The 57,569-nt window shown below is 39.0% G+C and overlaps 1 protein-coding gene across 1 annotated transcript; it reads left to right on the forward strand.

Annotated features, from left to right (window-relative positions):
• The first annotated feature begins 4,960 nt into the window (after positions 1-4,960).
• On the forward strand, positions 4,961-35,446 carry slc7a5 (solute carrier family 7 member 5). Its single transcript, XM_061969895.2, has 10 exons — positions 4,961-5,696; positions 10,178-10,303; positions 21,018-21,123; positions 21,298-21,342; positions 21,446-21,569; positions 24,991-25,094; positions 25,203-25,299; positions 27,740-27,889; positions 31,911-32,088; positions 34,608-35,446. The coding sequence occupies exons 1-10, from the start codon at positions 5,141-5,143 to the stop codon at positions 34,652-34,654; spliced, it is 1,533 nt and encodes a 510-aa protein (XP_061825879.1). The 5' UTR covers positions 4,961-5,140; the 3' UTR covers positions 34,655-35,446.
• Positions 35,447-57,569: the final 22,123 nt, after the last annotated feature.

Here is a 57,569-nt window from a genome sequence, read left to right on the forward strand (position 1 = left end):
ATACTCACAAGAAACCGAATAGCTTTGTCTTTGACCTTTTTTTTTTTTTTACTTACAACTATACCTAATATATAAAGGGGTGGACAAGTGACTATTACCTGCAGGGCAAACATTAGCTAACCAGAAGGCAATAACAATGTAAACAAAAAACACCTGCTTAAAAGATCTAATACAAATGTCCCTGAGGAATGTAAGGTGAGTACTGTAATTACCTAACGTTACATTATTATTTTCCATAACAATTTAGCCCCCTCCACAATATTAACCCGACGTTAAAACAGAACTAGCTATTTATTGATTAGCAATTGCCGAATCATGTAACATTAGCTTAATGCTAAAAAGCCAGGTTACTATCACATTCTGTAACAGACAAATCATTTCATGTAGGCTAACGTTACCTACCTGCTAACTCTGTCTTTTCTCGTTTCTACTCCTCTTCTTTTCTCTTTTTTCTTCCCTGGGCACCTGACAGTTTTGACCGTTTTGACATCTTGTGTTGATTTTTTGATGTGGTGACGTCCAAAAAGAGTCATGATACGGGAAGGGAGGGGGCGCACCGTGCGCGGGGGAGGGGGGGGGGGGGGGGGGCGTAATGTTGTAACAAATAATATTTCTATTAAATAGGCTTTACTTTGCATTTTAATTAACGTGGGATTATTTTTTGTATTTAGAAATAATAATACCAACTTTTTTTTTTCTTTTCTTTTTTTCTCCAACATTTGTGGCACTGGCGTGGCGCCCCCTGATGGACGGCGCCCTTAGCATTTGCCTATACGGCCTATGCCACGGGCCGGCCCTGCCGCATTGTATGCATTTATTTGTACCCAGCGCCACAGGCGTGTAGTACAAACATACTTTTGACCGTTTTGCTGCCGGCATCTCGGAATGATGACCAGCCAATTATGCACTGCTTCAACCCGCTTTACCACCATACAAACTATTGTTGTTGCTGTGGTGGACCAATCACATGGCGCATAAGGCTGGGCGATATGGCCTTTTATAAATATCTCGATATTTTTACGCCGTGACACGATACACGATATATATCGCGATATTTTGCTTTAGTCTTGAATGAACACTTGGCGCATATAATCACAGCAGTATGATGATTCTATGTGTCTACATTAAAACATTCTTGTTCATACTGCATTAATATATGTTCATTTTAAACTTACATGCAGAGAGGGAAATCACAACTAAGTCAATTTAGCAAAACTGTATTTATTAAACAGTTATTAAGCAGTGGCACAAACATTCATGTAAATTCCAAAACAGAAAGTGCAAGATTGTCAGAGACATTTTAAAACAAGCTATTAGTGCACTTTTGTGCATGATGTCATTAAGATGACATATCAAAACATCACTAAATTAAAGTGCACTTTTTGTACAGAACGCCACTACAATAGTTTAAAACAAATAAAGTGCACTTTTGTGCATGATGTCACATAAGATATTTCAATAACTGTCAAATAAAAATGAGCTGCATGACAGGAAATCAAATAGTGTATGTCCTTCGCTATGTGGTAGGTTATTGCGGACGTTATCTCCTTCTGTTGTTGATTTTTTTTTTCATACGGTGTTGATCTGGAAATTGTTGCTTCGGCATTTTGTTGGTGTGGCACCGAACGGAGATGTTGACATGCGTAGTTTCAAGCACTCTTCATTCTCTAGCGGGTGACTTTTCAAATGATGCTACAAATTAGCAGTGCTGCTACTTTTTGTAGCAACGCTTTTTCCGCATAATTGTTCAACATATTCCCGCTTGAAGCCAAATCACCGCCAGACGATGGACCCCGTGCTGTTTTTCTTGGGAATTAATTATTCCTTCATTTGTTACCAGATTTGCACCTTCTTTCTCTCGTATTACCACTCGCAATGCACCGTTAGCATCACAGCTAATGTTACCCATGCCGCTACCTTTCTGCTCGGGGAGGGCGTGTGACGTTGCACGTGTGACGTATGTAAGAAGGTGCACTTGTTTATGTCTCTGTGAGAAGCGGAGACAAGAAAGAGTGGGAAACGCATGCAGTGTAATGCCCGCAGCTAAAAGCAACTGTGTGAGAACATATACTTGAATATCATGATATAGTCATTTTCTGTATCGCACAGAGACAAACCCGCGATATATCGAGTATTTCGATATATCGCCCAGCCCTAATAGCGCATTGAATCAAAGAACGCTTGCAGTGATTGGCTGCGAGCAAAACCATAGAAACAGCAATTTTTTCTTGATCTGGGAACAAAAAGAACCGATTGCAGGTATCGTTTGACAGACGCAGTTTTGATACTACTTGGTATTGGGTTGTTTCGGTCGATACCTGAAAGGTATCGAGTACCGATACCCAGCCCTAGTGTATATGCACATTCAATGATACTGCGATAATAATGATAAACTGTGATAATTGTGGTCACATTAACCCTGATATGAAATTTTCATATTGTTACATCCCTTGTATGTATTAACAATAGCAAATTATGGCATTTTATTGGTTATACTGGTGTCGGTGCACTACAAAAGGGAAATTAGCGCATGGGTGCTGATCCCGTGGGTTCGTCGGGGCCCGAGCACCCACGGACAATGCCGAGCACCCACTTGGTATTGGGTTGTTTCGGTCGATACCTGAAAGGTATCGAGTACCGATACCCAGCCCTAGTGTATATGCACATTCAATGATACTGCGATAATAATGATAAACTGTGATAATTGTGGTCACATTAACCCTGATATGAAATTGTCATATTGTTACATCCCTTGTATGTATTAACAATAGCAAATGATGGCATTTTATTGGTTATACTGGTGTCGGTGCACTACAAAAGGGAAATTAGCGCATGGGTGCTGATCCCGTGGGTTCGTCGGGGCCCGAGCACCCACGGACAATGCCGAGCACCCACGTGGGATTGATGGCAAATTCTTTCTCACCACCAAGCATCCAATGGCAGAAATGTAGATTGGCGCCTATGAATTAGCGGGTGCAATATGATCAATCAATCAATCAATGTTTACTTATATAGCCCTAAATCACGAGTGTCTCAAAGCTGCACAAGCCACAACAACATCCTCGGCTCAGATCCACATCAGGGCAAGAAAAAACTCAACCCAATGGATACAATGGGAAACCTTGGAGGGGACCGCAGATGTGGGAGACCGGTGCAATGGACGTCGAGTGGATCTAGATCAGTGGTTCTTAACCTGGGTCCGATCGAAACCTAGGGGTTCGGTGAGTTGGCCTCAGGGGTTCGGCGGAGCCTCCGCCACGGAGGTAAAGACACATTCGACTTATCGTGTAAATAAAAACTTCTCCCTATCAGCGTATTATGGATACCCCCAAACAATGTTCCCTCTAATTTTCCATTTGATTTGCAGGGTGTTTGATTGATTGACTGAAACTTTTACTAGCAGATTGCAAAGGAAGAGAATACCCAGTACAGTTTACACAGTACAGTACATATTCCATACAATTGACCACTAAATGGGAACACACGAATACGTTTTTCAACTTGTTTAAGTCGGGGTCCAAGTTAATCAATTAATGGTAATGTGTGTAAGGTGTGTAATTTGTTTTAAGTCCGTGTTGGTTTTGTTCTTTGAACAAGGCGATGTTCATGCACGGTTCATTTTGTGCACCAGTAAAAAAACATATGACTTATTCTTGAATTTGAAAAAAAAAAATAACATTTTATTTTTCACTAAAGAAGGGTTCGGTGAATGCGCATATGAAACTGGTGGGGTTCGGTACCTCCAACAAGGTTAAGAACCACTGATCTAGATCATAGTGTGAGAGTCCAGTCCACAGTGCGGCCAGCAGGAGATGATTGTGTCTCATAATTAATTGATTAACGTGGACCCCGACTTAAACAAGTTGAAGAACGTATTCGGGTGTTACCATTTAGTGGTCAATTGTACGGAATATGTGCTGTACTGTGCAATCTATTAATAAAAGTTTCAATCAATCAATCAATCAATAAGCAGCTTCTCTTCCATTTATGCACATTTTCCTTAGTGTAAAACCGATCCTAGTAGAGGCTTTGATTGATTGATTGAAACTTTTATTAGTAGATTACACAGTTCAGTACATATTCCGTACAATTTAAAGTTAATGTACCAATGATTGTCACACACACACTAGGTGTGGTGAAATTTGTCCTCTGCATTTGACCCATCCCCTTGTTCACCCCCTGGGAGGTGAGGGGAGCAGTGGGCAGCAGTGGTGCCGCGCCCGGGAATAATTTCTGGTGATTTAACCCCCAATTACAACCCTTGATGCTGAGTGCCAAGCAGGAAGGTAATGGGTCCCATTTTTATAGTCTTTGGTATGACTCAGCCGGGGTTTGAACTCACAACCTACCGATCTCAGGGCGGACACTCTAACCACTAGGCCACTGAGAATGGTAACACCCGAATACGTTTTTCAACTTGTTTAAGTCAGGGTTCCACGTAATCAATTCATGGTAAAAGAGGGGACGGCGTGGCGAAGTTGGGAGAGTGGCCGTGCCAGCAATCTGAGGGTTACTGGTTTAATCCCCACCTTCTACCATCCTAGTCACGTCCGTTGTGTCCTTGGGCAAGACACTTCACCCCATGCTCCTGATGGCTGCTGGTTAGCGCCTTGCATGGCAGCTCCCGCCATCAGTGTGTGAATGGGTGAATGTGGAAAATAGTGTCAAAGCGCTTTGAGTTCCTTAAAAAGGTAGAAAAACGCTATACATGACCAATTTACCATTTAAAAGGTATACATCTTTGGTGGAGTTTTGACATCATTTGACACCAACTTGTTCCAGATTTTCGACAAAATTCCCTTTTTAAATCTAAGTTTACAAGTGTTGTCCTGCAAAATGGCGCTACATCCGGGTCCTGGTCCGAGTTGTGACGTCAGTGGAAACACCCTAATCGGATTTACTATGGAGTAGAGTGTGGGCATGTCTCGGAGGGGGCGGAGCTACTTGGCACGTCGCACGGCCACTGACGAAGTAGGGACTAGGGATAGTTGAAAGCACACTGCTCGCAGTCACACTTAACTGGAAAGCCACGTTGAGCCTGGCCGGCATCAGGCAGCGCACCGGCCCACGACACAGTAGCCGGCGAGAAGAGGAAGAGAGTCGGTGAAAGGTGTTAGCGAGGCAGTGAAGCTCAGCAACAATGTCCGGGGTAAAAAACAGACATTCAAACTCCTCGTTAAGCAAGGAGGAGGACCAGCAAATGACGGAGAGGATGCTGGGCAGCGGTACGGAGAAGGGGGACGCCACAGCCGGCAGCCTCGCCAAAGAGGCGGCGGGCGAGGAAACAGTCGTGTTAAAGAGAACCATCACCCTGATGAACGGCGTGGCCATCATCGTGGGCACCATCATCGGCTCCGGCATCTTCGTCACGCCATCCGGCGTGGTGAAAGAGTGCGGCTCCGTGGGTCTGTCCCTGGTGGTGTGGGCGGTGTGCGGGGTCTTCTCCACGGTGGGAGCGCTATGTTACGCGGAGCTGGGGACCACCATCAGCAAGTCAGGGGGGGACTATGCCTACATCTTGGAGGTGTACGGCTCCCTGCCGGCGTTCCTGAAACTCTGGATTGAGCTGCTCATTATCCGCCCGTCCTCCCAGTACATAGTCGCTTACGTTTTCGCCACCTACCTCATCAAGCCGCTGTTCCCCGTGTGCCCGGTACCGGAGACCCCGGCTAAGCTCGTGGCCTGCCTTTGCATCCGTGAGTATCCGCGTCGTTTATTGCCTGGATGATGCAACCTCATGCGCGCCTCTTCGTGTGAAGTGTATTAAGTTCACGTTTCTTCCTCCTATGATAATTGTGTTATAGAGTCGTCAAACTGAAGACTTTTTCACCGAACATTGTGCAACTTTATATCTTCACACTTAAAGACACACACACGTGCGTGCATAATTAACCTTACTGTACTCACGCGCCCCATAGGGAAAACAGCCTCCTATTACGTAATTTTACCAAACGTTTCATCATTACATGTATATTAATTTGTATGATTGATAGTCCCCATCATTCTAATAATTCACATAAGAGCCTGTTTAATCGTTGAAAACTGCGATCACACACACACACACACACACACATACACACACACACACACACATATATATATATATATATATATATATATATATATATATATATATATATATATATATATATATATATATATATATATACTTTATGTCAGGAAAAAACACAGAGGCTATATCATCCCATCATCCCTACAAGCCTGTTTCACAGGTTTCCCTGCTTGTCAGGGGATTTTATAAAATTATTATATTTTATTTTATATTTTATAAAATTATTATATTTCAGGGAAACCTGCAAAACAGGCTAAGAGGGATGATATAGCCTCTGTGTTTTTTCCTCTCTATTATTATTATTATTATTATTATTATTCCGCTCTACCCCGGTTTTGAGCACTGTATAACGGATAAACCACAGAAACCTCGACTATATATGTATATATGTGTGTGTGTGTGTATGTATATATATATATATATATATATATATATATATATACATATATATATATATACACATCCATTTTCTACCGCTTGTATCTTTCGGGGTCGCGGGGGGTGCTGGAGCCTATCTCAGCTGCATTCGGGCGTAAGGCGGGATACATCCTGGACAAGTCGCCACCTCATCGCAGGGCCAACACAGATAGACAGACAACATTCACACTCACATTTGCACACTAGGGCCAATTTAGTGTTGCCAATCAACCTATCCCCAGGTGCATGTCTTTGGAGGTGGGAGGAAGCCGGATATATATGTATGTATGTATATATATATATATATATATATATATATATATATATATATATATATATATATATATATATATAAAATGTGTGTATATGTGTGAATATATATAATATAAGTGTAAATTAGTTTGTTCCCGTATTATGAAATTTGATTTCACTTTCACATGTTATTACAAATGTAATATTTTTTCTAGACCAGAGGTGTCAAACTCATTTTAGGCACGGCACGATAACTTAAAAATCAAGACAACTTCAGATTGTTTTCTTTGTTTAAAAATAGAACAAGCACATTCTAAAAATGTACAAATCATGTTTTTTGTTTTTTTTTACACTCACATGTTGCGGTTAATAGTATTGTATCTTTATTTGTCGTGATTTGTACTTTCTGAATAAATTATATGATAATGTTCATCAGTCATCTCATTGGTGTTAATTTTCAATCTATCAAGGTAAAAAAATATCAAAATGAAATTACAGGATGTTACTTATGTAATTTGCTCATTTTCCTTGACTGGTGCACTAACATGTGGTTTATTTTTTTAACATATGAGGCATTATCTACAAAGATACAAATAATTGCTATTGCGACATCTAGTGGACACATTTAGAACAGCGGTTTCTTTCATTAAAAAATTTCGCAACCTCACCCCGCGGGCCGGCTAAAACCTGTTCGCGAACCTGATCCGGCCCACGGGTCGTACGTTTGACACCCCTGCTCTAGTCAGATGACACTTTTGAATGTTGACTCGGCATTACAACTGATGTGTTGGTATGTGTGTTGTGTCAGCCAGTAAGTAGTACCATAACCTAATCTTCATGTGGGCTGACGGTTAAATCCGCCCTGAAAATGCATGCCAAGTAAAAAACAAACAGTCTTTAAGTTGTTTCACGTCATTGTGTGTATTTTCAAGCATGTATATGTGTACAAGAAGCTATGTCATGGGTGTCCAAAGTGTGGCCCCAGGGGTAATTTAAAAAATTAAAATCATTAATTATTAATATAATATATTATTAGATATTACACCAGATTACTTTGCCACTCATATAACACTAAGCTAAGATTTGCGGCTACTATCTATACATGTCGCGTCCTTAATATACAAAATGTGGTCCCCATTTCCTTTCCTTTTTTGTATGACGCCTTGGTGGAAAAAGTTTGGACAACCCTGATTTATGTACATGTACAAGCATGTATGTGTGAGTGCATGCCTGTGAAAGAGAATTCAGGTCACATTCCGGCTATAGAGAGATCGACAATTGCAAGCCAAAGTCCAATCGTGACACTGTGTTAAGTTTGTGTCGATATGTTGCGTGACAATCTCCCATTATAGCGAAATCACATAAACAGAATCAATCAATCAACCAATCAATCAAAATGTATTTATATAGCCCTATATCACAAGTGTCTCAAAGGGCTGCACAAGCCACAATGACATCCTCTGCTCAGATCCCCCTTCAGGGCAAGAAAAAACTTAACCCAATGGGATACAATGAAACACCTTGGAGGGGACCGCAGATGTGGGCGACCAAATCGCATGTGGAAGTTAGTTTAATATTAACCTGCTTGGACAGTTTTAAGTGACGAACCGTATTTTAGCGTCCACCGTTAAGGATGTTGAGAAGGTGGTCAATCAACAATCGCTTTTTTGTGAAACCAACGACTGTCGGCTGTAACCACAATTAATGCCATCTCATGTGTTTAGTGAGATGGTATGATAATAAAGTTCCTTGAATCCTTAAATTACAAATTACAGTAGTAATCCTATAGCACTCCCAATACTTTTAGATTAAATATGTTAAATAAGTTATAATTTAAGGATTTTGTTTGTGCATCTTGAATGAGGTATTTGTTTTGTTTTCAACTTGCTAATACCAATACCTGTGAAAAGAGCAGAGCACTTTATTTAAAATGAGTCTTATTTCAAAGGGCACTGCATGTATTACTCTTTATATAAGAAGAGCAACTTTTTGTTGTAAGAAAAGAGTTGGATCCTTCTTGCTAATGCTCACGACCACCTTGTTCAAAATAAATCTTTGATGCATCGACAATATTAATCGATTAATAATCTAAATTGTAGCTCCCTAAATTGTAATCAGACCAAATCCTGAGGTGCCTATGATAGCAGGCCCTTAATGCTCACACCCCATGTGCACATCATTCACTCGTGCCAGTTTTTGTCATATGTAAGTATGTATCCTCAGGTGAGTCTGCTTCTCTTTATGCGTGTGTGTTGGTGTGTGTGCAAGTCTGGAACTCACTGTACTGTAGAGACTCCCCTTCGTCCCCCCTTTCAAAACAGACCATCATTGTGCTCTGTCTCATTTTTCTGTTGTGGCTCTGACCTGATTTAAGAATTTAGAAGGGACCTGCTGTGTTGGATAATCACTTTTAATTGTGTCCAGTGTCAGGGGGCTTCACTACTTCCCTGGTGATTGAAGAAGGGTCACAGCAATGTCTATGTTTTGGTTGGATATTCTTTTCCCTGACAGTTGATATTGATATATTGATATGTCCCACAATATAAAGGTAATCACTATTTTTGTCATGCTTAAATGTTACATTGCTCAAGGGTTATATCAGAATCAGAATGTTAATTTTGATTTAAATATCTATTTTCTGTCAGGGATTGAATATGACAGATGTACTGAAGAACATGATATAACATCCATCCATCCATCCATTTTCTACCGCTTATTCCCTTTTGGGGTCGCGGGGGGCGCTGGAGCCTATCTCAGCTACAACCGGGCGGAAGGCGGGGTACACAACATGTTTAAGATAAATAAAGTGGGTGCATAATTTAAGGCTGGACAATTAATTAGATTTTGATTTTGGATTTTCACAATCTTAAAATATTATAATTGAGAAAAAAAAAAGATTTATGGGCCGTGCAACGTGCATGCAAATTCTTGAGCTTTTAACGGTGAAATGAATAAGGACCTTCTGAGTGAAAAAAGACAATTTCTACAATAACTTTTGGGATCTCACCATGGTGGCTACTTTTTATTTGACACAGCGATGGTATGCCCAATCAATAACTAATGACTAAACTCAACAAAAAAGTAACGTTATATGATTCCCGCGTCAACGTAACCGCAAATGGAATCACAGTATTGGCTAATAAAATGGAATTTGCTGATAAACGCAGAATATTACGGAAATTAACATAAATGTGAGTGAAATGCTGTTATTGTGAGGAAAAGGAACATTTGTTGGGGAATATGTGTCCGGGACCGCTCATAATTCATCAAGTTTTCAAAGAGAACACAAACAGGAACGAGGTTATGTTCTGTTATGGTAGGATGGGAGATTACACTATAATACATTGCAGCCCTTTGAGGCATTTGTGATTAAGGGCTATATAAATAAACTTTGATTGATTTTTTTCTCCTTACTACTCTTTTGTTTCTTTGCAGTGTTGTTGACATTTGTGAACTGCTACAGCGTGAAGGCAGCCACCAGAGTCCAAGACTTCTTTGCTGTGGCCAAGCTGCTGGCTCTCGGCCTTATTATCATCATTGGCTTCGTCAAGATTGGCCAAGGTACCCTGCGACACATCAACACGCTTCCATTTTTTGATATTCATCAAACCACCTTCCTCACAACTTAAAATTCCTTTTTTTTTTCAGATTAAAATTTAGATTCAGATTGGTTTTATTTGAACATATATTTTCAAAATGATGTCTCACATTTTTACATTTTCTTTACATGTCCAAAAAGGATTAGGAAGAAGCAGTGCTTATTTAATCATAACCCTTTTCCACTTCATATCAATTAATTACACTCCTTGTACTCATACACATGTCAAACATTTTACACATTACAATCGATGTAGTGTTCAGACAACAGTTTTCTCCATAACAATGTAAGTAATTTTTAATGAGATAAATATCTTTTTTTTTATTTCAAGTTCAAAACATTTGCCACTATTATACTTTGTGAACACTTGTAGTTTGAACAGTTTCTTAAAGTGGATCATGTGGATACATTGTTTCACTTCTTTACCTTCCACATACTGATATGCTAAAAATCGTTACTGTTGTGCATGCATACAAAAGTTTTAGGTTACTTTTTTCTCTAAGGTTGTGTTTCTCTTCTTTCGTGGGGAGGAATTTTTTTACATTCTTCGGTAGCAGGTTATATTTTGCTTTGTGCATGATTTTAGCTCTTTGCAAATGCACCAAATCATTGAATTTCAATACTCTTGATTCAATAAATAAAGGCTTTGTTGTTTTCTATATCTAGCATTATGTATTATCCAAATTGACCTTTTTTGTAACACAATTATTGTATGTAATTTACTTTTGTAATTATTTCCCCATATTTCTGCACAATAACTCAGATATGGTAATACTAGCGAGCAGTAGAGCATATGAAGTGTTTTTTGGTCCAGAACATATTTTGCTTTATTCTTTGTATCAATATTTATTGCTACTTTATGTTGTATATTTTTACATGAGATTTCCAGTTTATTTGATCATATATTATTACACCCAACAATGTGTTTTCCTTTACTCCAGGGGTGTCAAACTCAAATACAGAGTGGGCCAAAATTTAAAGCTGAACAAAGCCGCGGGCCAAGTTTGAACAAATTAACCTTTTTGATAGGGACCCAAACAAGTTTTGCATTAAACATTGAACAAGCAAGGCTTATATAACTTTATAGTGACATGCAAAATCGAGTTTCTAATAATCCATCCATTCATCCATTTTTTACCGCTTATTCCCTTCGGGGTCGCGGGGGGGGCTGGAGCCCATCTCAGCTACAATCGGGCGGAAGGCGCGGTACACCCTGGACAAGTCGCCACCTCATCACAGGGCCAACACAGATAGACAGACAGCATTCACACTCACATTCACACACTAGGGCAAATTTAGTGTTGCCAATCAACCTATCCCCAGGTGCATGTCTTTGGAGGTGGGAGGAAGCCGGAGTACCCGGAGGGAACCCACGCAGTCACGGGGAGAACATTCAAACTCCACACAGAAAGATCCCAAGCCCAGGATTGAACCCAGGAATACCCCCGACCTTCGTATTGTGAGGCAGACGCACTAACCCCTCTTCCACCGTGCTGCCCATATCAAATACAATTTAAATAAAAATTTAATGCCTCTTTTCTATTTGCAGCCTTCTGAGGTAAATATCAACATAACTTTTTCCACAGGCTAATAAATTTGAAAATAAAATAATGAATAAAACAACCATTCTGGACTTTAAACTGCTCAGTTTGCAACACACTGATCTAATCTGATGTGCCCAAGCCAGATACCTGGCATCTTTTCTTGGTTGCTAGTTCATTAATGTCGGGGCTCAGGCTTTGAGCTGAGGCAAACGTCATTATCGAACGAAGGTGTTCATCAGTCATTATATCTCGTAGTCCACCCGGACCACAGTCTTGGGGGCGTGCCTTACAGGCACTGCTTTTAACGTCCTCTACGAGCTGTCGTCACGTCCGCTTTTCATCCATTCTAACAACGTGCCGGCCCAGTCACAAGATACGAACGGCTTCTGTACGAACACATACGTGAATGCAACGCATACTTGATCAACAGCGATACAGTTTACACTGAGGGTGGCCGTATAAGCAACTTCAACATTGTTAGAAATATACGCCACACGGTCAATCCACACCAAACAAGAATGACAAACACATTTTGGGAGAACATCCGCACCGTAACACAACATAAACACAACAGAACAAATACCCAGAACCCTTTGCAGCACTAACTCTTCCGGGACGCTACAAAATACACCCCCGCTACCACCAAGACACCTGTTGTGTCGTCTGCGAATAATACTACTGTTGGCCTAGAGTTGATTTAAGTTGTACATTAATTTATTATACTAAAATTTTTCATCAAAGAAAATTAAACTCAAATAATGCAACATCCATCCATCCATCCATTTTCTACCGCTTATTCCCTTTGGGATCGCGGTGGGCGCTGGAGCCTATCTCAGCTACAATCGGGCGGAAGGCGGTGTACACTCTGGACAAGTCGCCATCTCATCGCAGGGCCAACACAGATAGACAGACAACATTCACACTCACATTCACACACTAGGGTAAATTTAGTGTTGCTAATCAACCTATACCCAGGTGCATGTCTTCGGAAGTGGGAGGAAGCCGGAGTACCCGGAGGGAACCCACGCAGTCACGGGGAGAACATGCAAACTCCACACAGAAAGATCCCGAGCCCGGGATTGAACTCAGGACTACTCAGGACCTTCGTATTGTGAAGCAGACGCACTAACCCCTCTTCCACCGTGCTGCTCAATAATGCAACAATATAAGTAATTTACAGTTTTCATTTGCAGAGTAAATCTGTACAGCACATAAGAGAATATAAATCAACAATATTATTTGCCACATTGGCTGGGCAGGACAGGAAGAAAAAATAGAATATAATGTAATTATTTAAAGTCAAAGGTCAAATACTATGTCACTGCCATCTAACAAACACACGTGTGTATTTATGTGTATTTAATGTGTATGTATGTATGTATGTATGTATATATATATATATATATATATACAAACCCCGTTTCCATATGAGTTGGGAAATTGTGTTAGATGCAAATATAAACAGAATACAGTGATTTGCAAATAATTTTCAACCCATATTCAGTTGAATATGCTACAAAGACAACATATTTGATGTTCAAACTGACAAACGTTTTTTTTTGCAAATAATCATTAACTTTAGAATTTGATGCCAGCAACACGTGACAAAGAAGTTGGGAAAGGTGGCAAACACTTATTTGGAACATCCCACAGGTGAACAGGCAAATTGGGAACAGGTGGGTGCCATGATTGGGTATAAAAGTAGATTCCATGAAATGCTCAGTCATTCACAAACAAGGATGAGGCGAGGGTCACCACTTTGTCAACAAATGTGTCTCCTCAGTTCCCAAACGTTTACTGAGTGTTGTTAAAAGGAAAGGCCATGTAACACAGAGGTGATCATGCCTTTTCCCAACTACTTTGGCACGTGTTGCAGCCATGAAATTCTAAGTTAATTATTATTTGCAAAAAAAAATAAAAAATTATGAGTTTGAACATCAAATGTCTTGTCTTTGTAGTTCATTCAATTGAATATGGGTTGAAAAGGATTTGCGTATTCCGTTTATATTTACATCTAACACAATTTCCCAACTCATATGAAAATGGGGTTTGTATATGTATATATATATATATATATATATATATATATATATATATATATATATATATACACATATAATGGTTGGCGCTTATTTTTTGTATTGCAATTGTCCGTCTGTGCTGCTGCTAATTTAACTGCAGCAAGGCTGCTACTTTGTGGGACCATTTTTACCTCACTACAAACTTTTACGGGGAGAGTTGCCGGGAGCATGGATGTCAACAGCATTGTACTGTCTCCGTTATTATGCATCCATGGTCAATTATACATCATGAGGTGGTGCAAGTTGACTACCAGAACCTGTTCAAATATGAAACACTTTTTTTCAAGAAAGAAACTCGAACAGAAACACTGCTGTTTAATCATTGAAGAAATGCATTCTTATCATCTTTGAAGGAAGATCAAAGATATACCGGTAGCCATGCACAACATAAATGCAACAAATGTCTTGGTGATAACATAGGCTGTTTCCACAAGAAACAAAACTGTTTGTTTTGAAAACAACACACTCAAGGTTGGAGTTTTTTAATACAGCAGACGTGGTGTAAGTAGTTTATTATTGTACGAGGAGTATTAAAAATGGAGTACAACAAGCAATTGGTTCTTGTGTGTGTTGCACTGTCACATTATGCAAATTACAGTATCAACTGCCAATTTTGCAGCTCTCTGTGAATGTGGATTATTTCAAAAATATTGTGGTGTAATTTTGTAAATATGCAACAAATCTTTAGCCATGAACTACAGTAAAGATACAAAGTAGAATGTTGGCTCAACTTCCTTCTTAAAACTTTGACTATGAGGTCAATCCAGCGCATTTCAAAGAAAAGTTGATCATAGCGGAATGACTGACAGTTCCCCGAGGCAGTTGCACATACAGTAGACATTCCCAGCTGGGTTTAGTTGACATTCCCAGCTGGGTTGCCCCTAAGACATGCTGGTATTTACAACCACCACCAAGGCCAACAGTAGTTTTATTACCGTAGCAGAAGTTCAGTGTGAATCTGTACAAAGATTATAGCTATCTTACTCAATGCGAAACATTGTATTAATAGAAGACTGTATTTTTAGCTGACTATGAATGTTTGCAGTGAAACAAATATAACTAGTATGCGTACTATAGAGAGAAACTGTGAGTACCAGTACCACTTACCTGTCTGTTTGCTTCACATGCATATCATAAACTGACCTCATCGAGGACCTCTCACCGTTTGACTTATCACCTAACATTGACTGCTGTTTCAAACGCCTCTTGATATTCTCAGTTGGCCTCGAATTACAACACTTATCCTACATTTTTTGTACTGCAAAACACTACAGCAGTGTCATGGTTCTGAAAAGGAATAGCTTCCTACATTTTTAACCCTTTACAACTAGTACATCATTTTTATAGGTTCACTGATCCTGTTTTCCGAAGTCTATCACCAGGCCTACAATCTGCACTGCTGTGTTGAACGGGTACATCTGGAATTTTCTCAGTATTGCGGCGTAAAAATTCAAAAGTCCTTCCAAATGCGTGGCTGACATTGATGACGCATCAGACTAATAATCATACATAGCATCCTGAAAATATTCACAGCACTTCACTTTTCCACATGTTGTTATGTTACAGTCTTATTCCAAAATGGAATACATTATTTTTCCCCCCACAAATTTCTACAGACAATATAGCCCATAAAGACAATGTGAAAAGTTTTTTTTTTTTTTTTTTCAAATTTCCTAAAAATACAAATAAAAAAACATCACATCAATACTTTGTTGATGCACCTTTGGCAGCAATTACAGCCTCATGTCTTGAATACGATGCCACAAGATTGCCACACATATCTTTAGGCAGTTTTGCCCATTCTTCTTTGCAGGACCTCTAAAGCTCCATCAGGTTGGATGAGAAGCATTGGTTTTCATCCAGGATGTCTCTGTACATTGCTGCATTCAACTTTCCCTCGATCATGTTAAGTCTCTCAGTTCCTGCTGCTGAAAAACATCCCCACAGCATGATGCTGCCACCACCATGCTTCACTGGAGGGATGGTATTGGCTTGGTGATGATGAGCGATACATGGTTTTCTCCAATTGTAATGCCTGGCATTCACGTCAAAGACTTCAATCTTTGTTTTTGTTTTTTTTTTACAAAGAAATGTCTTCGGTCTGGCCACTCTTACCATACAGGCCTGATTGTGGTCCTTTTGAAAGATTCTCCTCTTCACAGAGGAATGCTGTAGATCTGACAGAGTGACCATTGGCTTCTAGGTCACCTACCAGACAAGACTAAGATGAATGCAGCAAATTTACGTCGACATCTCTTGAAAACCAATGCTTCCCATCCAACTTGATGGAACTTGAGAGTTGTTGCAAAGAGGAATGGGCTAAACTACCCAAAGATAAGCGTACCAAGCTTGTGGCATCATATTCATAAAGACTTGAGGCTGTAATTGCTTCCAAAGGTGCATCAACAAAGTACTGAGCAGTGTCTGTGAATACCTATGTACATGTGATTTTTTTTCGTTTTGAAAAAAGAAAAAGAAAAAAAAAAAGAGTAATATACACTTCACGGGATGATACAAAACAAATACAAAACCAGGCACAAAATATTTATTATTTTACTTATTTTTTGCCTGGTTTTGTATTTGTTTTGTATCATCCCGTGAGGTGTATATTACTCTTTTTTTTTTTTGTTCGGTTTGTACTTCATGAAGTTTTGCACTTGTTGTGTTTTTTTGTATGTTTTTTTGTTTGTTTTCGTTATATTTGGATGTAATTGTTGGTTTATATGATATTAAGTAAGACTACGTATTATGTTGAAGGGGGCAGGAAAATATAAGATTTTTCTTCATCCTGCTCCTTCTCAGGCATTGGTGTGTAAATGTATAATTTAATAATTGTGGTATAATTGTCTATCGATCAAAGATGCACATCAATGAAGGAGATAAATAAAAATGAATGAATGAATTTGCAAAAAAAAAAAAAACAACAACACCTTTTTCACATTGTCATTATGGGTATTTTCTGAAGAATTATGAGGACAGAATTGAATTTATTCCATTTTGGAATAAGACAGTAACATAACAAAATGTGGAAAAAGTGAAGCGCTGTGAATACTTTCCGGATGCGCTGTATGCCCTGGTGATCTGTTTATTGCTCCATATGCGATAGTAAACAGACACTTACTTTGTATGATGATAATGATGAAGATGACCGAATCAACCAAAATACCAAAATGATTGAAAAGATTGTAATCAACATATATGGCATAGAGCTGTGGTTCTCAAAGTTTTTTCACCAAGTACCAACTTCAATAAACACTTGGCTCTCCAAGTACCACCATATTGACCAACATTAAAATGTATTAGCATAGTTGACCTAGTTACTCATCAAAAACAAGTATATTTAATAATTTTGGACACTACAATTACACACAGTTTGAACAGTAACACTCTGTTCGAGTATAGGAAAATAAAACACTGTATTTTAATCAAGCGATTGTTTGGCGTACCACTAGTGGTACACGTACCACAGTTGTAGAATAACTGACATAGAGGATGTAAAAGACGGTAAAAGTTGTAGAAGACGGTCAACAAAAAGTTTCTCTACCAAGCTCACCCTACCACCATTATCCATTTCACCGCGCTGCAGGTGTATGCACTTACTGTAATGAAGTGCAGAATTGTAATCTGGTATGCATGTCCGAAATAAAATGAACTGAACTGAAAAACACCACGCCCACAGTGCAACCCACAACCAACCAGTGTAGTACTCAGGTGGCCAACCACATACATGCACAATTTAGGGGATAGTAAATGTGGCTTTTACTCTAAGCATATTGCTCTTGCTCCACGCCTACCTACCACATTCTTAAAAATGTGTTTGATACGTGTTTGACGAGTAATACATGTTTTTCAGTTGTTAAAACAAAATTGGGGTCAAACTCTGTAATACAATACAAATCCTTTTTAGTGGCACAGGTCCTCATGCAAAAACGCTGACATAGTAATTTGTCTAGGAGCTGGACATAGTAGAATATATGGAGCAAGCAGCATTTTAAAATATTGTATGTAAATCAGTGTTCTGTCAATAACTACACATGACAGCTAAAATTGGTAAAGCCAATGGTCAACAAAATGTTCTAAATATAGTTCTGACCATGCAATCCCTGCAAAGTCACCATGTTGATGGGGTGTCGGTAGATGTATTTTTATCACGCTACAACACTTCAGGCACATGGCATTGGGTCAGGCATGATAAAATATCAATCTTGTCATGTCTTGTCCATTCAAAAAATGCTATGCCGCTCTATTTCAAGGGAGTAGTTATGAAAGATAATGACCCTTGGGCAATCTGTAAGCTTTTAACATCCAGAACAAAGATTTACAAAAATGACATTTCCTCGACAGGCCTGTTTTCCCCCAGACCAAGACTTTCACAATGTTGATTTGGCCTTGAAGAGCCTCAAATGTTACAATCAAATCATTCTAGTATTTATGTGGAAAAAGTTAACATTTGTTGTGGTTGAGTACAAATAAGAATGTTTTATTGATACAGTAGTTAAACATTTTGAACAGTTACAACTTTTGATAATTACTTGATTTAAGGCTGATGGTAACACATGGGTTTGTCTAACAAATCTAAAATTCATTTTTAAACCTTTTTGGTAGTGACTGATAACACGTTGGGGAGAATTCTGATGAGCAACAAACACATCTGCATTCTGATTTTTTAAGCGTTTCATAGCCATCGGTCCCAAGCCTTGATTGTGTAGATTTAATGTTTTACTGTATTGATGCAGTTATTAAAAATGGCTTCAAAATAAGTTTAATCAAAATATTGCTTTTTGAACCAGAGCTATCACCAGCTTTGTTACATTATTTGTAGTCAAAGACAGAAAAGAGTGGTGGTTGCATAATGACTGACGTGCAGTCAGGGAAATCAGAGCCTACAAAAAAAATAATAACATCCACCCATCCATTTTCTACCACTTGTGGTGGTGGTGGGAGGGGGGGGGGGGTTGCTGGAGCCCATTTCAGCTGCACTCGGGTGGAAGGCAGGGTACACCCTCGACAAGTTGCCAACTTATTGTCGGGTCAACTCAGATAGACAGACAACCATTCACACTCCAGGGCCAATTTTCTTTTAGTGTTGCAAAAAATTGCACATTTCCTGGGCAAATACAGGGCAGTAACCTAAGCCTAGTCTGCGTGAGCCAGTCCTACACTCTTGATTGTGCAATCCTTCAAAAGCTTAGTTGGATGGGGTGTGCATGTTTCTGTCTGTCAACAATATGTTTGCAGAAATATTTTGATACGCCATGCCTTTCTACAGCATGTGTAATAACTTTAACTGTAAGTATGATATCATTACTTTTAGTTAATAAACGGCAGACAAATGTCATAAGGCGAGGTGCACAGTACTTGGTGCCAAAGAGACTTTCCAGAATAAGGAGTTATAACAAAGTCACAGAGCTTTTACTGGAGAAGGATAGGTGAATGAATGTCTTACTCAAAGGTAAAACCACAAATGTTTTGGGAGAGATGTGCCAATTATGGGATTTGATAGGGCGACACTATTTGCTTTTTTTTTTTAACTGATCTGCGATCGGCTGATGAAAAAACAAAATTGCTGATCTTTACTTCAGCTGTGTCCCAGTGTTTACATGCTAAAGATTGTATTCAAGTGAAATATCCCTTTAAAAGGGATGCATGCTCAGGGAGGGACAATTACATTTCCGGAGTCTTTGTTTCAGGAGGGTGCACGTCTTGCCAGAACACCGGTTCAAATTAGAGAGCAAGCTGCAACGAATGTGTCGTATACAACAGTGCGAAGCCACTTCTAAGATACTAATCTTCACCACTAATGTGGAAAATAAACTGTTTCTTCCAAGTATCATTATTATTAAAGGACAAAAGAAAATATAACGGTTAAGCATGCTATTCACACGCACACACAGCAAGACAATACAAGAAGCTAACTGCTAAAGCGTCAATGTAAAGTGGGGGTGTGGCTACTATCAATACCAGGTATACTATCAGTACGTATACAATACTAAAGTGATTAAATCAATAGTTTTATTTTTATTGTTCTCATCATTACAAATAATATTTTGGTTGTTTATTGTTTACAAACTCAGGGAGTAAGTCTCTGAATCAGGAATGGGGTTTGAGGGCAAAACCCAAATTTCTTAAATAGGAGCCAATTGTAGTTTTTGCTTTTTAGTTATTGTGCACCAGCCACTTTATTTTGGTAAGTATATATGTAGCATTCAACACCACACATTTAATACACCACCTGATTTACAACAAAACTAGCAAATTACTTGCCATAGAACATTTTCAGTTCTATAATCTATTGTCAAAGTATCGGATCAGGACTCAATCGGAAATGTTGATTGGGATATCCCTACTTTTTAGTTTCATAAATAAATAAATTGGTTAGAAAATGGATGGATGGATGGATGGGTTTAAGAAGTAATTGCAAACGTTTTGAGTCATTAAGTGAATTATATTCTTTTTTGTTTCTTGCTATCCTCTAAATGAGCAACCTGTATTAACAATGATGACAGCACAATATTTCAACGTTTAAAAAAAGAATAGTGCTTCATCAGACATGAACCTCACCACATGTCACTAGTCATATTGTATGAAGGTTTGATCATCAAGCGTTTCCCACACTGTGTATACTTTAGGTTTAGAGCTAACCTCTCTCATAGCAACACTGCCAGGGGTATGTTGAGTTAGCAACCGACGCGGTGTCTGAGAATGTGTGTGCAGGTTGCGGGGATCTGCTCCGTTAGGAATGTGGTTAGAAACCTACAGAAGTTGCCAAGATCACTATGTTCTTCATACCAAAGAAAGAAGCGAACATCCCCCCTTAACAAACATTTGTTGTTAGTCTCTTCTTGTAAAGCAACGGTCCTGCTGTTTGATTCCTGTTCTCTTTGTCTCTGACTGACTTACCTTTAAATGTTGAATTCCTTCACTGATCAACATGCTTGTACTGAATTCCACCATTTTTTGTAATCCTCCACCAAATGTTTCTGTGTTCATTAAACTACTGGTTTAATGCCCCACATCTGAGCCATTATTTATCTTGTGTTCATTGTCACCAGGTGAGGTTGATTCTCTTCTCCCAGAAAATTCCTTCAAGGACTCCAAATATGAGTTTGGTAATATTGGACTGGCGCTCTACAGTGGCCTTTTTGCCTACGGTGGCTGGTATGTGTCATCAAATAGTGATATCCATACATCAAATTGTATTGTTAATAAAAGTAGGATATAAGCCCTTTTACATCCCACATCTGCTCACAACTACTTTCATTCTGTAATTTGTAAATAAAGCCACATCATAAATATTAATGACAGAGGTCTTTCTTCCTCTCCTTTATCCAGGAATTACTTGAATTTCGTCACAGAGGAGATGATCGATCCTTACAAGTAAGTCACTGCTTGAATATCACAATGTCATGTAAGCTGTAAAAATAAATTAATAAATAATGTGATTGCGTCAATTACATTTATTGTATTTTTTATTTTCCAGAAACTTGCCTCGAGCCATCATCATCTCTTTGCCAATTGTGACAGCGGTGTACGTCCTCACCAATCTGGCGTACTTCACCACCCTCTCCCCAGAACAAATGTTCAACTCGGAGGCTGTGGCTGTGGTAAGTGCTTTAACAGTGGGTAAATATTATTATTGTTGACATAACCTTTAGATGGTGTTTCAGTTGTAATCCTGGTGAATTATTCTGACTTGTTACTGTGCAGCATTTCTGGAAAGTGTTCACAGAGAAGGAACCATCACTATTTACATCCACACTACATAATCTCTTATATTATAGTACCAGAATTGGCATCCGGATCCGCCTGCGTACACGCACCATGCATCCAGTACTGGGAAGAGAAAGCAGCACTTAACACAAGTTATACATAAGTTATGAATGGTACCAAAAATAGTTATCCGTTCATAGAAGACTTTTTAGCACCTCTTTATTGTGTCAAAAAAGTGCCAAAAAATAACGCACTGCATGCGTGTGTCCTCTCCAAGCGCGAGGACTCATTTTGTACACACAGAGGAGAAGCAAGTGTAAAATTAGTTTTTATGTCATGCGTTGACTGTTTTGGCTCGCAATGTGTCTTACTCTTTCTCCACGCACGCAGCATTCCTCCCCTTTGGCACTTAGGGGCGGGCATTAAATGCACGTGTGAACTGTGTCCTTTCTTTAAAAAAAGAGTCTTTAGAGTCTAAAGTTTAGACAAAATATAACCATTATATCATTATTTATGCAGTAAAGTGCTTAAAATAAAAGCAATACAATGACACAAATTTGAACACACTGTGAGGGTATCACACATGTGATTTTGGCACTATGACATCAGAGCATCCGTAAATCATCCATCCATCCATCCATCCATCCATTTTCTACCGCTCATTCCCTTTGGGGTCGCGGGGGGCGCTGGAGCCCATCTCAGCCACAATCGGGCGGAAGGCGGGGTACACCCTGGACAAGTCGCCACCTCATCGCAGGGCCAACACAGATAGACAGACAACATTCACACTCACATCCACACACTAGGGCCAATTTAGTGTTGCCAAATCAGATACCTTTTATCTTAAGCAATTATGCAATTACCTGGGGAGCATATATCCAGAAAAATATTTTGTCAGAAGAAAATAAGCTATGTTTAATGACATCAAGTTGTTAAAGGCTGTTGTAAAAGAGTCATCGTTAATAGGTTGCAGTGTATAATTTAATATAGTAATGACAAAATACACTAATATTGGCTTTTTTTGTATAAAGACTAATCTTCAGAAAGGAAACACAACAGGCTCTCTTAAAATGGCTTTGAGCAGGAGATGCTAGGTGTTTAAAGTGACCAATCATAAAGGAGGGGAGTTACTTGGCAGCGTATTCAATGCCCGCCCCTAAGTGTCAAAAGATGGAACATGTGAGGAAAGAAACATGGCAAGCGTACTAAATGGAATCATATTTGGTGTCAAGAAGAAAAAAAACTTTGTACAAATGTGAAATTCCCTACATCTTACAATAACTTGGTATGCCACAAGTTATTATTATTAATATTTAATGACCAACTAATAAGTTTGTCCTTCTAAAATAATTAGCCAGAAGCACGCAGACGATGCTGTTCTGTATGTCCATGCGAAAAATGATTATCATAATAATAATCAGATGCAGTGTCAGAAGTATCAAGTTGATTGCAACTCTCCCATTTATACTTTATTGTTTCCAACTCTGTGGGCATGTTTTTCTCCAAAACAACCAAGTATTGCTACTAGAGATGCGCGGATAGGCAATTATTTCATCCGCAACCGCATCAGAAAGTCGTCAACCATCCGCAATCCACCCGATCTAACATTTGATCAGAACCGCATCCGCCCGCCATCCGCCCGCACCCGCCCGTTGTTATATATCTAATATAGACGATGCAAGGCATTAGTGAGGTTATAAAGCTTTTGCCTGTTAAAGAAAAGAGACTGATCCAATGCAGCATTCGCGTGCCACGCTGTCACGACCCAGACGCACACCAGTGCGCAATCATATGGGAGCCGCGCTGAGCGCACCTCCAAGCGCGTCTCGCTGCCGGCGACGGCCGGGTATATGGGCCCGACGCTCCAGCGCCATCCATTTTCAGGGCTAGTTGATTCGGCAGGTGGGTTGTTACACACTCCTTAGCGGGTTCCAACTTCCATGGCCACCGTCCTGCTGTCTATATCAAGCAGGGTGAGCCCCACCCCTTTCGTGAGCGCACTGCGCGCGGAGTGACCCCTGTTACGCGCCCCCGGCAACAGGGGTGGCGGGCAGGTAAGCTGCGCGGGCGGAGCGCGCGGAGTGACCCCTGTTACGAGCCCCCGGCCACGGGGGTGGCGGGCAGGTAAGCTGCTTAAGGCGGACGAGGCGGGGTGTCGGTGCGGTGGGCGCGGTGGTGACCCTGGACGTGCGTCGGGCCCTTCTCGCGGATCGCCTCAGCTACGGCTCCCGGTGGGGCCCTCTCGGGGGAAGGGGCCTCGGTCCCGGACCCCGGCGAGGCGTCGGGGGCCTTCTCCGCTCCGTAAAAGTGTCCATCTCTTTTTTTTTTTTCTTCTGTTGTGGCATATGCAGCAGGTGCCTGCTCGTTTTTCGTATGTGGGTAACAACATTTAACTATGTATATATATTTCCGAATTGGTTTAACTGCCACCCGCCTGAATCTATTTAAAATCTAATTTTTTTAAATTTCAATCGCCCGACCCGACCCGACCCGACCCGCTGATAAAATCTAATTTTTTTAAATTTCATCCGCCCGATTCGCGGATAATCCGCGGACTCCGCGGTTGTGCCCGCAAACCGCGCATCTCTAATTGCTACTGATCCAGATGTGTTTGCACTTGGAGCAAAACTTAGAGTAGTCCAAGATTTTAAGTATTTATGAGTTGTGCTAGATTTACAGTTATCCTTTAACCAGCAGGTTAAAAAAACGGTGAATAAAACCAAATTTAACATAGCAAATTTCAGATATATAAGAAATAATTTAACAACAAACTCCGGTAAATTGTAGTTCAAATAAACGACTATTTAAATGACTGTTTCACAAACTGGACACTGCCAAATAAAGACACACTTTATTGGTGCAAGTTATTTGTAAAAAAACCCCCAAAAAAACAAACATTAAAAGTATGAATAAAAGCCCCATAATGTATCATCATTGCAGAATACTTGAGAAATACAATCTACTCAATTGGGAAAACTTAATCAAGTATGCTGATTCAGTTCTTGTATATACACACAATTGTTTACTACCGAGCACCACCTCCTCTAAACACTTTGCAAAGAGGAAGGCCAACAGGACAACTAGGTCCTGCTCCAGAGGGGACATGTCGGTGCCGTTTAGAGAAAATGTGTTTAGGCAACTCTCATTTTCCTATCAAGCCTGTCCAATCTATCCAGTCTAATGGGAAAACAAACGGCAAGAATAATAACTACAAATGGCTGAATGTTTACCGTGTCGCAGTGTTTTGCTTTGTTGAATTTATTACAGGGTTATTAACGTAAATAACATCTCATTGACATACTGTTTGTCTTGTAGGATTTTGGCAATACCCACCTGGGTCCGATGGCATGGATCATCCCGGTGTTTGTGGGGCTGTCCTGCTTTGGTTCTGTCAACGGGTCTCTCTTCACGTCATCCAGGTAATCCACCTTTATAAATAAACATTTTCCTAAATAAAATGACTAAATGAAGTGGTGTCCAAATGCGAAGTATCAGTTAGTATTATGAACATCTTGTTTAATTCGTAGGTTATTCTTTGTGGGCTCACGGGAAGGTCACCTTCCCTGTCTGTTGTCAATGATCCATCCAACCCTGATGACCCCACTTCCTTCTCTTCTATTCACTGTGAGTATAGTCAAATGACCACTGTGCACACTATTAATCAACTGCTAATTATCTGTTTAAAGCAGGTACATTTATCAAAATAAATGATCAATTGATCTGTTTTGTAATTATACATTTAGGCACTTCCGTTTCATACATCAAGCGGTGCGGATATGTAGCTTACCAAAGTCGTACTAAAACATTTTGACAGATTTTGTAAAAATTTAAGTAAGTAATGTTCATGTTCTATATTCTCAATAAAAACTTCAAAGTTTTGGGCTAGCTTGCTAATCTGTAATTGCTAGTGTAATTTACTAAACAGGGGGCGTCAACCTGCAGTCCACTCTTATTACACTTATCATTACACCATGTACACAATAAAATTGCTTCGAGTTCGGTAAGCAGTGAGCACAACCAGGATTAATACGTACATTAGGCGCAGCGGGTTATAAGGCGCTCTGTCAATTTTTGACAAAATGAAAGGATTTTAAGTCCGAAAAATACAGTGCTTATTTTTGTTACAATAAGGGTTCTCACACGTCCTGGACAACCTAGAAAATGGTTGACATATTTTGCAGTCATGGAAAACATACGGCAAATGTGAAACAAAATCAAAATCCTGGAAAATTATTTATTCTTCCCTTGCCTTGTAAGTGAAATGTGTTAAAAGTTTTGCGCATGTACTGTCTGTTGTCACCTTATCTTCTGGGCAACATTGAGGCACAGCATTTCTTTTTAAAGACTATTCATTTTGTTGTTCATTTCCAATGAAAGTTTTAACAGAGTATAGATGAGCACAGAGACCACAGCGTAGAGGTGGACCTTAAATTGAGAAAAGCAGGTAATGAACACTTAACTGTTACACCTTCATTTGAAAAACTGGCATTTCTTATTCCCACTGTTGTTGGCATTAAATAAATGTGATTTAACATGGCGAGATGAGCATTGCAGCTGTCAATCAGTCAATTTGACTTTATTTTGTAACTTTTAAACACAATTGAAAGAGCAATTTTGAATGTGATTTTGTAATGTGTTTGACAAATGTAGGTATCATATATGTAAAGTAAACTTAAATGAAACAAAGCAACTTTTTCTGTGATTTATTGAAAATATATCCATAGTTTTAGAAGAAGTGCAGAAGAGAAATGAACATTGCATTGAATCTCCACTTTTAGCTCGGTAGCTAGCACGCTCGTCTTTCATGCCGGACGACCAAGGTTTGTGTCCTGAGCGGAACAGAAAAAGCCCAAACTTTACATTGGTGCCATGACCTGGATGAGAGTGATGTTTAGAAGGGTGAGTGTAACAGAGGCCAGCCGGTGTGGATGGGCCTTGTGTACATTGGTAAACCTCACTCCCTGATAACCTCAAGAGCAGTGCTGGCTATCGGGTTGATATAGCTTATTTTTAACTCGATAGCTAGCACGCTCGTTCCTCATGCCGGATTACTCAGGTTCGAGTCCTGGGCGGAACATAAAAAGCAGGGACTGAATCAGGCAGGTTTCAAATGCATTATTCCATGATACCTTCGTCATTATTATTTGTCATCAAATGCCCAATGGATAAAAATAGAAACGATTTGGATAAATACAAGTTACAACTGTAGAAAAGATCACTTCCAAAGAATGAGGGGGACAGGGGAATATATTAGTATATGACGTGATAACATGTCTCTGGAGTGGCTAAAAAAATGTCAAATTATTAAAATAAATTATATATGAAAATAGTTTTAGGAAAAGAGTACGTTTCTAAACTGTTATTTTTCTTCTACATTCAAACAGAAGTATTAGATATTAAGTAAGCATTATTAATGTGCTGTTTTAAACAGGAAGTGCTTCGGTGAAAAGAATACTCATTCCTGTCGACTTTTGCGTCATGTCCTTTTTTTGTACTCCGATTTCCCATCAAGGTAAAGTCATCAACGGGCTGTTTAGCGTCTTCCATATTGACTCGAATGCTTCTGCCGTCTGGCACTATATCATCAACTGCATTTGTGCATGCCAAATAGCACTACTTGAAATGTGTTTCAGATTTTAGATTTAGATTTAACGGTCTCCGTGGGGAAATTCATTTTCACTGACCGTACATTTAAACAATAAACATTACACATCACGGACAAAAAATAGCAAAAAGACATCATACATGACCAACACATTAACAGGCTTGTCAGACAGGTCGGCCGGGCCTGCTGTTTAGGGCGGCTATAGCTGCAGGGATAAGGCTTTTCCCTGCGTCCTGATGGTAGTGGGATGATGTATTGGTGTAGTGGGTGTGTGATATCCTAGACTATTGTGTTTGCCAGTTTGCCAGTGTTGCCAGATACTTTTGAGGGATTTTGAGTCATTCTGTGCTGCATATGAGTTAATTATTTTTTTAATCAGGTAGTGGAATCATCTGCATTAATACACAAATTTTGACAGAAACTAATTTTTCAAATTTTTTGTTGTCTCCTTTTTGCTAGTGTCTGATGACGCTGCTCTACGCCTTCTCCAGCGACATCTTCTCTGTCATCAACTTCTTCAGCTTCTTCAACTGGCTTTGCATTGCCATGGCGATTGTTGGGATGATGTGGCTCCGTTATAAGAAGCCTGACCTCGAACGGCCAATAAAGGTGAACCCATTTGATAAGCATGCTAAACTAATTTTGTGTCGGAGAATGGCTGGGCAATATGGCATATAATGTATATTGCAATATAATGTATTAAGGGTGTAATGATTGATCAATGTATCGATAGATTGATTTATATTCCTAAATTTCAAGTCTATCAATCTGTGCTCGGCAAGTTTGCCTTCCGAACGATAGGTATCGACCCAAGATCGTTTTAAAAGGGAATCGATCAATTTTAACGATACTAAAAAAAGGAAAACATTGGATTTAAGAACGGCAGACTTTATATGAAGTTTAACAGTTTTAAAAATAAAGACGTTAAACATCAAGTCTATTTTGACCGTCTGTGACGCCATCAAAACAAAAATGGCGGAAAACTACGATGCCTGAGAAAGGTCACAATAAAGGTAAACGCCACAAAACAATATTGTTATTGAATGTGCATATCACAGCCTCCTGCGATAACAATCTATATCACGATATATTATTTGGTTTATAAATTATAATAATCATTTCAAAATGGGTTACAAAGACTCCTAATTTGGAGTCCAAATGCGGTAACATATTGTGTTATTTCCAGTGGTATTATTTTGTCAAAATTATTATTCATCTATTTGCTAATTTACTGTTAATATATGCTTATTTTCTGTTGTAACATGCTTCTATCTACATTTCTGGTAAAGAAACTTAGCACTTATTCTTCTGTTGTTTGGATACGTTGCATTAGTTTTGGGTGATACTATAAAGTTGAGTATCAATCTAATACCAAGTACCGTAGTTACAGAGCCAGTATTGGCCACATCAACAATGATACTTACAATTTTCAAGATCATTGAATTATTACATTTTGGTTCATAATCAGACAAAAACACAGGATTGCGGTGTAGGAATATCAATTTAAATGTTAAAATCATATCCATATTCCCTTTTATTACATAAAATAGTTTGAGAGAATCAAAGTCAATAGTGCAAAATTACTATACATAAGCAATAACAACTATTGACTCTGATTAAAATCATTTGTTTTATTTTACTCTATTTATGTCCTGAGTTTGTAAGCAATACCAAAAATGACAAAAAGATTATGTGATAAGGAAAAATTTCACTGTAATATAGATTATATACAGATACTGGCATCGTTACTGTCGATATTTGTATCAAGCTGCGCACCTCTGTTTACATCCAAGAGCTCTATCTTAGTGGTTAACATGGCTTATTGTATCCTCCTGTGGTGTATCGTCAAGCATGTTTAGCTATTCCTTGTCCTCCAGGGATGATACTTGTGAGAAACTTAGTTAATTTGCTGTCTTGAAAGTGGACACCACATGATGTGTCATAAACATGTATTATGATATGACAATAGTTTTAAAAGCTCTATTATTGGCCAAATGTTTATTATTTATATCGTATATTGTCTGTATCGCACAACCTTATGTTGCAGTAACACCAACTGTTTTCAAAAGTCAACACCTTTCTTCACACTCAGATGTTGTAACTAGTAAGGGTTTGAATTTGGAGTGTAGACAGTCGATGACAATTAATTCTTGCATTCAGTCCCACTCCATTTAGCTTTGGCAATCATAGACGTTTGTCTTTTGTCTCACGCCGCCAACAAAGGAGCATTCATTCGAGCCGAAATTAAATGAATGAACACTGATGTGAGATTAAAGGGCAGGAGAGAAGTTGGACGCTCATCAGCTGGTGGTAGTAGCTGGTCCACTTGCTGCAGGACTCTTCAAATACAGAGAGGACCATTGTGCCATCGTTGCACTTTGTTTGTATGCGAGCATGTGAGCTTTCACATGCTACATAATGAATATGTGAATGAGTCCATTTTTAGCGCCTCATCACTGCGCTGATTGTACTCCTCTGCCTGTTTAAGAGATATATCAGTGTGTTCATGGTGGAACTGTTCTTTTACTCCTCGTTTCTCTGCCTGTCACATTCCTGCTGTTCACCACAGTTAGATTGGTATTGCCAAGTAAACCCCCAAGAGCCACTGATCAGAGACTCCACCAGTTTAGTTGCACTAAAATGGGTCATATTATGATTTATTTTCTACAGTTAAAACTTTTCCTTGTGCTCTCCATAACATGTAATGGTGATTATTTGGTCCAAATAGTACATAGATAATGTTTTAAAGACCATCTTCATGCTTTTTTTTGACAGTCTCTTCAGGATGCGTCGTTTTACGTGCCTCCACTTTGAGTGCGTCTTCTCCCCGTTGGCCATGTTGTAGTTTTTAGCGTTTCCATACGATGTCCACTGATAAATATAAGATAGAACTATACGCTTCTTTGTATTAAAAATGGCAACAGCAGAAAAGGCATGTGCATGTACGAGCCAGTCATCCCCACAACAAGAGGATAGAGAAAAAGAAGGTGCTTATTGACTACAACGTCGGACTACATCAGCGGACTGGCGCAAAGCACTTTGGGTAAATACCATATATGGAGATATCTGCTGACGTCACAATTGAGAAAAACGTCACAAGTGGGGAAAATTCCAAACGACTCGTTTGAAGTACAAAGAAAGACAAGATTGTTTCATAAATATCTCCGCCATGCCTCCATGGTTCTGTATATTCAAATATACAGCACTTATTCAGTTCCCAAATACACAAAAACTGGTACCAATAGGTGAAAAAAGTTGGTTTTGCATAATGGGTCCCCTTTAATACTATTTGAAATATTCACTATACGGCCAAAAGTAGTTGCACTGGTGAACATTTGGTTACTTCCATTCATTTATTGTCCTTTAGAATCAAGTTTAAGTAGGCCACCACGATTGGGTGACAGCTTCCTGGGAATATTTGTCGGGATGTTCCAATTTTACGTTGCCGATTCCTATATCAATCACCCATGAGTGAGATCGGCCGATACCAATACTGATCACATGTATTAACTGTATATTGTTTTATGTAATTATAGTGAGTGTTATTGACCGTGTAGCAATATCAACACAATATTTAAACTACTTCTTTATTCTCCTCAATTACATTCTTTTTATTACAATACATTTGTTTGATCAAAACAAAGTCAATAGTACACAATAACTAAACAATACTATCTACTATTCTTTTAAATCATTTGCCCTGTGTTTGCCCTCAAAGTCCCTCTGTTTCCAGGGAATGATTCCCTGTGTTTGTGAACATTGACAAAAACAACAACAAAATATTTTGATATAATAAAAATATCGACCTTATCACTCTTGGTATTGGCGCCATCAATTCATGGATTGATTGTCCCTCTTACTTAGACTTAGACAAACTTTATTGATCCACAAGGGAAATTGTTCCACACAGTAGCTCAGTTACAACGGATGGAAAGGGTAAGGATGGAAAGGATAATGCAAATAAGGGCACAAAAAGAGGGTGAAAACAAAAGGTATAGACTAAAAATGTACCATACATACATACATACATACATATACAGTATATGCATGTGTTGTGTATTGACTGTGACAATGCTGACACACCAACAGTTGTTGTTATATTATCATTTTTAGACTCTTATTATTCTACTTGTTATTTTCCCACTAATAACTTTCTTTCTGCTGTAGTACATCTCCAGTTTTTAAACTTTTTTCTTCAGTGTTTTAAAGCTAGCTTAGTGATTAGCTTAGCTATTAGCATGCCTGCTCCTGGCTGGATCTTTGTGTGTAACATGTTTAGCCACATCCTCCAGTATCATAAGTATCATTACATGATAATGATACTCATGATACTAAGAAGTGCACTTTAATTGACCTAAGAGTGATGATTATTATTAGGGGAGCAGCTCCACACGGTGTATGGAGACACATTATTATTAGCTGCCGTTAAAAATAAATAGAGTGTCAGCTAGATGGCATCGGCATTTGTGATTAGCATTTAAAGGCATTAACTGGCAATTGCAATCATACTTTTTCACGGAAATCGGCCGAAACTGATCGGTGGCCAATGGATTGACACATCCCCAAATAGATCACATTGAAATGTAGCAGCAGATTTTACATTTCTATTTACTTGTGTCCTCACTTGCAGGTTAACATTCTGCTTCCGGTGTCATTCGTGCTCGCCTGTCTCTTCCTGATCATCGTATCCTTCTGGAAGACACCGGAGGAGTGTGCAATCGGGTTTGGCATCATTGCCACCGGTTTACCCGTCTACTTTGTTGGTGTGTGGTGGAAGAACAAACCCAAATGGCTGTTGAATGGAATCTGTGAGTAGCAACTAGATATTTGACGTTTGTGATTGAATCAGATCTATTGAACGGCTCTTTTAATTGAACGATGAGAGCCTATACGCAGACGCGAGATGTTTGTTTGCGAGACATTTTATACTCAAACTGCCCAGACATGTGCACGCCACCCGATTGGACTGGGAAATGAGTTAATATCAAAGGACTCAAAGCAGCGTTTTTATATTCACTTTTTCAATACAAGGATTCAATGAACTTTATTGTCCTAACAGAGATGGCGTGTACCGTAATTTAGTACCTGAGGTCCCAGACTAAGCCCAATGAGTATAAAATGAATCCTAGAAGTTCTTGAAATAGAATAGAAAAATAGATGACAGACTATAACAGTGTTATTTCTGACAGCAGTTTTTTAAATTTGGTTGTAATTAGTCTTTTAACGATAATCTATATTAGTCAAATCATCAAATGGATTACATTTTAGTCTCATTTCAATCAACTAAATTACATGTTTTACTCCGCTAAAATTGCAGTGATTTTAGTCAATGAAAACGTAAATTATAAAAGATAAGACATTTTTAGAGTCTTGTCTTTACTTAGGTAAAGTCTGAATAACGTTAAAGTCAAGTCAAAGGAAGTAGGTGTGGAATCCAAATTCCCTATTTCACAAAGAAAAGCACCTGATTGGTAACGCACTGCTGGCCCCTCTCTCGCACGCTGTTGAAGAGCTATGATTGGATATTTTCCAAGCTTGTCCCAAGACGAAATTTAATATGCTTGGATTTTGTTTCTGTCAACCTTTTTTTGTTGGCTAAAGATGTTATCATTGTCTTAGTCAATGTGCCTTTGTTTTGATTAGTTATCTTATTTTAGTCAGGGTGAAAAAGGGTTGGTGATAATAAGATGAAAATTATTACTCAACGAAATTAACACTGGCTGTAGTGTAAATAAAATGTCAAACGGTGACAACAAAACCAGACTAAATAAAAGCCCAGCTCAGCACAGTTCAGACACATGTGCAAGTTAAATGTTCCTCGTGCAGGGCCATCGTTCTCCTGTGGATTTGTAAATTATTTCAGGTATACACACACCAGGTAGGGTGGTACAATTTTGCCTTAATTTTTATTTAAATTTTGTTCATATTTGTATATACATTAGGGGTGTAACGGTACACAACAATTTCGGTTCGGTACGTACCTCGGTTTAGAGGTCACGGTTCGGTTAATTTTCGGTACAGTAAGAAAACAACAAAATATACATTTTTGGGTTATTTATTTACCAAATTTGCAAAATCTTCCACCAAAAATATTTTTCTTAGTGGAATATTTGATGTGAAGTAATCGGAACCTTGGATAGGTCAATAATTCATAATAACATTGATTTTGATTCAATATTATGTTTTGAGCAATGACAGTTTGAAAGAAAAAAAAACAGCTTTGTTTTATTAGTCAATATTGCAACTTTTTCTAAATTACATTTAACCTTTAAGCTTTTTTATTTCATTTTTGTTATGTTTTTGTTTATATTAATAGTATTTTTAGAATGTGCCGTGGGCCTTTAAAACATTAGCTGTGGGCCGCAAATGACTTCCGGGGCACACTTTTGACACCGCTGCTATAGATAATAAAAACTTAAATCTGATAAATCTATGGATAAAAAGCAGAGCCTGGCGACGCATGCGCGTTTATCATAACTCTCTCACTCTCTCTGTCTCTGCCCGTCCCTCATGAATGCTGCTGCACGCACAATTTGTTTTGTTTTTAACCCCTTCTTAACCCTGAACGTACATTGAAAATACACGCAACCCTAACTCAAAATGCCGGACATTTGAGGCATTTAAGAAACTCCGCCCTGACAGCTCCGCAAAAGAGGACATGTCCGGTGAAAAGAGGACGTATGGTTAGTCTATCCTAGCCCGGTCGGCTTGCAGCGATCGGTTTCACCGGACATGTCCTCTTTTGCTAGCATGCTAGCAGCTAACGGGCTAGGATAGACTGACCATACGTCCTCTTTTCACCGGACATGTCCTCTTTTGCGGAGCTGTCAGGGCGCAGTTTCTTAAATGCCTCAAATGTCCAGCATTTTGAGTATTGTTTACACAACGTGCAGTACGCTACTTAATATGTAATATGTCCGTGTGGAAACTCTTTCGGTACACCTCCGCACCGAACCGGAACCCCCCCTTACCGAAACGGTTCGATACAAATACACGTACCGTTACACCCCTAATATACATACACACATTATTCATATTTTTTATTGGTATATATTTTTTTCTGGACTCGTGAGCCACAAAGTTTTTTAGGTGAGGTAAATTTTGAAATAGCAATCTCATTGTCAATGCAAATGGTATGGGACATGGCACCACCTTATGGAATGTTTACAATAAAAACCGATTTAGATAATTAATCAATGTTTCAGAATAATCCCCATCAATAGAGAACACATTGGTAGATTGTGTAAATTTCAATTATTACGCCAAGAAAAAGGTGCGAATGTTGTGTATCAATGTTGACGGCTTTCACTTTTCTGTGTTTTTACAGTCTCAACCACGGTCTTTTGTCAGAAAATGATGGAGGTGGTGCCTTAGGAGTGTGGACTGCATTCACCATCACTCCAACTCTGACCTCTGACGTTTCAGCTGACAAATGTCTTCACCCCCCATGAACCTTTTCACTCACTCTTGTCTCTTGTCACACACATTTAGTACGGATGAGGATTTGACTACATCTTTAGTTTTTTTTAATATTGAGGAAAAATAATGATCCATTAATTTATTACTATTTTTAATAGTCAGTTTATGCATGCATATATAAACATATATACATAGTGTATGTGTGTATGTATGTATGTATATATACATATATTAATATACAGTACAGGCCAAAAGTTTGGACACACCTTCTCATTTAATGCGTTTTCTTTATTTTCATGACTATTTACATTGTAGATTGTCACTGAAGGCATCAAAACTATGAATGAACACATGTGGAGTTATGTACTTAACAAAAAAAGGTGAAATAACCGAAAACATGTTTTATATTCTAGTTGCTTCAAAATAGCCACCCTTTGCTGTGGGTTTTTTTTCCGCACACTCTCGGCATTCTCTCGATGAGCTTCAAGAGGTGGTTTTCACTTCACAGGTGTGCTTGAAGCTCATCGAGAGAATGCCAAGAGTGTGCAAAGCAGTAATAAGACAAAAGGGTGGCTATTTTGAAGGAACTAGAATATAAAACGTGTTTTTAGTTATTTCACCTTAATTTGTTAAGTACATAACTCCACATGTGTTCATTCATAGTTTTGATGCCTTCAGTGACAATCTACAATGTAAATAGTCATGAAAATAAAGAAAACACATTGAATGAGGAGAAGGTGTGACCAAACTTTATTTATATATATATATATATATATATATATATATATATATATATATATATATATACATACACAGTATATATATATATTAATATATATATATATATATATATATATATATATATATATATATATATATATACAGTATATATATATATATATATATATATATATATATATATATATATATATATATATATACAGTATATATATATATATATATATATATATATATATATATATATATATATATAATATATATATTATTTTTTTTTTTTAATACAATACATGCAGACATTTGTTGATACACACTATGAAGACCAAAATAAGGTAGATTCAACAGCCCCCCTGCTGATTGTTTCCAAGTAGTGCACTCATTGCTTCAAGATGCGATTAATCACTTTTCACACTATCAATTAATTCTTAATTCATTAAATTGACCCGTCATTAAAACACTTATACACACTGTGCAGTAACTAATGAAGATAACATCATTCAGGTGTTATTCTGTACATTAAAGTATTCATGTCAGTCATATTAGTTACTGACTTTACAGTACGTTGTAGAGTTTGATGTTCATCTGTGGTTTTTTTTTGTGGCTTTTCTATGTTACGTCATCAGCAAAGTGTTCCTTATGTAGCAGTGAAAGCTTTGGCGCAAAGTAATGCAAAACATTTTTTATTCTTCTTTCAGTTTTAACAAAAGTGCCGTTTTTGTACTGGTTTTCTGTTGGAAAAAAAAAACATGTCTGTGTCACCTATTCAATGTTGCTGAGGGTTGTGGGTGAAGTTTGAATTGTTATCCGTGTCCTTGCTTGAATCTAAACAAATAATACGGTCTATGGCGTGGTCTGTCTGTGAGTTAAAGAGGTGCATTTTGAGTTTTGGTATGTTTGCTTTGCCCCTTGTCAAGTCATGTCAAGCAACTATGTGAAAGGAAACATTTGTGATACATACTTGTTAAAAGTGTGCACAGCACAGTCTCTCCGGGTTGTATTGCAGTCACATTTAAGTTGTGTGATATTCCTATGAGATAAGTTGAAAGGTAAAAGGTCAAAGGGGTTTGAAGAGAGTTTCTTGTAATGGGTTTACTTGTTCTTGTTGGGGGGGATAGTTGAAGCACATTCCTCCCAGTTTTTCTAGTTTTTTTGTTTTGTTTTGTCTTGTTTTTATTTCTATGCACAGTTCAGAAAAAGTTAGTTTCATTACTATAGTCGATTCCTCTTCCTACATTTCTGGCAACCAACCAAAGTAGCTTCCATGCAAAACTTGTGACGGATATGTATTGGGCAGCGTTGTTGCCATAGCGACAGGGTCGGTAGATGCAAGGGAGGTTTTTCAGTACCGGTATGTTATTTTAAAAGTATGAAATCTGCCGCCATTGCGAAGCTGATGGCGGAACTAACCTGAATAGGGCTGTAGATAGTGTTATTTATTTTTTTAGTGAACCTTGTTGGTTTATTAGTCTTTCTAATTTGTTAACAATGCATTTTATGGAAAGTGCTTTACAAATAAATATTTTTTTCTCCACTATTGTTTTTCTCCTGTTTTTTCCAGTTAAATATCACTTTATTTTTATTTGTCATTTGTGAAGGTAGCTAAATACCAAATCAGGTAATACCAAAGTTTCACACTACTAACCTTTGACCTCTCTTACAGAACATGGTGGAGAGAAGGTTCTTATTTGGTACTTCAGCTTTTGATAGTATTGTAATCTGTTCCAAAAACAATTCATACCAAAACATCAATATTTTTCCCCCATAAGAAATAATGTAAACCCAATTAGCCCAAAAATATTAACACAAAACCTATTCAATGGAGAATAATTATAGTTTTTCAAACAGAAAACAATGTGAATTACATATTAATTAAGAATTAAATGAATACATTTAAAATTGCGTTTACCTTTTATTGAAGATTTGTTGGCGAAAACGGATTTGCTTGAATTCAATAGTGTTTCTCACCTTCTTAAATCCACTTTCTGGCACTCGCAACTTTTAATGGGCCCGTGGTGGCTAATTTTGCAATTGTACTCGATTAACAAAAAGGTACACAGACTGAGTCACCAATGCATGCAAAATGATACTCGACCTAGATTGTTACTCAAAATGTTTGGCTGTACAGTACAATAACCAATATTTAAATGTTAATATTCCATTACATTTTTAGATGTACAATATATGATGCCAGCCAATACCTGCAACAGTTTTATTGAGGCTTGTCCAGGATCATTTCTACCAAGTTACCATACGTTTTTGTTTCAAGCCCCTACTTCTATGTGTGGATGCAAGGGGACCAGCCTCCACCCGCAGAGACAATGACAGTGCATGAAGGACAAGAGGCTTCACTCTGTTTCTTTCAATCCGCTACAGATGTCTCAAAAAGTTATTTGCAGATTTTGATGAAACTTTCAAGAAATGTTAGAGGTCACCGTAGCAAGTCACTCAGTTGGTAATGAATAGCCGGTAGAAATTGTTCAATCCCACAAACGTTTGAAGTTGCTTCCTTGTTGAAGCAGTAGGCCAATCTACCACACCCTGAATCTTCAAGGCTCTGGACAGGTGTGGTCGTGAAGTAAGAACAGTAGAGTAGATTGGCATTTAGGGAATCGCCATTTACAATCACACTGTAAAATAAATCTAAGATGGCGAATCTGTGAATTGACAGCTGCTTAGTGAGTTTTAATTAGTAAGAAACAGCTATTTTCCCCTTCAACATGCAGCCAAGGACGGTAAACGTCTGACATGTATCCATGAAAATATGGAGAAGCTGCAGATGGTGTGTCATATATGAAGAGCTGTACTCCTTGCCAGCAAGGATGTCTTCACCAAGTACAAAGTCATTTATAAACTATCCTTTTCCACTAAATTACATACAAATAAGTTTATAACCTTTATTTAAAGCGGGAGGTAACCATCAGAGACATGCTGTTTGCAGATGACGCTGCTCTGGCCACCCACACAGAAGAAGAGCTACAGAGCTTGATGGACTGCTTTGCAAAGGCATGCAACGAGTTCAGCCTGACTATCAGTCTGAAGAAGACAAATGTGATGGGCCAAGATGCTGAACCACCCTGTATCACCATCAACGACTATGAACTAGAGGTCGTCAGCCAGTTCACATACCTTGGCTCCACCATCACTGACAACCTCTCACTGGAAGCAGAGATCAACAAGAGGATTGGCAAGGCATCCACAACCTTGGCCAGGTTGTCGCAAAGAGTGTGGAACAACAGCATGCTGACAATAAACACCAAGATCGCTGTGTATCGTGCCTGCGTGCTAAGCACTCTCTTGTACGCCAGCGAATCCTGGACTCTGTACTCCTCGCAGGAGAAGAGGCTAAGTGCCTTTCACATGCGCTGCCTCCGTCGCATACTCTGGATTATATGGAGCGATCGTGTGACAAACAACGAGGTGCTGATGCAAGCCAAGATTCCCAGCATGGTCACTCTCCTCCGTCAGCGTCGCCTTCGATGGCTGGGCCATGTGCGTCGAATGGACGATGGCCGGATCCCCAAAGACATCCTCTACGCAGAGCTTGCCTCTGGCAAGAGGACAACGGGACGGCCACATCTCCGCTTCAAGGATGTCTGCAAGCGTGACCTGAAAGCGCTCGACATGGACCTGAACACCTGGGAAGAGCTTGCTCAGGACAGACCCAGCTGGAGACACACCGTGAACACTGGACTGAAAGCTGGCGAAGCAAAACTGCGCCAGCTTGCAGATGAGAAGCGAGCTCAGAGAAAGAGCAAGCAACTACATCCTGTAGCTGACTCGACCTACAAATGCACCAAGTGCAACAGAGACTGTCACTCCCTTGTGGGTCTCTACAGCCACAGCAGACGCTGCATCACCAACTAAATCATATCCAAGGGGCGCCAATCCATTGTCTTCCGAGACTTACGGATGCCAACAACAACAACATATATATACAGTATATATATATATATATATATATATATATATATATGTATATATATATCCATGTATATATATATATATATATATATATATCTATGTATATATATATATATATCCATGTATATATATATATATATATATATATATATATATATATATATACATATGTGTATATATATACATAGATATATATATACATATGTATGTATATATATATTTATATATATATATATATATATACACATGTATATATACATATATATGTATATATATATATATCCATGTATATATATATATATATCCATGTATATATATATATGTATATATATATATACATATGTGTATATATATACATAGATATATATATACATATGTATGTATATATATATTTATATATATATATATATACACATGTATATATACATATATATATACATGTGTGTGTATATACATATGTATATATATATACACACGTATACATAAATACATACATATATATATATATACATATGTATGTATATATATACATATGTATATATATATATATATATATATATATATATATACATATGTATGTATATATATACATATGTATATATATATATATATTAAAAAAAAAAAAAAAAAAAAAAAAATCCAAGATGGCGGCGCGCACAGACGCAGCGGCTTACGGCTCTCCATTTCAGTGCTCTTTCGTCCTTTTTTCCTTCATGTTTTTTTTCCTTTTGTGCACCACCTGTACTGCAAACACCCGGTACACCCGCCAGTCACTCTTGGATATCGGTAACTCGCACCAGATATCTGTTTCGAGCGACTTTCACCACGAGCACAACATCCCAGATGACATAGCGAGAGCACAGGGCTCTCCGTGGTTTGTTGTCGGGTCTGGGAGACGGCGCAGACGGAGGAGGGAGAGGAAGCAGAAGCGTGGCCGCAGGTCCGGCGTCTTGCTCAGGCTTAGGAAACAACCCCACAAGCCACCTCTACCGAGCCTGTTCCTCTCTAATGCCAGATCCCTTGTACAGAAGATGGACGACCTGGAGTTACAACTTGCTGGAAACCGCTATGTTCGGGACTGTTGTGCTATGATTATCACCGAAACCTGGCTTCACCCGGAAATACCCGATGCTAGCATGCAGCTAGCCGGACGCACTCTGCTCCGCCGGGACAGAACTAAGGACTCCGGTAAGAGCAGAGGAGGGGGGCTCTGTATCTACGTGCATGAGAACTGGTGCAACAACGGGACAATCACTAAACAGCACTGTTGCCCGGACGTGGAGTACATGTCTGTTAGATGTCGGCCTTTTTTTCTCCCGAGAGAGCTGTCTGTTGTTATCATCACGGCTGTGTATATTCCACCGGACGCCAAAGTAAACACAGCGCTCTCTCTTCTGCTGAACACCGTCAACGAACAGCAGCGGGCCCACCCCGACGGTGTTCATATCATAGCAGGGGATTTTAATAAGGCCAATCTGAAGACTGTACTCCCTAAGTTCTACCAGCACGTGAAGTGTTCTACAAGGGGCAAGAATACCCTGGACCACGTGTATACCAACATAAAGCACGCGTACAGAGCTACACCCCTCCCCCAGCTTGGACAGTCAGACCATCTTTCCCTCCTGCTCTCTCCTACCTACACCCCCATCAGACGCCAGGCCAGGCCTATCACAAAGACTGTTATGACCTGGCCTGACGATGCACTCCCCAAACTTCAGGACTGCTTCCAACACACAGACTGGGACCTCTTCCAACAACAGGAGCTGGAGACAGCCACAGGAACGGTGATGGACTACATAAAGTTCTGCATCGGGAATGTGACTGTGGAAAAAACCATCCGGGTTTACCCCAACAAGAAACCCTGGATGACCAGCCAGGTCCGCACACTCCTCAGGGCCCGCGACGCAGCCTTCAGGTCAGGGGACAGGGCACTGTACAGTGTTGCTAGAGCCGACCTGAAGAGAGGGATTAAAAAAGCAAAGGCGGACCACAGGAGGTGCGTAGAGTCCCATCTGTCCAGCAAAAACTCACGGGAGGTGTGGCGGGGCATTCATGACATCACGAACTTCAGAGGCTGCAATATGACAACTGCGGATCAGAGTGCGACACTGGCAGAGGAGCTTAACTGTTTCTTTGCCCGTTTCGAAACCCCCCAGCGACACTCATCTGCTCCAGCCCTGCCCCCGCCCCCACCGGGCTCCGGCGCCACTCCACTCACTGTACAGGAGCACAGTGTCAGACGAGTGCTCCTGGCTGTGAACCCCAGGAAGGCTACCGGACCAGACGGAGTACCTGGAAAGGTGCTCAGGACGTGCGCCCACCAGCTCGCTCCCCCCCTCACCAGGATCTTCAACCTCTCCCTGGCTCAGGCAGTCATCCCATCCTGCCTGAAGTCATCTACAATAATCCCGGTGCCGAAGAAGTCTCCCATCACCAGCCTGAATGATTACCGACCAGTGGCCCTCACTCCGGTAATCATGAAGTGCTTCGAGCGACTTGTTCTCCAGCACATCAAGGACCATATCCCTCCAGACTTCGACCCCCACCAGTTCGCATACCGGGCGAACAGGTCCACAGAGGACGCCATCGCTGTTGCTCTCCACTCTGCTCTGAACCACCTGGAGCAGCAGCAGAGCTACGTCCGGATGCTCTCTGTGGACTATAGCTCTGCCTTCAATACAATAATCCCGGACAGACTCTGCAATAAACTGGACACTCTTGGCCTCCCCCCTCTCACAAAAGCCTGGATAAGGGACTTCCTAACGGACCGACCCCAGAATGTGAGACTTGGCCCGCACCTCTCATCCTCCCGCACGCTGAGCATCGGCTCCCCACAGGGCTGTGTGCTGAGCCCCCTCCTCTACTGCCTTTACACCCATGACTGCAGTCCGGCCCACAGTGACAACCTTACCATCAAGTTCGCCGACGATACCACAGTGGTCGGGCTCATCTCCAGGGGTGACGAGGCTGCCTACAGAGAGGAGGTCCTGAAGCTGACGGCCTGGTCTTCGGAGAACAACCTCGCTCTCAACACCAGCAAGACCAGAGAGATCATCGTCGACTTCAGGAGGAGCAGCCCCGACCCTGCCCCCCTCTACATCAACGGCGAGCGTGTAGAGAGGGTCCACACCTTCAGGTACCTTGGAGTCCACATCTCTAATGACTTCTCCTGGACAGTCAACACCACATCAATCATCAAGAAGGCTCAGCAGCGGCTACACTTCCTTAGAGTCCTCGGGAAGTACAACCTGAAGCCTGACCTGCTGCTGACCTTCTACCGCTCGTCCATCGAGAGCCTGCTGACCTACTGTATTACGGTATGGTACGGCAGCTGCACTGCAGCAGACAGGGAGAGGCTGCAAAGAGTGGTCAAGACGGCTCAGAAGATCATCGGCCGCCCTCTCCCCTCTCTGACGGACATCTACACCTCCCGCTGCCTCAACAGAGCCAGTGCCATCATCAAGGACAGCACCCACCCTGGCTCTGACCTGTTCCACCTGCTGCCCTCTGGGAAGCGCTACAGGTGCATTAAAACCAAAACAAACAGGCTAAAGAACAGCTTCTTCCCCAGGGCCATAACCATCCTGAACGGACTGCCCCATTGTCCCTCATAACTGCCTTCTCTTCGGTGCAATAACCCATTCCACCAACCACCCTGTTTTTGTTTTTGTTTTTTTCATGTATATATTCATTTCACACCATATTCATTGCACTTCTACATTTTTTATATTTTTATATATTTGCACATTGTTTTTCTAGCATGCACACATCGCACTGTATGGAATGGCCTCAATCTCGTTACCTTGCGTAATGACAATAAAGCTGATTCTGATTCTGATTCTGATTCTGATATATACACACACACACGTGTATATATACATATATATACATGTGTGTGTATATATATATATATATATATATATATATATATATATATATATATATATATATATATACACACACACACATGTGTATATATACATATATATACATACATGTGTGTGTATATATATATATATATATATATATATATATATATATATATATATATATATATATATATATATATATATATACAGTATATACATATATCAAAATATACATATATATTTATATATAAATATATACAGTACATATATATTTATGTATCAATATATACATATATATTCATAAACACACATACACGTACACACACTGAGCCGGGGATGTTGTTGTGGCTTCTGCAGCCCTTTGAGACACTCGTGATTTAGGGCTGTATAAATAAACTTTGATTGATTGATATACAGTTGTGGCCAAAAGTTGACATACACTTGTGAAGGACATAATGTCATGGCTGTCTTGAGTTTCCAATAATTTCCACAACTCTTATTTTTTTGTGATAGAGTGATTGGAGCACATACTTGTTGGTCACAAAAAACTTTCATGAAGTTTGGTTCTTTTATGAATTTATTATGGGTCTACTGAAAATGTGACCAAATCTGCTGGGTCAAAAGTATACATACAGCAATGTTAATATTTGGTTACATGTCCCTTGGCAAGTTTCACTGCAATAAGGCGCTTTTGGTAGCCATCCACAAGCTTCTGGTTGATTTTTTGACCACTTCTCTTGACAAAATTGGTGCAGTTCAGCTAAATTTGTTGGTTTTCTGACATGGACTTGTTTCTTCAGCATTGTCCACTCGTTTAAGTCAGGACTTTGGGAAGGCCATTCTAAAACCTTAATTCTAGCCTGATTTAGCCATTCCTTTACCACTTTTGACTTGTGTTTAGGGACATTGTTCAATTGGAACACCCAACTGCGCCCAAGACCCAACCTCCGGGCCAATGATTTTAGGTTGTCCTGAAGAATTTGGAGGTAATCCTCCTTTTTCATTGTCCCATTTACTTTCTGTAAAGCACCAGTTCCGTTGGCAGCAAAACAGGCCCAGAGCATAATACTACCACCACCATGCTTGACGGTAGGATTGGTGTTGCTGGGATTAAAAGCCTCACCTTTTCTCCTCCAAACATAATGCTGGGTATTGTGGCCAAACAGCTCATCCAAAACTAAACTATCAAACAACAAAAGAATAAGTGATTATTACATTTTACCAGAAGTGTAGATAGAACATGTTAAAAGAGAAAGTAAGCAGATAATAACAGTAAATGAACAAGTACATTAATAATTAATTGTCTACCATTTGTCCTTAATAATTTTGGCAAAATAATAGAATGGAAAATGACACAATATGTTACTGCATATGTCAGCAGCTAAATTAGGAGCCTTTGTTTGTTTTCTTACTAATAAAAGACAAGTTGTCTTTTATGTTCACTATTTTATTTAAGGACAAACTTGCAATAAGAAACATATGTTTAATGTACCCTAAGATTTTTTGTTATTATAAAGCTAATAATGCAATTTTTTGTGGTCCCCTTAATTTAGAAAAGTATCGAAATAATTTTGGTACCTGTACCAAAATATTGGTATTGGGACAACACTACTAAATAGTATAAGATAAATTCAGTTCCAAATAAGTTTGATTCTATGGTCTTCTGACTGTCACATTCCACGTTTCCACTTCTTGTCTTTTATTTTGTAGCTATTGCCTTCTCCTCGCTCTGTTTCTGTTTCCTGCCCAGATGCCCGCCTTTTAGTTAACAAATGGGCACACCTGCAGTTGATTAGCACCTGGCCTCAAATTCTTCACGACACCTCAGCTGATGGACTGCAGCTGGGAGACTTTCTGAACTGCTTGGATCTCGAACGTATGACATGATATGGTAAACATTTTACATTTATTAGTTTGTCCCTGTCAGCATCTCCTGGTTTTGGCCCACTGGTTCAGTTCCAATTCGTTTTTTTGTTCTTTGTTGCTGCCCAGTTTGGTATTTATTGTCAGTTGAGGTTTTAGTTTACATTTTTTCTCCAAAGTTGTATTTATCATCTTCAATTGTGGAAAAAAAAAGAAAAGAAAAGAAGGTTCTACACTATGGTCATACTTTAAACCAGGGGTGTCAAACTTTAGATGGGGGGGCCACATGGAGAAAACTGTACTCCCAAGTGGGCCGGACTGGTAAAATCACGGCACGATAACTTAAAAATAAGGACAACTTCAGATTGTTTTCTTTGTTTAAAAATAGAACAAGCACATTCTGAAAATGTACAAATCATAATGTTGTTGTTTTTACAATTACATGTTGCGTTTAATAGTATTCTATCCTTATTTGTTGTTATTTATACTTTCTGATTAAATTATGTAATAATGTTCATCAGTCAACTCTATGGTGTTAATTTTCAATCCATCAAGATAAAAAAAAAAAAAAAAAAAATCTAAATCATATTACAGGATGTTATTTATGTAGTTTACTCATTTTCCTTGAACATAATGTGTGTTTTTTTTTTTTACATATGTAGTATCTACAAAGATACAAATAATTGGTATTGCGACATCTAGTGAACAGCAGTTTCTTTCATTCATATACTGTATTTCGGGTCATTTTTATACTTAGCAAACTCATCACGCGGGCCGGTTAAAACCTGTTCGCGGGCCTGATCTGGCCCACGGGCCGTACGTTTGACACCCCTGCTTTAAACAATTTGAATCTATGCTCGCCGCAAGCTCTCCCGGTACCAAGAAAAGCCCACGTGGTGATACACATGCGCAGACACACACACCAGGATCTGAATACCAGTGTGACCTTTAAAACTTGTACACCCTGGACAAATCCCAACTCATCGCAGGGCCAACACAGATAGACAGACAACATTCTTTTATTATTATAATCAAATGATAGCAGTCATTTCCATGAGGTTATTTTCTAATATAAGTGTTTAGGCCCACTTACAATGACAATAACAAAAAATATTGTTTTTCATGAACTGTGTACTTGTATTGTTTGTCTGGGTGGAGGTCTTGCTTTGGAAATAAATTGTATCCCTTTCAGACATTGCATTTAGTTCCCATTAAAACATTCACATGTTGCACAATGAGATGTAAGCAGGGGATCATGTGTACATTCCTGCAACTTCCTGTTTGTAAAAAATATATTTTTATTAGTATTTATTTAATTTACTAACAGCATTTCATGATTGATATTCATAAATTAAGATTCCTAATAAATGACACAAGAATAAGCACATATTTGATTGGTAAATCATGGTGTAACGACCTGGAATGACACTTTATGTGTGGTGTTGGAGTTGTCCGACTTTTTGTGTGGCTGTAAACGCATCCCTGGCTAAGTGCCATATGTGCATGTGTTGGCGCAAGTGAGAAAGAGCGAGCGGCTGCTGTTGATATAACAAAGTTGGTTTTGGTCTGGTTTGTACTGCAGAAAATTACCACTTTTGCTAGATATAATTTTACCAATGTTTTGGTGATGTGTTTATGGCCGACAATAAAGAGTTTTGCTCAGTAAAGGTATCGATGGAATTCATGTCCTCAAAGCGTCTCGACAGACGTTACAATATTTGAACAATGATGACAAAAACTGTTTTCTCTGTCGTGTCCGTGTGTCGAAAATTGTTATGCGCTTATTTTTTATTTGATTTTGTGCGTGGCATAGATTTGCCGTGCGCAGAAGACGCTTGAGCAGTGCGCAATTGCACAGGCGTGCACCTTAGGGGGAACGTTGCCCAGGATTTGGAAACATGTGACTGTATTCGATCGGTGGTTCTCAAACTTTTTTCACAAAGTACCCACCTTAGAAAAACACTTGGCTCTCCAAGTGCCACCATATTGACCAACATTAAAATACAGTAGCGTAGTGGGCACATGTATTCATTAAAAACAAGACAGAGGTTTTATTTAACAAGTGTATATAATAATTTTGGCCACTATAACAGTAATTGTGTACTTGGATGAGTGTTGTCCCGATACCAACATTTTGGTACCAGTACCAAAATTAGTTTGATTGTTTTCGGTACTTTTCGATACTTTTCTAAATAAAGGGGACCACAAAAAATTGCATTATTGGCTTTATTTTAACAAAAAGTCTTAGGGTACATTAAACATATGTTTCTTATTGCAAGTTTGTCTTAAATAAAATAGTGAACATACAAGACAACGTGTCTTTTAGTAGTAAGTAAGCAAACAAAGGCTCCTAATTTAGCTGCTGACATATGCAGTAACATATTGTGTCATTTATCATTCTGTTATTTTGTCAACATTATTAAGGACAAGAAAATGAATTATTAATATACTTATTCATTCATTTATTCATTAATATCTGCTTACTTTCTGTTTTAACATGTTATATCTACACTTCTGTTAAAATGTAATAATGACTTATTCTTCTGTTGTTTGGATACTTTACATTAGTTTTGGATGATACCACAAATTTGGGTATCAATCCGATAGCAAGTCGTTACAGGATCATACATTGGTCATATTCAAAGTCCTCATGTGTCCATGGACGTATTTCCTGAGTTTATAAACATAATATAAATAAAAAAATAAAAAAACGAAAGATGTTGTGATGCAAAAAAATATCGATGTAATCATAGAAATATCGCTTCTGTACTTGGTATCATTACAGTGGATGTCAGGTGTAGATCCACCAATGGCGTTTGTTTACATTGTGACGCCGGCGAGCTACGGTGTGTAGTGAAGCATGTTTAGCTATTCCTCGTCCTGCAGGGATGATACTTGTAAGAAACTTACTTTATTTGTCGCCATGGAGGCGAGGATTAGGGATTTAGAAGTAGCTAAAACTCTGCCGACTGCGGCTGAACTTTAGCCACTAGCTAGCTAGCCATGTCTTAAAGCACCTCTTCCTGAGGGCGTTTCAGTGTTATAACTTCACCTTTATCGTTAGTTTTTAAGCCAAAATGCGTAAATTCTCCCTTTTCTGTCTACACACTGTCTGCTAGTAAGTACTCTGTGGTTGTGCGCTGCCGAAAATTCTCATCTGCTCGTAAACAAGCTATGACGTGACGACGGGGGAGCGGGGGGGTGTGGGATCGGTACTTTTCAGAGGCGGTATAGTACCGAATATGATTGATTGGTATCGCGGTACTATACTAATACCGATATACCGTACAACCCTAGTTTGGATATAGGAAAATAAAACAATATACTTCAATCAAGTGATTATTTGGCGTACCACTAGATGGAGCCCGTGTACGACTAGTGCACAGGTGTCAAACTCAAGGCCGGGGGCCAAATGTGGCCCGCACTTCATTTTATTTGGCCTTCGAAAGCCTGGAAATAATATGTATCAATAAAGTACTATCACTTTTCTAACTAAATGTATTCTTTCTTTCTATTTTGGGAGAAAAAATATATGTACTCCATGTAATTGCAAATTATGTTAACTTAAAAATTGTCTAATCATGCAAAAATACATTATCAAACATGCAAACCATTTTTTAAATAGAAGTAAATACTAATAATGATTTCAAAGCAAGTTATCTATCAAATTGTGCTATGTAAAAGTAGCAATAGATTTCACGGTAAAATTGTGAAATTTACTGTGGTCTTTACAGCATTTTTCTCTAAATGAATAACACAGTACTTTTTTTTTTTACTGTAATAAACTGTGGTGCCGTTTAGGCATTTACAGTAATACACCGGAAAATCTACAGTTGTTGATTTGTGGTTAAAAACAAACAAACTGGCAGCTCAGGTGTCAAAATTTTACTGTAAAATTGCATCTTTTATTATTTACAGTAAAAAAACTAATGTAAATCTTGCAGTAAAATTCTGGCAACTGAGCTGCCTTTTTTATCATAAAAACAGCAGTACTGTTTTCCCTTTTATAGTAATATACACTACATTTTGAGGTGAAATTATTGCAACTTGCAATATTTTTTTTACATATTAGTTAAAAAAAAAAAAATCTACTAATAAAATGCATTAAAAAATGTGTAATAATAGCATTCACTGTTAGAAGCGGCCCTCTGAGGCCAAACATAACTGTGATGTGGCACCTCTGCACTAGTGGTACATGTAACACAGTTTGATATTAGAGCAGGCTTCTGCTTTATTTTGTATTTTTGGGAGATGACTACTGTTTAAGAACATAACCACGTAAAAAAACAAAATATCATAACATTAACGTCCTTCTTGTTCATAAAACGGTCTCATAATTATAAGCCACAAAGTAAATGTGTGGGGGAAACACATATTTGACTTTGTAACCGCCACTTACAAGCCTGGAGGGGTTAGTTTTCTTCTCGAATGTGATTTGAAGTATGAATAAACATTAGCACAAATGGTTGTGCTGTGCCAAGAAGTTGGATACAGATTTAAAAACACTATGCAAACTCTTTCACTTTTCATTGTCACAGTCAACTTGCAGGGGAGCCAAGTGGGGCAATGACCAGCTGTGGGTGGGAGTTTGTAACACACATACTTAAAAATCTGTTGTCTTGTTAGGGATTGTTCACTTGTTCACAGACCCTACCTCACAACAGTTAAAAGGTCCTAAATCCAAATGGTGATGCGAACCTGATCTTTTTGAGCTATCTATTGTGGAATAAAGGTAATGGAGTGAACCCTCTTATCAGTCATCCGCTCTCTTTGTCTCTGTGGGTGAAAATGCGTCTAGTTGAGGCTCGTAATGTAAATGTGAGGTAATGTCAGGATCAGCCCCAAAAGCTAATCAGTTGTTCTTTATATTCGGACTGCCTGTGATGATGCGTTGCCCGGATCGTGTTTTGTTTTAGTTTAAGACTCCCTTAGTTCTGTTTCAGCACCCATGGGTTTGTGTTTCTTGGTTGCCATGGGTGCTAATTATCTTCACCTGCCTCTGATTAGTGTTTGGGAAGTTCACCTGCTCCCGGGCACTAAACAGAGAGCTATTTATTCCTGCCTTTCACCACAGTCGGTGTGGCTGTTTTGTTTGCTTCGTACAACATCGCGTTTGTTACCCATGCTCCGTATTCTTGTTCCTGTGCTGAGTTTACCATAGTTGCCGTGCTATCGGCACGCTTTTCCGTTATTTTTGTATTCCCAATTGATTTATGGAAAACAAATCACTTCTCTACCTGCACACTGCCTCTGGAGTTCTGTCTGCATCTTGGGGAAACGATCCGTGCATTACCATGCCACCCAAGCGTAACACTGACCATGAAGTTTAACTAACAGATCAACAAACAAACCTCAACAATTACAATAATAAATTAATCAAAGTTTATTTATTGACGGTTGGACATTCCAGAGTACTGGAGCCCGTTAAAAAAACACTCTATAGCCCGCAGACTTTTTTGGGTTCTGGGAATCACTAATAAGACGGAGTTCTTAGAACGCAGATTTCTGGCCGGGACATATAGTACAATACAATCAGCAAGATAGGACGGCGCACCATTAATGCTGAAAGGTACATAAAGGTTCTGGAGCAACATATGTTGCCATCCGAGCAACATTATCATGGACGCCCCTGCTTATTTCAGCAAGACAATGCCAAGCCACGTGTTACAACAGCGTGGCTTCATAGCATAAAATAAAATATATAAAGACAGAACAATAAGATCATATGGACAGCCATAAGTGTTTACATTTTGCTTAATATTTATTAATTTACTTGTTTTTTTGTCTGGTTTTGTATTTGTTTTGTATCATCCCATGAGGTGTATATTACTTTTTTTGTTCGGTTTGTACTTCATGAAGTTTTGCATTTGTTGTGTTTTTTTTGTTTTTTTTTCATTATATTTGAATATATTTGTTTGGTTTGTATGATATCCATTGAATAAGACTACGTATTATGTTGAAGGGGGCAGGAAAATATACGATTTTTCTTCATCCTGCTCCTTCTCAGGCATTGGTGTGTAAATGTATAATTGAATAATTGAGGTATAATTGTCTATCGATCAAAGATGCACATCAATGAAGGAGATACATAAAAAAATTAAAATAAAATAAAAAATAGTATAAGAGTGCAGGTACTAGACTGGCCTGCGTGTAGTCCAGACCTGTCTCCCATTGAAAATGTGTGGCGCAATATGAAGCCTAAAAACGGACTGTTGAACAACTTAAGTTGTACATCAAGCAAGAATGGGAAATAATTCCACCTGAAAAGCTTCAAAAATTGGTCTCCTCAGTTCCCAAATGTTTACCAAGCGTGCCACAGTGCATCCTTGCATCGAGAGAGAAGTTGAACCAAGAAAAAGCTGAGTCTGACAAACGGACACCTGATGTGAAGATTTATATAACCTCCTGCTGGAGGTAATTCCGGTAAACATAACTACAACTACTGTATTTAGTTCTCATTTAAAGGTGCAGGTGAATTAAACCAGCACAGCAAGATTTTTACTCACAGAGGTCAAATGTGAAGGCGCAAATGAATGTGGCGGCAAAGTATCTCTGGGGAGGAAACTCAGAATTTGGTCATAATTACATTTGTGTACACATAATTAGAAGAACCAATCAATGTTTATTTATATAGCCCTAAATCACAAGTGTCTCAAAGGGCTGCACAAGCCACAACGACATCCTCGGTTCAGAGCCCACATAAAGGCAAGGAAAAACTCACAACCCAGTGGGATGTCAATATGAATGACTATGAGAAACCTTGGAGAGGACCGCAGATGTGGGTGACCCCCCCCCCCCCCCAGGGGAGATCGGACCAATGGACGTCGAGTGGGTCTAGCATAATATTGTGAAAGTCCAGTCCATAGTGGATCTAACATAATAGTGAGAGTCCAGTCTATAGTGGAGCCAGCAGGAGACCATCCCGAGCGGAGACGGGTCAGCAGCGCAGAGATGTCCCCAACCGATGCACAGGCGAGCGGTCCACCCCGGGTCCCGGCTCTGGACAGCCAACACTTCATCCATGGCCATTTAATTTCATTCCATTTCATCCAGAACATTTATGATACTTATGTGTGGTAAAGAAGACCATTCTATAAGTAGCCTACTTGAAAGGTGAAAAAAAAGATTCATGTTAGCTCCCACAAGCATATTTTGTTTTGTTTTGATTTATTTATTTATTTCATTTAATTGATTTGTTTTTAACAATACACATTGTTGAATAGTACACAGCACCAAAACTTTGGAGAAAAAAACCCAAACAAACAATATTTAATACAATGTAACAATATCAACTAGAGATTTCCGATATTCCGATATTGTCCAACTCTTAATTACCGATTCCGATATCAACCGATACCAATACATACAGTCGTGGAATTAACACATTATTATGCCTAATTTTGTTGTGATGCCCCGCTGGATGCATTAAACAATGTAACAAGGTTTTCCAAAATAAATCAACTCAAGTTATGGAAAAAAGTGCCAACATGGCACTGCCATATTTATTATTGAAGTCACAAAGTGCATTATTTTTTTTAACATGCCTCAAAACAGCAGCTTGGAATTTGGGACATGCTCTCCCTGAGAGAGCATGAGGAGGTTGAGGTGGGCGGGGTTGAGGTGCAGGGGGGGAGGGGTAGGGGTAGGGGGGGGGGGGGGGGTATATTGTAGCGTCCCGGAAGAGTTAGTGCTGCAAGGGCTTCTGGGTATTTGTTCTGTTGTGTTACGGTGCGGATGTTCTCCCGAAATGTGTTTGTCATTCTTGTTTGGTGTGGGTTCACAGTGTGGCGCAAATTTGTAACAGTTTTAAAGTTGTTTATACGGCCACCCTCAGCGTGACCTGTATGTTTGTTGACCAAGTATGCCTTGCATTCACTTGTGTGTGTGAAAAGCCGTAGATATTATGTGATTGGGCCGGCACGCAAAGGCAGTGCCTTTAAGGTTTATTGGCGCTCTGTACTTCTCTCTACGTCCGTGTACCACTCCTTACAGCGGCGTTTTAAAAAGTCATAAATTTTACATTTTGAAACCGATACCGATAATTTCCGATATAACATTTGAAAGCATTTATCGGCCGATATTATCGGCAGTCCGATATTATCGGACATCTCTAATATCAACCGAATAATGTAATTATTACCTTTTTAAATTACATACAATTGTTTAAGAAAAATAAAGTTAATGATCCAAAATAATTGAACAAAAACTATTTTTGATTCTTATTCACATCATTTGACTTTTTGCTCTCCTGTGTCCAAGAACTTATGAAACATTAAACAATACGATTGTTGCGGAAAATGTTCACTTCTGGTTAAAAAAAATATAGATTAACGTCTCAGACGACAAACTTGTATTTTTTTATATTTATTTTGCGCAGAAGGAAAACCGTCGACTCAAGGTCAGAGCAGTGTGATACAAATGTCTCACCAAAAAGGAGAAACGGACACATACTGTAGTTACAATACACTGTAATAACTTTATCAGGAGAGGAAAACAGGTGGGCAGAAGTCTAAGCCTGTTGGCATGGAAACGTCATTGAAAATGTGTTGGAGAACTTTGTTTAGAGACAGAAAGTCTCTGCCCTTGAGCAATCACCCTAATATAGCAGTCCTTTCTACCAGTCTAACCCTCTATTCAACATACAGGATGTGTATATTAGCAAAGTACAGCTAGTATTTAAGTTCATAATAGTCATAAAATCAAATGGAATATTGGTAAAATAGAACATTTCCACTACACAATTAGGAATGGGTAATGAAGTACTGAACTTTCATAGGCACGTAAAATCAAACCTGTGCTATATTTCCATATCTTTGTTGCTCGTGACGTCAAATCCAGTTGCAGACTAAACACCGGCTCAAACACTTGGCAGGCAAACAATCACTCAAGCAGCACTCAGTCGGAATGTCTCTCCGTAATGTTTTAATGTTTAATTCCAAACAAGCAAGTATGCTTGATAAAAAAACAAACAAAAAAAATGCTCAAATGCTCAGTAAGGCTCTGTCACACCAAATTTCTTCCCCCTACAAAAACCTTCCCGCCCCCATTTACTTCCGGGGTCATTTCCTCTTACGTCATTTCCTCTTACGTCATTGACAGCGATCGATAGAATCCAAATCTCCTGAAAATGGTGGTGTCATTGAATGACATTTGTCTTCATCCTTCCCAGGGGACTTATGTCAAACACCAGCAGGCTTAGAAAAATTCCAGGCGGAGTGTTAGGGCCGCTGCTGGGAACTTCTGTCAAAACGAATCAAAAATCGTTTAATTCTCCATCAAATGTGCAGTCAGGAATATCCTCAAGTTAATTTGTCCGATTAATACAGACGTTTTGTTAACGCTATATTATAAAAAATAAAAACATAATCAAAAAAAACCAAGTATCCTTCCAGCGACGGGCAGTCAAAGCCGAAGTGTTATCGTTCGCTGTCAATGACGTAAGAGGAAATGACGTAAGTAAGAGGAAATGACGTAAGAGGAAATGACCCCGGAAGTAAATGGGGGGGTGGAAGGTTTTTGTAGGGGGAAGAAATTTGGCGTGACAGCTCCACTTGACAAAATGTGCTAACTTGATGCTAATTTACAGTGGATTTGCCATATACATGCTACCGATTAGCAACTGCAAGCAAAATCTACAAAATAATACAATAATAATACAAATAATAATACAAATGAGACTTGGAGGTTTAAGAAAATAAGATATAACAACTGGTTATCATTATCAGCTCATTGTTAGACACTAAAATATAGATTTTATTACTGCAAAAATGACCATTTATTAACATGAACACACGCCGAAGTAGTGGAAATTGCCGGTACTGTTGAGTACCAGTATCGATTCCCAGGTACCGGTAATTGGTACCGTATCAGTTCAAACGTGAAAGTTACCCATTCCTAAAGAGAATATAAGTATATAGTATAATGGATAGACTTTATTAATCCCACATTGAGGAAATTCCACGGTTGCAGTGTATAATTTACTTACAACAGTAAAAAGGACATGAATCAGAATCAGAAATACATTATTAATCCCTGAGGGGAAATACAAATTTTCAGCACAATCCCATTCAAGATCAGACAAACAATACAGGGAGACAGAACAGGATCGCTGACAGGTCTGCCAACTTCCGGCGCCCCTTACAAAAAAGGTGAGATACAGGTAAACAAAGTAAACGTGACTTAAAAAAAAAAAAAAAGGTGAAAAGTAATCAAATGGTAGTGGGAAAAGCAACAACACTATCGTCAAACATAGCACACAAACTGCACACCAAAATGTTTACACTATGCCGGGGGTCAGCAACCCACGGCATAGTTAGCAGAACGTTAGCCATGAACGTTTGGCAAGAACGTTTAGGGAACTGTTTAGGAACATGCTATTTTCGTCTGTTTTTGTGCTATATTGTCAAGACTAACACTCAAACAGAAAATTCAACAATAATTCTTTATTAGTGATAATTATAATACAATAGAAATGGAATGCTGTGGTATTTACGTCTGTTTTTGTGCTATATTGTCAGGACTTAAATGTAAAAAATAAATCATCCAAAAATATGATCAAGAGTGTCACCAACTTGGCAAAGCAATTCCAGCACACAGGATGGTCAAACTACTTGGAAAATACCCCTAGAGGCGGGAGGGGGGGTTACCCACATATGCGGCCCTCTCCAAGGTTTCTCATAGTCATTCACATCGACGTAGTTTTTCCTTGCCCTTATGTGGGCTCTGTACCGAGGATGTCGTCGTGGCTTGTGCAGCCCTTTGAGACACTTGTGATTTAGGGCTATATAAGTAAACATTGATTGATAAACATTGATTGAAAATGTAGTAAGCTAAGCTACAAGTTTCTCTTGATTAAATGTAGCTAAGCTCCAGGAGAAGCTATCCCTGGAGAATTTTAGCAAGCTACACGACAAAAGTAACTTGCAACATTTTATATTAACACTCATTAGCTCCGCGGACCCCCATTTGAAAATATATGCCAGGGACCCCCATAAGAGAAGATTTACAGGTATTACGGCAGTGATTATCATCACCCATTTTAATTTCAAGGACCCCCAGTTTGACATATATTAATCTACAGACCCCCATTTGATGGCATTTTTATCTATGGGCTCATATGTATGATAGCAATGTTAATGTAACTGAGGTGTACAAATGGAACCAAATGGACCCAATAAGGGGGTCTCCAAACCCCACTGTATGTATTTATTTTAAATTGCCTTTTCTATGGCCCACCTCTATAATGTTATTCATTTTCTGTGCTTACTGTAAATAAAAACATAAGCTTTCTAGATCTTGATAAAAAGTACAATGACTTGTGTTGATAACGGTTATGTGCAGTAAAACATTTCATGTAGTCAACTCACCTCAATTTTTTAATTAAAAAGGCTTAGTGGCCACATGCGTGGACAGCACCTTTTAGCTCTTATTTCCAAAATTGTGTACACTTCTGAATTGGGGTCTTAATTATGGCCCTTTTGTGGACACTTATACTGCCATCTGGTGGTCTTAGAAGAGTATAACATACAATGGAATTTGGGAAAAAAAGTGTAAAAATAAGAATTAGTATGTCACTAAACATGAAGTACACGTTTGTTACTTATGGACTAAGTACATCATATCAAAAGATGATTCTTAGTTTTTATTCTAATTAGGGTCCAATAAGCCCAAATAGCAAAGAGAAATAAAAAAGCATGTAAACAAACAGCTTGGGCCTTAACAGGTTTTAAGTTTGTGTTGGATGTATTGGATGTCGAGAGAAGTTGTTGGTTTACACAGTAAACGAATAAAAAACAAGGTTTTGGGCATTGCTTTTTTCTAAACGCAGGAATGTGTCTATATATGGCCAAGGTCTAAAAATGGGTTTCCTGGACGTCGTCTTCATCCCTAAAGGAAAACTCTGCACAGAAAATGTCTCTGACATTTTCAAGTAAGTTTCTTTTTTTGTTTGTTTTTGAGTGGTCAGCTTGAAGCATCCCTCTGTCTCGGACTCCCCCCTTGTCATTTGGCATGCGCGTGTGTCTGTTATGATTTTGCTTCCTGGTTTTGTAAACCAACTAATCATCGTGGATTATCTCAGTATTTTTTTGTCCCCCCTGGGTTTGCAGTCCATTTTCCTTCTTTGTATCTTGTAGCTTTGATTTAAGCCATTGTTACAAGGGTCTAAAATTAAAATACTGGGAAATGTAGTTAAGCTACGTACGTGTAGGGAGCTACCGCACAACACTGCCAGCATATCACTGCTAGTCTGCACAATACTAAAGCAGAATGAGTCTAACAATGTTAAGATAATATCTAAATGGCGGACATTTATCCAAGAAAATATAGAGAAGCTGCTGATGTTGTATTTGACGGAGATGCAGCTGGAAGAAGATACCGTAGAAGTCCACTCTCCAAACTAAATACTGTACATTATTATTACATGACTTCATAAAACTATCGTAGTTGTTTGTAGTACAGTCTATTGTATTGTTTTTACA

Source organism: Nerophis lumbriciformis, linkage group LG10, assembly GCF_033978685.3.
Source record: "Nerophis lumbriciformis linkage group LG10, RoL_Nlum_v2.1, whole genome shotgun sequence".
Classification (NCBI taxonomy): Eukaryota; Metazoa; Chordata; class Actinopteri; order Syngnathiformes; family Syngnathidae; genus Nerophis; species Nerophis lumbriciformis.

Bases quoted from the DNA above. Each gene is read 5' to 3' on its own strand.
- slc7a5 (XM_061969895.2), top strand. From the start codon at position 5,141: ATGTCCGGGGTAAAAAACAGACATTCAAACTCCTCGTTAAGCAAGGAG. The intron at 21,570-24,990 runs GTAAGTGCTTTA...TTTGTCTTGTAG, and splicing joins ACTCGGAGGCTGTGGCTGTG to GATTTTGGCAATACCCACCT. The intron at 27,890-31,910 runs GTGAACCCATTT...CCTCACTTGCAG, and splicing joins ACCTCGAACGGCCAATAAAG to GTTAACATTCTGCTTCCGGT.